Raw genomic sequence first — 71029 nt, 5'->3', positions numbered from 1 at the left:
GTTACATGCCTTTTTGGGCCCGACCCGATTACTTCGGACCCGGGCCGGTTTTTGCAAAAAAAATTTGAGCCCGGCCCGTGCCCAGCCCTACGTCTAACACCTAAGCCTCATTTATCTTTAGGAATACAAACATTAGACCAAGCAATAGGAGGGAGTTCCATGTCTTTACCCCAAAAAGATTTCTACAGTTATTACCAATCTGAATAGTTACTTTCTTGGGACATTTAAAGCAAGAGAGAACATGGTTGAACATACACATACTTGTGAGACTTAACTTAATCAAGGTCAGTCTTCATGCAAAAGGAACATGGCTTATGGCTGCTGACACGCGCTAAACCCCAAATTATACCCTTAAATTTGCTTGATGGGGAGAGTAAGTATGAGAATGTGGCCATTAAATTTGACATCCGCAAGGCTTTTGATACACTTGATTGGAATTTTCTTCTCAACGCTATCTTTGTTAGCTACATTCATAATATATTAAGGTCAGCTTATCTGTCTATTATTCTGAACGGGAAATCTTGTGGCTACTTTACTTGTTCTCGTGGGGTGAGGCAAGGAGACCCGTTGTCGACATTGCTTTTCAGTCTTGCAGAAGAGGTTCTAAGTCGGGGATAAAATGTACTATTGCTCCTATGAATGTCACACCCAACCCCCCACCCCCCAACAAAAAAAAAAACCATGTGTTGTTCGCAGATGATGTGATGGTATTTTTACAAGGGCTGCCTAATTAAGTACCTCGAAAATATTTTGTCATTCATGGATGACTGCTCTGAATTCGGGTCAATTTGTGAATAAGGAGAAATCCATGCTTTATCTAGGCAAGGCAGGCTACTATTTGTAATATTTTGAGCATCATTGTTGGAAATTTGCCTTTTACTTACCTTAGAGTCTATTGCCGGAATGATAAAATTAGATTACCTCAAGCCACTTACTGACAAGATTCGTTGCAACCTTAGTACATGGAAGGGTAAGGTAGACTGCACCTAATTGATATTGTGATCCAATCCCTCCTCATTTATAGTTTTCAAATTTATGATTGGCCAAAAAGTCTTCTAAAGCAAGTGCATCGATGGGTTTGTAATTTCTGGCCTTAGAGGCATAACTTCCCACATTACAGATATACCTTTTCAGTTATTTTCCTTCCAAAAAAAAAAAAAAAGATATGAACTATTTGACCAATGTGTCAAGTCCAAACAATTTATTATGTACCGAGACATAATCTAGTGCATACTCAATGAATTGGAACAAAATATTACGAATAAGTTCTATGTTTTGAACCCCATTTTACGATACAAGATTACAAGAGTAGAAGACAATACCTTTCATTTGTGTAGGGTTCTAAGCTTTCTTTTTACACGCATCGATTATGAGTATTTGATTAAATTAGGCAAGGTTTTATTTTCTCAAAGACTCATGATTAAACCCTTCCTTGTCCCACACTTAACCAACTAACAACACTAGCACCAAACGCGCCAACACATCCTTAGTGGTCTTTTTTAGGCTCTCTGGCCTTCCCCTTAAAGAAACAGAAAGCCATTTGCAATCATAGTAACTACAGAATAAAGCAGCAAAAGCTAAAGTGGGTGTTGTTGTGGCCCTTATCTTTTTAAATGCCAACTTGCCCTCCATTTCTATTCAAAATTCAAACTCACCCACCAAATTCCACATCCTCATATTTCTCTGTCTTGCCTCTAATTTGAGTAGAAAACTAAGGAAAGAGAGGCAGAGGCAAAGTGGGTCAAACTACATCATGGAATGAACAGAGAGGAGCTTATAGTTAGCTAAGAGGGTGAAAGCAAAAAAAAAAAAAAGCAGAGTTGCAGAGAAAGATGAGCACAGCTAGATTCATCAAGTGTGTCACTGTTGGGGATGGAGCTGTTGGAAAAACTTGCATGCTAATCTCTTATACCAGCAACACCTTCCCCACTGTAAGAAGCATGGTGTTAATTTCATCACGATTCATAGTTAAATCAGTTCAGTTTGTTTCATTAATTTATGACATTTTTTTTCTGTTTTCTTTTTCCAAATTTTGTTGTAGGATTATGTGCCTACAGTGTTTGACAACTTCAGTGCTAATGTGGTGGTGGATGGAAGCACAGTTAACCTTGGATTGTGGGACACTGCAGGTAAGTAATTGCTCTATGTGGGTGCTTGGTTTCTGCTATTTTACCATGGTGCAGATTATCAAGGTCGTATTACTTATTGAAGTAATGGTTCTGCATAACACAAAATGACTAAAATAATTAAGCCTGGATAACTTAAACTGGGTTATTCCTAGGAAGATGTTCTTTTGAAAGACTTTATGCCATCATATTTTCACTTTCTATCTGGATTATTAATTTGGTGGTGGATTTTGTATAAAAGATGGTTTGAATTGGTAATATGATAGAATAAATACCATGAACCTTCACATATGTGCAATATGCATATGCTTATTATGGTCTGGTGACTTCAGGACAAGAAGATTACAACCGGCTGAGGCCTCTTAGCTATAGAGGTGCAGATGTGTTCTTGTTGGCCTTCTCTCTCATCAGTAAAGCCAGCTATGAAAATATTGCCAAGAAGGTTATTTCGTAGTTTCCACTTTCCCCTTTCAATCTTTTACTCTCAGCTGTCTGAATCCAAATTTAAATCACGTTTATTATTTACAGTGGATACCTGAATTGAGGCATTATGCCCCAACAGTCCCAATTGTGCTTGTGGGAACAAAACTAGGTATGTTCTGTTTATACTAAAGGAACAAACTTCGGTGATAAGCAAACTGTATACATGTGTATGAGTGCGGCCATCTCAGTCTGTAATTATATGTGATTGTATTGGCTGCAGATTTGCGAGACGACAAACAGTATTTGATTGATCATCCTGGTGCTACACCGATAGGAACTACACAGGCAAGTCCCTTAAAGAAAAATGCATGTATAGGAGTCGATATTCTATCGTCTTTCTCTTGCTTCCTAATAGAAGTTCTTGTTGTCAATACATAAAAGTGATGACTATATTCAATTTTGAGCAGGGTGAGGAACTGAAGAAGACAATTGGTGCTGCAGTCTATATTGAGTGCAGCTCCAAGACTCAGCAGGTAATTCGGTTAATTTCCTAATGATTATAACTAGTCATAAAACTGTAATTAAAACCAAAATGTATGAACCTTTCTCAAGTGTTCACTAGAAAATTGAAAAGAAAGGTGGATCAGGAATTCCACCTCTTTATTACTACCAATATAGCTGTGATATCAAAGTCCACATCAGCTGTGATGTATATGTCCTACAATCAAATATTGTATTTTCTTTTGGTAGCAGAGATCATAGAAAAAGCTTTAGGGGGTATATTTCCCCACAACTTTAATTATGACTCAAATTAATGTTTTTATGTTACCAATGATTCTCCAGGCTTCATTATATGCTATACTCTCTTTTGCTTGTAGTGACACCTTAGCCTGTACATGTAAATATGTAATTGCTTATACTGAGTGGAAACCATTGGATTTATCCATTGAATATGATTTCTTTTTCTGTTGCATAACTTGGTTGATGAAAATTAATCTCACATGACTAGCACTATTGCCAATTCAGTGGTGCAGTAGCTTGTAGTTTGTACATATACTTGATACATTACTTGTGAAGTTTTGCATACATTAGTGCTTAATCGAATTTTGTGTTCTGTGGTTTGTTCTAGAATGTGAAAGCTGTGTTTGATGCTGCCATCAAAGTTGTTCTGCAGCCCCCTAAACCTAAGAGAAGGAAACGGAAGGCTAGGACGTGTGTATTTCTGTAAATGTTCTTGTAGCTCTCTCTATTGTAACAGTCTACAATACCTCTTCCAAGTCTTCATTTCAATTAATGATGCCACTACTTCTGGCATTTGTTGCTTTCATTTTCTGCTAATATTTTTCCATATATATGTAATATTAGTGTTCCATGCTTGTTATGGAATATAAAGGCAAGTATTCTAGATTCCTATATTGTAATTGTTGTGGTCAACCAAAGCAAGATAGCTAAAAAGTTCAATCTTTGTTAAGATGGAAAATAAAATTAAAGCTGATATGCAGCAACTTATCAAAATGATAATTGAGCTTTCCTAAATTAACTTTGTACTTGTAGTTTGTATTTCATATATATGCAGCAGTTATCAAACTTCTTATATCATTGATTCATATAATCTACCATCAACTCCAACACAGTTTTGATAAAATGGAAAGGATAAATTCAATGCAGAAGATAATCCCCCCTTACACTGCATCAGCAGGAAGAGTAGCAGTGAGCAATGTCATAAGGTGACTATCATTATTCTTCCAGTCTTTCACTGCTTGTGTAGACTCAGAAGGAACACTAGTATCTTCAGTAACCATGTATTGTATCCCATCAAGTCAACACCCTCCAATATATGTACACTAACCGGAATCTCTATGTAATATAGTTGCATATCTTGGAAATGAAACAGACACTTGCAGCAAAAAAGAAATAAAAAGCATATAGGATCAGTTACATCTCCTTATAATTTGAATTTATGAATTTAGCTACCTGACTCATTAATCTCTCTCTCTCTCTCTCTCTCTCTCTCTCTCTCTCTTGCAACAGAGCCTATTTCCGAAAGCAAAACAGGCTCTGAAAATAATCCTTTACAGCACGCGGATCAATTTAGTCTGCTTTTGGTACTACTACCACCCAAAATGTTAGCATTACTATTACCATAACCTCATCTGTTGGCACTACTCAATAAAACCCCAAATGTCTCACTTTAGCCCCTAAAAATTGTGAAAATTTACTAGCTAAGCAAGTAAAATATAACTTTGTAGACAAGAAACTAAAATCTTGAAAGCTGAAGTTCCTCATATCAATTCAGGCCATTTAATGTCTTTGTTTTTCACTTCAGTGCATCACAAATCAATTCAGTGCCTACGATACGATAAAACTATTAACTTTGATGGTTACGTTTCACATGGCAACTTATTCCATTGTGGTACCATTGAATGTCAAATCTGAGCAGTGTACGTTTCTTTCTGGAAAAAATTAAATAGATAAACAAGATTTAGAATCTTGGTTAGAAGCAAAAGCCTCATGACAATGCAATAGCATAGCTAAGACTTATCTTATTATAAGCCATTCATAATCATAGAACTCATCAATCTTCATGTTGTTGAGATCAATCTTGCTATGAACTCAGTCACAGGGTTGTGTTTCAGCAATGACATCAACAAGCTATGCAATTAATGGAATGACAAATGGAAGAGAAAATGAACCAGAGAGAAAAGTTATCCAATCTTGTGCAACTCGATTCATCTGTTATGAGCCTGTGAGCTCCCTAGCTACTTGCGGTGTTGAAAGATACTCAAATCATAGATCCTGGTACTAGGGGTCTAAGCTCATAAATTATCACTGACAGAAAGCTCAGTACATGATATACTTATAGCACTTGTACGTATCTCTTGCAAGGAGCTACACTAGTTTAGTTAGATTTATTATGGCATTTCCAAGATAAGTGCAATCCATGGAATTCTAGAATGGAACCAAATGGAAGAAGGATGAGTGAGACTTAATCTCAAATTTCCTTTCCTCAGAGAAGAAAACGTACTTTGCAGACATGGTAGTTGGATAATTCAACTAGACATGGTTCTTCACTTTTGTATTAAGAAAACCTTGCTAACTTTCTTACATATATATATGGTAGCTTTTATGTATTACAAGGCACATTCATATACACATAACAATATGGTGTGTGTGTGTGTGTGTGTGTGTGTATTCATTGATTTCATTGCTGGTATATTAAGCAGTGGGGTAAGAGGCTTCCATAGCAATACCACAAAGACCTTCCTGTGCAGCAACATCTCTTTGCATTCTTATGTACCCTTCTTCACCCCATTCTGCCCCCCATGAGTTCTTCACCAACCAATACTTAGTCCCATCATCACTGACGCCATAACCAACAGCGGTAACACCATGATCTAGGCTCGTTCCACAAGTTCCTGTGAAAACACCACTTGAATAGAACTGGAAATCAGATCCACTAGCATCAATGGCAACAGAAATAGGTTGATTAGCGACAGCCTTAAGAAGTGCACTTTCACTGTTTGCGGGCACATCTTCATGGCCAGTTATCGAGGCTGCATGGTTTGCTTCCTTCTTGGCATTGCATGTACCATCAACACCAGTATAGGGGTAATTAGCCTCGGTACTAAGTCCATGATTTTGATTGATGAACTGAAAGGCATCATCCATCAAGCCTCCCTCACAGCCTTGGTCTTCACCATTGACATCACAGTCCACTAACTCTTGTTCGGACAAAGAAATCAACTTACCAGTTGAAAGTTGAGTAATTCCTTCCATGGCTGCCACTGCTGAGAAAGCCCAACAGCATCCTGTATATACAAACAACATATTATTAGCATTTAGAGTAGAAACAATTCAAATTTCAAAGTGGCTCAGAGCCAGTTAGCTAGATGATTAAATACGTACCACATTGGCCTTGGTCCTTGATGGGAGTCACAGCTCCTTTTTGCCTCCAGTCCATTGTAGCTGGCACGGTAACATTTTCATATTTGAAAGAAGTGGTCTTTGTGGAACATTCATGCCCCTTGAATCGATTTCTTGAGGCTGTGAACTCTTCATTTGTAAGGTCTGCAAATCTATTGACACTTAATTTGTAAGGTTTGTGTACTTCGTCGTTGGAAGATTCTATAAAGGCTACATTGTCCTTGAATATTTGGAAGCGCTTCTCCTTCTCAGCAATGTCAGTATATACACGTCCATAACGAGCCATCCATTGCTCGTATCTCCCATACATCATTGCATCTTGGAGACTGCGGGAAGTGGCTTCAGAAGACCAAGCCCCTAGCATGAGGATCAAGGCCAAACAGATACATTTGCACTGGTTGATGAACTCCATTGTAGGCTAGGCTATGATGAAGTAAAAGATATAATGAGCAGGTATACAATGAAAGGGTAGACTGCTGAGTTTATATAGAGAAAACAATGGTGTTGCTATGACATCTCCGTGCCCCAAAAGTTGCTCTGCAATATTTCTGCCCCATAAAATGTTCTGATATGACACATTTGATGTCACGACAAGTTAATAGCCAAATCTAAATACAATAATGATGTTTCTTGTTTTTCCCCTTACTAACGCTTATAGTCTTATATAGAATAACTTTTTGGCATATGTGAGCAAACCAATTCTTTGTGTATGTATGCTAATCTAAAGACTAAATGAGCAAAGTACTTCAACTCATCATTTCTAAGTAAAACAAAATTCACTGCTTTTGTTTTTTCAAGTTAATTAGCACAGAAATAATTTAACCAATTTAAATTACACCTCCCCCGGATTAAAGGAAGTAGGAGGGCAACCAAAAAAGATGTTAATTAATCAAAGTTCCAACTGATCATCACACCTGTATTGTATATATGCAGTTACGAATAATCCAGCCAAAGTAATAGGAATTAGACCCGACTTCTGAATTGGCTAGCCAATTTGAGAAATTAATGTGAGAAGTTGAACTTTTGGGACCAAGTGAAAAGCTTCCCAGGTACCAGAGGTTTAATTATACTAAATATAAAGTTGTGTTAGATTTTGACTGATTTATTGTGGTACCATTTTCATAACCTTACAACTGTGGGTTTTGTGCCGAAGATCACCAACAATTGTTTTTCATTGTCCAACAGACAGATACTAAAAGGGACTAGAAATAAGAAGGCAAACAATTCACTTCCACTATTAAATCATTGCACATTTATTATCAAAGTTGTAATAGAGTACATTACTCGTTTCTCTCTTAACTAAAAGAAAAGCTCAGCATATCAGTATTCAGTAGTGTCGTAGCTCATCAGTGGCAACCATAAGCGTGTTTTCTCTGGGTAAAGAGGCACATAAGCATGCTCACTAAATATTGGCAAATCCAATGCAGCACCTGCAATAAACTTGCATTCCTCGAGTGTTTCTTCATCCAGGGATGAAATTTCCTGCTAGCATGCTTAACTTTTACAGCTTTACATGTTTTTTGAAAGCGATTAAGTTTAGAAGAAAGAATTCTGGTGACATAATAACAGCCAAGACTTGTTTCACTTGATTAAATTAGAGGCACTGTCTCTACAGATCAGAACAGGAATGTGATGTCTTCTCTTCTTTTTCTTTTTATCTGTACTAGTTTATCTTCACAATTATGTTGTTACTTGTTACCTTGCTATTCAATCCACAGATGTAGGCAACAAGCAGCGATTTCACTTGCTAATTTAAGATACAGCAGTTGTCTCCATCAACTAGATGTATTTGATGCATCAAAGAGCCAAGTAGATTTAAGTAGACAAAAAGATTGTGCATATCAAATGGAACTAAGAGCATCAACTAAAATTGAGTAATCATCTTGTTTTACTTTTGGAATACCAAAACAGAATGAATTGTCAATTGATAAGCTAATTATTTTCAACAGTTCCTAATTGCAAAAATAATAAATGGTCAAAAAAGTTAACTTAGTTAAGGTTGATTGCTCAGTCTTTTTCTTAGGAGAGCAGGAACTGTGATCAATTCCAATCCCAACCACTATCCTGTAGCTCTTTTGCATATCCACTAGAGCCCACCCAAATAAAACTCACCAAAACTTGGTCAGGCAGAGCGGATTTTCCATCCTCTGATTATGTTTAGTGTGCGGATTAAATTGAATGCAGACTTCCACAATTCTTAACCATAACACCACATGCCTCCAATTGAGTAAAATACCTAGTTTAAATAACTTGAGGAACAAACACCCCATGCTAACTTAGAAGCATTAAAGCAGGTAAGTTCCAAGAAAAAGTCAAATGTATCTCTAAAATCAGCAAGAAATTGGGTTAATGATTGTGACCCGGAACTTAATTCATGAAGCTTATGGAATAAAAAGATTCACATACATGCATCTTCGCCGACAAACTCATTGACATACAGACCACTCAAATCATTTTGTTCAATTGGGTGCATTATCTACCCCTGAAAGCATATAACAAGCATTTATTGAACAGGAAAGGAAGGGCACATAGCTAGAAGATATACAATCTTCAAAAGGAGGAAGACCCCAATGCTCGGGTTGAAACTCCAACAGTGAATGAAGCACAGTGTTTGCAAGGGAACAACAACCAACAGCTTCATCATGGGGTGGAACAGCCACTACCTCCGTTCCCGCAGCATTGGCAGCTTTAACACCAACCCTGTTGAAATAGAATTCAAACACTTGTGAGTTGTGACTAGTAAAAACTGGTCAAATAAGGAAAATGACAGAGGCTGCAGGAGTAACTACCAAAAGAAAACTCAAGTTCACCAATAATCGGCTACATCTTCAGGTACCTATGTACTCTGCTTGGTTTATAGTAGAATTTTATGGACTATTCATAAGAATGATACAAATTTCAGTTCAGATCTATATGTTTAAACAATCTGGTGAGTTCACTACTATCTTATAAAAGGGAAGTAAAATGAAAAGGAGTTGATATTCACTTAACAGAAGATGTAAGCACTTGTATATGATCGGGGTAGCCTTATAGTATATGATCTGACCAATATCTTAAATTTTCTGTGAAAGCACTAGCTTACAAATTTGGGGAGGGCTTCCCCGCTTTAACCTGGTCACTACCAAGGAATCTGAAAACCACTCCTACCAACCTATATAAAGGAATTAATAAATTACTAACGTATGAGAAATCACAGATCAACTATTATGTTTTTCAGAGATTCTTCCTTCTTGGCCTAAAGGAAACAAGAATAAGCTCTTTATAAGTAAATCCCTGATGAGTGATGACTTTAAAGATCAAATCATAACACTTCTTTGCCAAGCACATCAAGAATAATTCATTTTGAAATGGTTTGACAGATGTAGCTTTAGTATCAGCTTTATAAGCTACCCTCATTGAAGCCCATAATAAGCAAATAACACAATATAGTAGGACACAAAAAGCAGTTGTAAACGTCTTCCCATTTCCTGTCAAATTTTGGCTCTGATATGATATTGGAACAAGAATCTGAAGGTCCAAAAGATTGACTTTATTTAATACATATCAACCTCACAAAGAAAGAGCAAAAGAAAGTAAAAACCTTGATGGGGTGAGATCTTTGCGCAAAACGTCTTCCGTTTCCTGTCAAGTTTTGGCTCAGATATGATATTGGTCATTCTCAACAAGAATCTGAAGGTCTAAAAGATTGGTTTTATCTAATACATATCAACCTCACAAAAAAAGAGAAAAATAAAGTAAAAACCTTGATCGGGAGAGATCTTTGCGTTTACATGTTCACATAAGGATTTGAAGCACGAGCAGTAGGTACTGCATGAGATGTTTGATAAGACAAGTAGCACCAGGAAGAGCTTTCATGTACTTCAACTTAAAAGTATACACTTAAGAACCTAGCACAGAAGAAACATTACTACAAAAGCGCACGTACTATAATATATGAGGCATATGGTTGTCATCAGAAAAGCTCTTTTGTTTGCTTAGAGAGAGCCTTTTAACATGTTAAATATGTATAGCACCTTGGAACAGGGTGATTGTTAGTTTGCTAATTTAAAACTCTAAACTGGCATGTATCTGTATGTATGGGTGCGTTTGGGGGGGGCTGTTTTTGCTCCCCTGCTTATAAGCACCTGACCCGTGTCCTCTCCTCCTTTCAGCAATTACAACACAATGCCATCGAACCCTTCTCTTGCGCGGCAGTGAACACGCACAAGACATCTCACTGAGTACTGCCTCCTCTCATTCGTGTTCGAAGCCTCAATCCAATCCCCAGATTTTCGTACCAGGCTCTGAAAATCGAAAGCTTTCCAGGTATTAATAACTCCTCCCTTTTCAATTTCAGTTCCTATTTCATCTTTCATTTCTCAATCTATGATTCCCTATCTGGCTCATGCTTCTATATTCAAATCCTTGTTTGCAATTGTTATTGAGTAAGCTTGATGATTTATAAGTTCACAGTTTCAACCAAGAAGCTGATTACTTTGTAGTTAAAGCTAGAATCTTGTTTGTCAAGAGGTGCTCGCCTCTTGTTTCCTTTGTTTGTCTTTTCAATTACCAATTATCTAGCTGCTACTTTTATTCTGTATTGCTATGTGACGTTGGGTTTCTGGGCTTAGAAGAAGTGCATGTTTGATCTGGGATTTTGGTTGTTTTTTTTTTCTTCAAATTTTGCTAGCTACAGATTGCTTGGTTTTCTAATGTTGGAAGAAATGAGTTTTTTCTTTGAGAAGCATACAACAGTAGAGTTTTGAATTGCTTTAGGAGAGTTGTTTCTGGAATTTGAACTCATTAGTGAGCTGCTGAAAATGTAATTGATCTTTAAACTGTTCTGCTTCTGTCCATCTCTACTTCTCCAATTAGGGAAAATTGATCGAGGAATCATAAGTGATGTCTTGATGAGAAGAAGAATATGACTGGTTTTGTTTGAATTTGTTGATCAAGGTACTGCTATAACTGATCTTTACCTAGAAATAAAACTTTACGACACACGCTTTACCAAAAGAAAGTATGAATGACTATGCTGCTTGAGTGAAGTTTCCATTCTTTGAGTGAACTTTGAAAATATGCTGCTTTCTGAAATACTTGTTTTTTAGAAAAACAATTGTTACTTTCATTAAAGTAGTTTCATGTTTCATGTTTATGAAAGCCTCGACGTGGGGGGATCACTTTTTGTTGACTGAAGTCTTCTCTAATAATTGAGTCTCTTGCCACTTGGAGGTTGAGTAATGAGTTTGGCATTCAGGCCATACCCTCCTATTGGATTTTTCCTGAGATGGGCTGCTATTGTTTTTTGCTCTTTTTATTTAACTAAAGACACCCATTTCTGGAACTTGTTGGCTCCGCGTCCACCGAAAGTCGTTAACCTTCGTCACCATCAGCATTTGGATTGCTCCATTTCTTGTAGATTAAATGTTTTTTTTTTCTTTTGATCAGATGAAAGAATGAAATCATTGTCTTTGTTTTTTCCTCTCACCTCTGTGTTTTTGCTAGAAATGTTAGATTTTATTAGCTTTAATTTTTTCTATATCTTAGATTTTACTGTTTTTAAAGGTCCTGGAGTGAACAATAGAGGTACTTCTGTTTATTCATTTACTTTTGTTACCTCCATAGGCTTTAGTTTATTGACTTTCGTTTATTTATCTATTAGCTTATTCATTTACATATGAATTTATGATTAGGACTTGGCTTGTGAAAGAGCTGGGTTTTGGTAATGACATGTGGTGCAATAAATTCTTTGTTCTGCCTCTGGAATTTCTTTGTTGTGCTTGCCATACACTTGCTCTGTTTTAATAAACTTTGATTGTTCCTCCGTAATGCTTGAGTGCTAATTAATCATTGCAAGTTCATTGACAGAAATTGTCTATTAAGAAGTTTTCCTGGTGTAGTTTGGTTTGTTTCATATATAATGTAATCGTTGGTTGTTCGTATGATTCATCATTTGTTTACTGGTCTAGTGATTAAGCACATTGTTTAGATCCCTAGCGTATGACTCATCCTCTGCTAATCTATATTGGATATCTTGGTTTTTTTTTTTTAATTAAATTTTCTTGCTTGGAGTCTAGAAGGAGTTTGTGATTCAAAGAATGGAATATGCAATTCATAAAATTTGAAAAGATGTGATTTTGTGATTTAAAGTCTATCACTTAGAAATCCAGGAAAATTAAGCTTCTTTCCGAACGCAGCAGCTTAGGAAGTACTGTCTGAACAATACTGTTGGATAGAAGACTAGTGCCAAGTTAATTATTTGCAACTCAATTACTCCTCAGATGCTATTGTAAAGGATCTATGATTTGGTGATGTTGATATTTGATTTGCTAGAATCAAGTGTTACATTTTCTGTCTGCTCTGCTGTAACCGGTTAACATCAGTGTCTTGCAGCACTATGGATAATGGATTTTTGTATTTTATTGCTACATATGTCAAGATTAGATGGGGTCATGAAATGTCCATCCGATGAGGATTTTTACTATTGATTGCATACGCTAAATGATTCAAATATTGTCACAGTTCTAGAATCTTTCATTACTTGATGACATTGCTTGTTTGTGCTGTCATATGGCCTTTATTTTCTGCACAGTAAGAACTGAGCTATAACTTATGGATATATGGCTAGTTTTGTGCAAGACTGCAAGATATTTACATAACATCTACTTCTTTGGTTATAGCTTTGTATTTGGAGTGCGTGATAGCTAACTTTTCACTCATCAAAACTTGTTAGTATGGCATTTGGTCCCAGTACCATATGGATTGTCACAATTGGTCGCAATTGTGTGGGTGTTGCAATTTTCAACTATGAGGTTATGTCAGTTTTGGCTGTTAGCTGGCTTAAACTTATTTTCCTTTATAAACAGATTCAGATAGGCTGCGGTCTATTTAATTATGCAGTGGACTATCTAGTAGCATTTTAGAATGTTTGGTAATGTGTTAGCCGGGGGGCTTCTTGTTCAATCTTCTGCATTCAGTTTGTCACAGCAAACAAGTGTCAACATATTCCATATTCTCATAGTTTACCAGTTTCATGATATGTTTGCATTTATTTTTCTTCCATAGGTACTAAAGCTTGGGCTACTTTTGATAGCGAAGACAGTTCGATTTTGCTGATCAACCAAGAAGCTTCTCCCATAACTGAAATAGGCGTCATTCTAAGAAACGGGAAAAGAATATACGAAAAAACAACTGAAAAATAAATGGGATTCCCTTAAAGAACATTGGAAATTATGGAAAGAATTGAAGGGGAAAGAGACCGGTCTTGGGTGGGATCACAAGAAACGGACTATTGATGCATCCGAGGAGTGGTGGCGTGGCAAAATTGAGGTTTGTAAATATGTTTCTTTATTTTCTTTCACAATTTATTGCATTTCCTTATGGTCTTAAACATGTTATGATTGGTGATAAAAATTTTTTTTTTTTTTCAGAAAAACAAGGAATATGCAAAGTTGAAGAAAAAGGGGATTACACCCGAGTTTGAAGTCAAGTTGGATAAGATGTTCATGGGTATTGCAGCCACCGGAAAGCATGCATATGCACCATCTTCTACACTACCCATTCCTAAAAGTCCAGAGCAAGGTGGCAACCTTGAAGGTAGTGGTGACTCTGAGGACAATGATCAACCTAAAACCACTCTACCTAAAAGAAAAAGAAATGAGAGAGCTGAGAAAGGTAAAGGAGAAAGACCAAAAAAGGAAAAGGTGGGAGGTGCTGCTCATTTGGCTAAACAAATTGACCAAATGTGTGAGTCAATTGAGAGTACAAGTACAGCAACTTCAATGATCAATACAGGTGTGCAGGAAGGTGGAGGGACTAGTATTAAGGAAGTGATGAAGGATGTCTCTTCATTGCCTGGAGCTGAGCAGGGTAGTAGGTTGTGGTTTTTTACCACCCGATTGTTTTTAAGTTCAGAGAAGAGAGAGATGTATTGCACCATGGACGATCCTAACTTGAAGGTGGAGTGGCTGAAATTTGAGATGAATGAAAAATAGAATTAGGTTATGTTTGAGATTTTAAGTTTGTGTTTCTTTCAGCATGTTTTTATTACGAGATTTGAAGTTGATCTTATCTTTTTCAGCATGTGTGAGGCAATTCCCTAAACCCTATTTTATTATATAAACCTTATTATACTGCTAATGGATTATTAAATGTACTAATGTCTTATATATACTTTACAAATCATGATCATTACTTTTTATTATGTGATTAGTTTACATTTATAACATTTAGTAGGTTGCCATTTAAATTTGCAGGTCTATGATTGAAATATGAACAATTCGGGAGTAGATGAAGTTGAGGATGAGATATTCTTACGAAGTGTACAACTTAATGCTCTGCTCATCCAACATTATTATATGAACTATGTTCATAAAACTCCTTGCATGGTATCTCCCTAAACAGGTAATAAGTGGATAATGGAAGTATTACGAGGGAATGACAGTCGGTGTTACAATGCATTTAGAATGCAAAAGGACGTATTTTTTATCGGTTATGTAGCGATTTGGAAGTCAAATTTGGGGTGTTGGGTTCAAACAGGACAAGTCATGTTGAAGTAGTGTGAGTGCTATTGTATTGCCCAGGACAGGGATGTAGAAATAGGTCAGTAGCAGAATGATTTCAACATTATGGTGAAACTGTTTCTAGATATTTTAGAGAAGCGCTAGATCTTTTGTGTAAACTAGATAAAGAAATAATCAAGCCGCCGGATCTGAATTTAATGGGGTTGCACCAGAGATAATGAGGGATAAGAGATACATGCTGCATTTTAAGGTATTTATGATATTGTTACTTATAAATTATCAATTTCCTTAATTACTTATATTCATTGAGAAATAACATCATTATTTACAGGATTGTATTGGGGCTATCGATGGATTGCATATTCCCGCTTCAATAGCTCCTCAAGATCAAATACCGTACATTGGTAGAAAAGGAATACCAACTCAAAACGTTATGGCAATATGTAATTTTGATATGCAATTTATCTTTGCATGTGCGGGTTGGGAAGGGTCTACTCATGATACAAGAGTGTTTCTATCGGTTCTTCGAAATCCCGATATGAATTTTCTTAAACCTCCACCAGGTAATATATTTAATTATAGTTTTTTTAAAAAAAATCTTTAATGCTATGAATGAAGTTTTGTCAAATTTTTAATATTTATTTATTTGGCAGGAAAATATTATGTAGTAGATTCGGGATACCCTCAAATGAGTGGGTTTTTGGGACCTTACAAAGGTCCAAGACAACATTTTCAAGAATATCGTAGGCAAGAACCAAGAAATGAAAGAGGTATTTAACCAAGCACACTCTTCTCTTAGAAGCGTTATAGAACGCACAATTGGAGTTTGGAAAAAAAAGTGGAAGATTTTAAAGGACATGCAAGGTTTTTCATTTGAGAAGGAAGTGAAGATTGTCATTGCCACCATGACACTTCATAATTATATACGGAGACATGCACATCGTGATAGACATTTTGTTCATGGTGAAGAAAGAGAAGGTGGTGGGTCAAGTCGTGGGATAGAGATAGATGATGATGTAGAAGAAGAATATCATGGTCATGGTGCACAAGAAATGGAAATAATAAGAAATAGCATTACTCAAAGTTTGATGAGTGCGCGTAATAACGTGAACATTTGAATATGTTATGATATTTTTTGTGGTTACTTGATGCGAACCAGAAACCAATTGCTATTAATGTTACTAATATATTTGTATAAGTTATTTTTAAAATTGTCCAATATTAATCATATGCTCACCATAATTTATAAAAATTGAAAGTTGACAAAAATGAATAAGGACATAATAAAGATTAAAAATAATAACAAAAGCATTTGATCAACATTGTATTACAAAACAATCAAGGCAAAATAATCTCTTATGTCCAATTTGGTCATTCTACAAACAAAAAGCACAAGCCAGTTTGAGTTTACCAAACACTTTGCCACTGACAGCACTTATAAAAAGCCAGTTTACCAAACACTCAGCTGCTTTTCTTTTCAGCTACTTTTTCTCAGAAATAAGCATAAGCCAGCTTTTCTGAAAAGCACAGCCATACCAAACATAGCCTATATCTGTGACATAGAGGAACAGTAAAGTGGCTTACTTTTGTTGATACATCAGGAGTCAATAGAGCTCATAGTCCTTTTGGCGGTTGACGAGTCATTAAGTATCTTCCCTATCTCCCTCTTCTCTTCCCTTTCCTTATTCCTTTGAAGACACTTTTGTAGCCTGCTCTGCCAGACACAGTTTGATAATTAAGAAAAGGGTGCGGCTATTGCCACCCTACCATTTTCTTAGTTCACCGTACAAACATTTGAATTATTGAAAGACTATATTACCCAAGTGCAAAATGACTAATAAATACACTAATTTTCTAAAATCCAAATATGTAAGGAAAAATAAATACATAAGTAATTAATTAAATACAAAGATTACTTAATTTCTCATTGGATAACATTAAGGGAAAATTTCGTAAACAGTACACCAAGTAAAGGTCACTAATAATTTTCATACATAAAGTTCCAAACCTAGCATTTTGGTACACGGACTCTCAAGCCCGATCCACTATGTAGACACGACGTCAATGACGCTGTTAACTTTAATGTCATTATTCATTTGTCGAATGATAATTTAGTACTTTCACACTCTGGCTCATTTTTTTGGTAAAAAAAAAAATGTATCTCCTCTGACTCTCTCCACACCCAGAAACCTCAACCCGGCGACCACCGCATCTCCTCCACCTTCCAAATCCATACCCACCAAACTCAACCCCACTTCTAATCCCACCGAAACCCTATTCTAATCCCATCCCCATCACTGATCACCACCACGATCCCTATGCCCATCCCCATCACTGATCACCACCACAATCCCTATGCCTCATACAAATCTGGTCCGAATCGGTCCTTCTCGGAAAGGCGCAATTCGAAACCGACAACAGCAGCCACTCGAAACCTAGCTCTGGCTCGCAACGCCTTGGATCAGCGACGAGGAGAGTACGGTCATACATGACGAGAATGTCCTTGATTTCCTTCTTGCTCTGCTCATCCACGAACTTCTGGTAATAAGCAACCAAGGCCTTGGCGATGCTCTGATGGATGGCGTAGATCTGAGAAGTGTGACCTCCTCCCTTAACGCGGATCCTCATGTCGACACCGACGAAACGGTGCCGTCCGAGCAGAAGGATGGGCTTGTAGGCCTTGAAGCGGAGGATCTCCGACTCCACGAGCTTGATTGGGCAGCCGTTGATCTTGATCAAGCCGCGGCCTTCCTTGCAGTAGGTGACAGCCACCGCCGTCTTCTTGCGGCCAAAGCACTGGATCGATTTAATCGGGGGAGCCGCCATGGTTGTTGCTCTCTCTCTGTGTCTCTCTTAGGGTTTGGGATTATGGTAATAGGTGTTGATTCAGCAGAGGAGACATGCTGTGGATTAATGGTAATGGTTGGAATTGCAAAGGTTATCGGGATTGGGAGAGGGGAAGAGAGATGGGTGCCCATGGCCATAGTGTGAGAGAGAGAGAGAGAGAGAGAACACGCTAGGTGACTAGAGAGAGAAAGCTGGGTCTGAGCAAACTGAAAAGACTATATTACCCCTTAAATTAACGGCGTCATTGACGTCGTGTCTACATAATGGGTCGGGCTCGAGAGTTCATGTACCAAAATGCTCGGTTTAGAACTTTATGTATGAAAATTATTAGTGGCATTTACTTGGTGTACTGTTTGCAAAATTTTCCCTAACATTAATCTTTATCTTCTCCACCCAAATTTGAATTTATTACTTTTTTTTTTTGTCTTTTTGTTGCCTCCTCATCGTTAATTAAAGAGAGTTTCTATTGGAACCTCTAAATTTGCTCATCTGACCTCTCTACTCTCTACACCTCCTTCTTGCTTTTAAATACCCAATGTTTGCTCACTAGACCTCCTTTTGAATTCCTAAAATAACCTTAGTTATATTATTCACATACAAAACAAGAAATTACTCATTATACCTCTAATTCACTCACTACACCTCCATTCCTTGATTTTTTTTTATATTTTTTTATTTTTTTATATTTTGCATGCAAACACAAACTTGGACCATATTTTATTACTAAACAAAAAATAAATCATGATTCTAGCTAGAACCATACTTGCAGTACGCACACATAGTTTGACTACAATATTTATATATAAAAGTTAACTCATTAACTCCTATGCTCCTATTAATCGAAACAAACTCATATGCTCCTATGTGGTGATTAAACACACTGAAGGCCATTAAGAAGATTGATAATGTTAGAGTCGAACACAAACGCAGAAGAAAAAAAAAACAAAGCAAGAAACACCAGCAATAACCAAACGCAGAAAAAAAAAAAAAAAAAAAAAAATTCTAAAAGCCATCGTCTCCCATCCAAAAACTCTCATCATCCAACCAAACCTTAAACAAAGTCTAGATTAAGAACTTAATTAGAGTTCTGAAAAAATTTCTTAGCCTTTTAATCAACAACAAACTTTATACTAGTATTCAAATAATACCTTACTTGGAGGCTCTGAAACATTGAATTGTGTATCCATTAATAACGTTATTTCAAATAGTTGCAATAGCTCTTATGCACGTTGCTGGCTTTGACGTTGTGATCAGAACGGGAACGTTATCATGGATGAGAGTAAGATCACAGGTCTAGGGTTTAAAACCACTGTATCGTGAAAACTAGCTAGGTAGAGAGGTTTGTAAAGAAAATATTAGTTAATTAAAATTCATTGTCTATAATTGTCATTTTATAAGAGGATATATATGTAATTCAATAATTCAAAAGAGGTAGAGGTCAAATGAGCAAATTGGGAGGTCCCAATAGAAAATCTCATTTGTTATTCAATTCACAAAACCATTAGTGTTAACTTTATCAAAATCTTTGCAATACCCTTTGTGAACACCGAAAGTAAAAATTTAAAACACGAAAAAAATAATCAATTTCATCTTCATTTCTCATAGTTCTAAACTTACTACTTTTTTTTTTTTTTGAAGAAACGTATTAATCTTTCTACATGGATTGAAACAAAGAACACTGAAATTGAAAAAGAAAAAAAAATAAAAAAATGAAAGTAAATCATATTATGATTTAATTTTTTGAAATAGATTATGATTTTATTAGAAAATTTTAATATATTTTATTTTTTTATTGGTATAAATTAAATGAGAGATTTTCGTTAAAATTTTTTTTTTTTTTAATTGGATATGTCATATAAGGATATTCTTGAAAAGAGAAATGAATCAGATAAGTAAATTTAATAATTGAAATTAAAATGTAGGGTGTAATAAGCAAGAATGATGAACAAAGAAAATTGTAGAGTGGCACTGGCCGCATCCTTAAGAAAAAAGGAAAATGCAAATTGACCAGTCCAAAAGGGATGGTGAAGTAGACAGCAATTTGATACTTGTGTCCAAAAGCGTCCCGTCCAAATCAAAAATGGCAGCCAAAATCTTGGATTTTTGGGTCCCTGTATTCCAGTGATTGGATGCACAGTAGCAGTAGCTCGTGGCTAAGCCAAAAGGGCTTCTTTCATTGTCTTAATTAATAATGAGGAATTGTGAAAGAAAAGCTTTAAATCACTGCATATTTATTATCTAAGTCTTAATAGAGTGCAAATACTTTTGTCTCTCTTACTCATATATATGAAAAGCTCGACCTATCAGTATTGTTCTAGCTCCTCCAGAGACTGAGCATCAATCTGGAATATAAAATTCTGAGGAAATTCCAAAGTAACAATAACAAATGTTCTTCTCCAAAACTATCACAGAGAAAAGAAAAGATTGCCACTAACCTAGAATAAATCTTCACCAATTTCAACTAATACTGAACAATTCTCCAGAAACACAAGCTTCAAAAACACCAATCTTGATGCATTTGTTTTTTTAGTAAGTATCAAAATCTATCACAATTCTTCTTCAAAAATTCACAAATTCAGCAAATTTCAACTAAATGTTCAAGAGGTATCCTACCATCATCAACATTACAACGACTATCCAATAGAGTTCAACACAAGACAAACTGGACTTAATGTCAATACATTGGCTTGCTAACTCTCACTCTTAATAAGTTCCTCATGGTGATCAATCACTACATAGAAAAAAACTGAACATATAAGATCACTCAAATTGTCAGAAAATACAGCATACAAAAGCCAAATCCAAATACCAAGAAGGTTCACAGTTTTTGTTGTTTTCCACAGATCAAACTTTACTTGGCTGACATTACATTTGCATGTCTATAAATACTAGATCCCACAAGGTTTACATGGTGTTTGAACCTGGACATAGTGACTCAATGACTCCTCCCTTTTGTTAACCCTGGGTTTTGCATTTCCTAAACACTCGCAGGATCGTTTATGACACCCAAGAAATCATCTTTGATAGTACCAATGCAGAAAATTTCTGTTGCATCCACTCGGGTTCCAATTATCTTCAACCGAACTTCGCTATCTTTCTGAATCTTAACAGATCCGTCTGATGTTGTATAGTTTGGCATATCACCAGACTGAAACTCCATATCATCCGGTATCAAATGGTTTGAAACAAAGATTTGAACCGGACCAGCCTCAGCAAAAAAGCCCATCTTGTTCACCATTGTAACCACGGCTTCCAAGATCTCTCCTTTAAATGGTCTGAAAACAACACACTGATACTTGACTGGAAATGAAACAAACCCTGTGCCATCACGAATCAGCCCTTTTCCGATGTTCTCAATCCCCGTAATGGCAACCACAAACCCATGTTGGCCACTGCAAGTCCCTTCAACATCTTTCATGAGCTTGGCTACGAGATTCTCCCGGAGATTGCGGCCAAAGTGACGAGGGTGAAGCTGCATGTTCCTCTCCAAGACTATATGGAAAAACATTTTCTTCTTTTTTTTTGGTAGAAATTCTGAAGCGCACCTGAATGAAACAAACTAAATTAACAAACACATTGAGGTACTTTCAGTAAAAGCATCTTTGTTTCACCGAACAGGTTGAGATACTTCGTGGTTGTTATCACTAAAGCCTGAATTGAATAGCAACTGATAAAAATAACCTAAAGCCTAAAGCATCATACCCACAAATCCTGCAACGGTGTTATACATAACTGGAAAATAAAGAAAGCGCTAAATCAGGAAAACCCAGAGGTACCTCAATTCACAAACAGCGAAAAATACATAGGAAGAGAACAAATTGAATCACTCCCATATATGAATTTTGGAATCAAGAGAGAAAGAATATAACAGCACCGCAAAATCATTGATCGATAACGAAAGAGAAGAAGAGCGTGGAGACTTAACCCAAACTGGTGGAAACAAGGTTTATGAGAGGAGAATACTGGTTTAGGGATTTGGTGTCCCTATATGAACAGGTCGACGGCGCGTGTATCGGAGCAGCGGAGCGACGCGGGTGGGCGTCGGCGAGAATCACCGGGGGTGGTTGGCAAGGGCAGATCGACCAGGGCGGCAGGTGTGGTTGAATGAGGAAGGACCGAAGCGTTTGAGTCTGATATGCATTAAGAGTGGGCCCTGCTGGGCCTGTGGCAGATGGGGATGACAATGGGCTCGGAAGTTGGGCCTGCGGAGGGATTGGACTGGATGAGGAGACGAATTCTGGTGGATCAACATTAGTATGTATGTACCTGCAATTCTTTAAAAGGAAAATGATTTTCGTTAAATAAAATAAAACGTGACGGGAGACATAGACTCGACCAGTTTTGGGATTGAGACACCGATAGCCCTTATGGTTAGGACTATAGCCGAGGGAAGACACACTCGACACTTCTACTAGAGAGTTTGTTGGAGATATAGGGACCTAAATGAGGAAAACAGGAGCACCCAAAGACACGAAGGGAAGAATACGAGGGAGGAGTACTAAAGAGACGATGATGCAGAGTATCCCAATTGAGAATAGGGGTGGGAAGGAGATTAATTAGATAGACAGAGGTCAAGGGTGCTTCAACCCATAAGCTTTGAGGAACACCAAAAGTGAGAAGGAGAGTGCGGGTCATGGTGGCAATGTGGCTATGTTTGCGTTTAGCGAGACCATTTTGTTGTGGTGTATGGGGACATGAAAACCGTTGTTGGATACCCAATGATTGACAAAAATGAGAAAAAGCATGATTTACATATTCAGTGCCATTGTCACTTTGGAGAAATTTTATGGATCCATTAAAGAGATTACGAATCATGGCAACTAAATTTTGAAAGTAGGTAAGAACCTCATTTTTGCGACGCATTGGATAAATCCAAGTGTAACGTGAGAATTCATCAGTGAAAAGAACAAAGTATTTAGACCCACTAACAGACAAAATGGGGGACATCCAAACATCACTATGAATAATATGAAAGAGAGTTGTAGCAGATACATTATTGGAAGGGAAGGGAAACTGTGTGATTTGCTAAGTGCACAATCACGACAAAAATTACGAAAAGTAGATTGAGATCCAAGAGTGATCTTTAACGAAGCTAAAACTGGATATGAGGGGTAGCCCAGACGATTATGCCAGAGAGAGGAATGAATGGTGGCTAGAGCATGAGGAGTGATGGGGACGGACGACAAATGAAGCAGATAAAGGCCATCTTTACAGGGGCCCTAAAACAATAAACAACCAATTCGTAAGCAGAGGATTTGATAAAAGTTAGGAGCAAAAAGAAAATAGACAAGATTATCTTGAGCGAAATGAGCGACATACAATAGGTTTTTACGAATAGAAGGAATACGTAAGCCATTTTCTAAAAAGAAACGAGAGGTGCCTAATGATAAATAAAGGAAGGTTACCAGAATGGGAAATCGGCATTGAATCACCGTTACCCATATAAACGTTACGTGGGCCACCATAAGGTTAAGAGTTATGGAGAGGCATGGCTGTCATGTGGTGAGTGGCTCTAGTATCGGGATACCAATTCAGATTACCAAGAAAATGGGCTCCGGCAAATGGAGGAGCTGTGGTTAGGCTGGAAAAACAATGTGGGCAATGAGTGAACCATGCTGATTTGTTTGACAATTAGAACACCACTATGGGCCTGGACCAAGAAGCCCATTTGACTAGGTTGGACCGGCTAACCAAGGAGCTGGAGAAAAAGGTGCGTTTGCGTTCTGATGGAACGCGAAACGCGTTTTGAGGCCGTGCACCCCCACTGCGGAAACGATGTGTATTACGATCACCGTACAGCGGCCGGCTGCCGTCACTGCTAGTCTGGGGAGGACGTGGCTATGATTCCGGTGCTGGGTTTTGATGAAACAGGGTGGTGCCTAAGGTAGGATCAGAGAAACGGGTCTGTTGAGCTTCAAAAGCAAGGATTCGAGCACGGAGGTCAGAGAAATCAGGTAGGGATGAGGATTGGGCAAAAGCAGTACGGAGCATGAGGTAATCGGGACCAAGCCCATAAAGGGTGGCGACAACCAAGTCAGCATCAGAGACAGGTTGATTGATGGAGGCCAGAGAATCAACAATTGATTTGGCTTGTTGAAGATACTCATCGACGGATTGGGAACCCTTTTGAAGATCAAAGAGTTGGAACTTGAGGCTTGTGGCACTGGCAACGGAACATTGGGAGAAGTGGTGGGCTAGGCAATCCCACATCCCCTTAGATGTATCAAATCCAATGGTAAGACGAGCCACGTTTATAATCAGTGATGTTGTGAGGATGCTAACAATTTGCTAGTCAGTGGTGAACCATTTTTCGTGCTCAAGATTAGGAATGGTGGTGGTAGGACTGCCGTCAGTGGCAGTGGTTGTGGTGGTGGCAGAGGTTTTAGGAATAGATCCATCTACATAACCCCAAAGCTTGGGACCATGAAGGTAAGGTTTAATTTAACAGAGCCAGACTAGGTAGTTTGTTTCATTGACTTTGGTAAATTGGGCAGTGTTTTGGGAGGGAGGATTAGACGAGGAAGAACCCATGAGAAAAAAGGATGAAGGAACTGGATAGAAGGAGGAACATGACACATGAGGTAAGCTAGCTTAACACCTTAAACTATTGATACCATGTAGAAATTGATTCTCATTGATTTGTACAATTACATTCTTTACAATATATAGGAGTATGTATGATCAATTTTACATAAGACAATAATGTTGTATTAACTACATTAATAACAATATCAAAACTGATGCACGACATTATAGCCATTTTATTGGCTATTCAATGGAGAAGACTGATTGTCTCTAACACAACCAACACAGTAGAAGTCGAGACAACATAGACAGCCACGTGTCAACCATTAATAGAGTTTTTTTTTCCTTTAGAGTTAGTTCAAGTGGTGAGAGAGAGTTATAAATTACGTTAGGATTAGATTACCCTCCAATGTAACTTAAAAACTTATTTTTTTGACTTCCTAAGTGATACCTGAACTTAAAAACTTATCAACGTGATACCTAAACTCATAATTTCATGTCATAAAAAAAAACCTCATAATTTCATAACAGCGTGGTACTTCCATCAGTCTACCATTAGTAATTTGTTATAATGAAGCATGTGCGAAGCGTGTGACTTGATTTTCAAGGATTTTGAATCATGCTGCAGTTGCTGAGATTGTTGATGAGGCAACCTCTGCCAACAACCTGAACTTGCATGAGATCACCCATCACAAAACATCAGTAACCCAGTTTCTCCAAACCATGTTGCTCCTTGTCCAAAATCAGAACATGGCCCATTTGGTCTTCGTCTCCCTCCTCACCCTCACTCTTACTTTAATTTAATTTTTTTTTGACAAATTACCCCAACTACCTTCCCTTGCAATTTTGTTTCTGTTTCTGTTTCTCCATTTTTTTTTCCTCTTTGGCAAGTCAATCATGAATTAAATATCATTATACAATAAATCATTTTTGTCGTGAATGTCATTGCTGATTAGAAAAAGAAAAAAAACAACCTGATGGGTAGGACGAAGTGCAATCTATCAAAAGCTTTGCAATTAGTGTGGTCGAGTTTAGAGCTCATATGAAAAATCACGATGTAACTAAGTTTGGGGATTTTAGATATGTCATGATTGCTATACAAAACTGAAGAAAGGTATAAGCATATTACCTAAACTAAAGGAGATCCAAAACCTCTCACATCTGATTAAGCAACATTGATTCAAGATACCATTTCTAGTGACATAAAACATTCTATAAAGTGATGATATGACTAATTTTTCAACTCTTTAATTTATGTATAATGTAGCTTGTTTTGTAAAGCATTCAAGTTGCTTGTTCTGCCATAATTAAACTTCAAACCATCACATTCGAGAGATAAAATGACTATGATAGAGAAGTTTTCGATGGAAAAGAAAAGAGAATTGCAAAGAGTTTTGAAGGTCTCTGTGTCTGCGGGAAAATTAGAGTTTAGAATTTGGGGATGATTGACTTGCCAAATAGAAAAAAAGAAAAAAAAATTACAAGGGAGGTTAGTTGGAGTAATTTGTAAAAAAAAATAAAAATTAAAGTAATAAATAAATAAACGGGGTGTGTGAATAGCACCACCTTTTCAGAAAATCATTTTGTAATTTAGCCACCGGACACAGTCTCAAATCCTAAAAATACAGTATTTAATTTTCCGTTTTTGTTTTCCAAGACATTTTTCAAAAAAAAATTGTTTTGCAAATTGTTAGAGGACACACTATAAGGATTACGTCAATTTAACATTTTCAAACATCTTAACGAAAAACGACAATGATTTGCAAATTATCACGAATTAACACTTGAAAATCCGAAACTATGACAATTCTAATTGGCTATCCACATTCAAAGTTCGTATTAGAAATTATAGCTACATGATGGTAATGAAGAGTTTTATTTAATCGATTAAAATTGAAGGCTAGAAGAGGCAGCACACACCATTACAAGTGCCTGCGTGTGGGACTCACGCACCTCCCATCTAACCTCAAATATGGTTGCAAGGTCTATGCCAAAATGATCTTACAATTCAATAATAAACTTTTATACCTATTATTGAGTCACAATTCACTTATGACAGATGAGGTTTTTTATAGGCCTATGACACTTGAAATGAGTGATGGAGATCAAAAGAATGGATGGTTAGATGTAATGGACAAACGTGTAAGCATAAAATGTGGATCTAGTCTTTAATTCCACATAAAAATGACGTAAAAGCCCATGAATATTTTGGTGGATGAGATAAAATAAGGATAGGAGGGTCATTTCTCTTTTGAAATTCAAATACCCTAATCATCTTTCCCTCCAAGCATTGACCTACTATCCTTGCATGTTAATCATCATGAGCTGCTATTTTGGCCACCATGCCTGCCGGAAAACTGATAATGAATGAAATTACTTAATCTTACCACCTCATACTTAAATCACACATTGTCCTTAATGTATTGTTATAAACAATTGTGAAACAAGATAGAGGTGTAAGACTAACAAAATACTTTCCTTATGTTAAAAACGATTTTAAAAAAAAACGGTCTTTTAAACACCTCACACTTAAAACACCATTTAGTCCTTAATGTGGTATGAAGATATTAAGATGCTATCAACATTTTGGGGAACATGCTTAATTGGCCAAGACTAGTACTATGAACGCATACGCATTTTCGGCTCAAAAGCTCACATATAATCGGCATATATAGTTTTAACAAATTAGTCATAATCTTTCCCACATGAATGCATCTATAATAACATAGGCAATATGACTTTAAATGTATGTGAGCACAAAACGCCAAATTCATATATTAAATAAGAATTAATCTTCAATCCCTAAACATACTCAAATTCAATCAATTCAATAAGACATAAGTTCGATCTCATCATCGGGGGTTGTTTCGTATTAGGACCACTCAAGCTAGCCAACATACTTTTGTATTTTTCAAAAAAAATGTTTCAATTTTGTTTTTTTAATTTTTTTTATTTTCCAAACTGTGGGACAACAAAAAGTAAAATAATAATAATAATAAAGAAAAATGACAACGAATGAAATTACTTAGCCTTACCACCTCACACTTAAATCAAACATTGTCCTCAATGTACCGTTTTGAACAATTGTAAAACAAGATAGAGGTGTAAGACCAACCAAAAACTTTTTCTTATGTTAAAAACTATTTATTAAAAAAAAAAAAAACGTTTTTTGAACACCTCACACTTAAAACATCATGTAGTCCTTAATGTGGTATGAAGCTATTAATTAAGATTTTATCAATGTTTTGGGGAACGTGCTTAATTGACCAAGACTAGTACTATAAACGCATGCACATTTTCGGCTCAAAATAAAGGAATGACACAATCTCTTTTTGGCTTTCTTTCTCTCATATCTTCTGTTGGCTCTTCGTCTTCCATTACAATATGGTATCGTCTTGGCCCGAGATTAGAATTAGCACCCCTTGCTTCTTGGTCTAGATGGAATAACCTTTCCAAAGTGGCGAGATTATTCACCACTAGAACCGGACTCTCCTCTTCACTACTAGAATTACACTCGGTTGATGATGCCAACGGATTCAAATATAAGGACGTAGAGATCGTGAGCTTGTGATCTTGTGGTGTCTTGAGAGTGCTAGATGATAATATAGAATATAAACCGATAGTGAGTGATACCGACAAAAACACCTAAAGAACACACAAAGTAAAGATTATGAGTGACTAGAAATATAACAAAATTGCAAGGTATATATATATATATATATATATATATATATATATATATATATATATATATATATATATATATATATATATATATAATTGAAAATTGTATTCTTTTCTACTTTTTTTTTCTATTTATCTAAGAACTTATAATAATTTCTAAGAACTTATAATAATTTCTAAGAAATTAGAAACCAATCAAAATTTGTAAATAGAACCACTAGGGATAGTGGGGTGGTAGAAGGTCCCAGTCTGGAACCCCCAAGTCTGGATTTCGAATCCCCATAAGGCCTTGGTGGCCAGCCAATGGGTGCTTAATGCCCAGTGGCGTTCGGAACGGATTAGTCCGGCTCTGCTGGGATATCTCCCGAAGGGTGTGTGTGTTGCTAACTTTCTAACGCTAACCTCCCCCAATCAAAAAAAAAAATTGTAAATAGAAAAGCAAACAAGAATAAGATTTCCAAACAGGAGAATTTCCAATTTAAGTGTAAAGAAATTGACGTAATTCCAAACTAAGCACAACTTTGGCGTGGTTCCAAACTAAACACCAATTTCCAATTTGGCGTAATTCCAAATTATGTGCTAGTTCAACGCTCATCCATTTGGTAACTCCTTTTGGATTATGACTAGGTAAGAGAAGATGGATCCTTTCGTTACAAGAATTTGACATAGAAATCAAGAACAGGCCTGATAAAGAAAATCAAGTGGCGGATCATTTGTCAAGGTTGCAAGAGGGAGGTGATGATGCTTCTATTCCTTTGAATGACACATTTTCGGATGACCAATTATTTAATGTCAAAACCAATGAGTTTTCATGGTTTGCCAACTTGGTGAATTACAATGCAAGTGAAGGGAAGTACATTCCAAGTGAGCTTGATTTTAAAGGAAGAAAGCGGTTTCTCAAGAAGGCACGCCATTATTTGTGTCTAATTTGTCTTTTCTTTTGCTGTTGAGTCATAATTCACTTAGGGCCCTTTTGGATAAAATGATCTGGAATTGAGGATTTGGATTTCGAAGGCCCAAATACAAAGTAGCCCGTTTGGCACATATTTTTCATTGAGGATTTGGATTTAATGAACTCTCACCCTCTCTCGCTTCCGAAACAGCCAGCTAGATTTCAAAACAAGCGGATCTCGCTTTCTCTCCACTTGTGTTCTCTACGAATCACAGAGTTTGGGCTAGAGTTGATGTGAGATTTGGTGAAGGTGGTCTAGCTCTCTCTCTCTCTCTCTCTCTCTCTTCTCTTAATTTGATCGGTTATCTCTTAATTTGATCGGTCATAGTGATAGTGAAGGTTGAGTCATGTGTAAAATTTAACCAAAGATTGTTTGAGTTTGATTCATAATTTGCTTGATTGCTGAGAAAAGTAAATGAGAAGTTAAAATCTATGTGTTCTATATTGGTGATGGAGCTTAGTTAATTTTCACTTTTTCTTGAATCGGTTTTTGAGTTTATTGTTGCAATTGGTTTGAAGTGTATGAGTAATAAATGAAGCATGTTTATGGGACTTTATGCCTAAATAAGAAGAGCAATTTGCTTTCTGGGTTTTTCTTATTCTTACTCTCTTTGTGGTAATGACCACAATTTGGTGTAATCCTGATTTGGTGTTTATATGTACATATTTGTGATTTCTGACAAATAAGAATATATGGTTCATGTGATATCAATTCTATGTTTCCTTTGTTATGTACATAGAGATGTTAGTAAAGGTATATGACAATTGAAGACTTGCAAAAGGAGAGTCAATTAAATAGCCTGATTGGTATTCTACTCGGTGGGATGCAATTAGTTATGCATGTTATGTGTGTATGCTTGAGCTAGAGAAATATAAGATAAATAAATAACTCTTATGCTTAATTACCTTAATCTTGTTCCTTTGAAATCTTTTCTTATTTTCCTTTTAGGGAACAAATATTGATGATGAACTTGATGAGTAAGCAAGTGGTGGACCTAATGTGTCCTACTCGTCTGTAGGAACTATCTATTTTTCTAGTCCTTTTTATTGCATGCCTCATAACTCTTCTACTCGCTTAACATTGCAAGAGGAGATGTGAATGGAGTCTTTTAACTACTTTCTTGTATTTAATGTTTCGTCTTGCTTACCTTACTGGTCTGGATTCTGGGTTTATATTTAGTACAGAGTACATTCCGGTTGTTGTTGTTTGTATAACTTGTTTCGTGATTGGACTTTGACTTGTAATTGTAATCTCATTAATTATGCCTATCCTACTCCCAATATCTTATTCAATTTGGATCTTTTTGTGATGATTATGTTACAGAAGGCAATTCATTATATGTAACTAAAGTTTTATTTATGAGTAGCTATATTAGCATTTTCTACATTCGAGATACTTGTATGCAGCTGTTTGCTTAAAATTTCTGTAGTCTAGTAACTTCCAGCAACTTGATTTGGTGTTTATATGTACATATTTGTGATTTCTAATTCATAATCCATGATATATGTTAGCTTTTTGGAAATGTACATACATGTACATTTGCAAGCATAATTAGCTCTAATGGGCTATGCTCATTGTACCGCCAAAGGTACTAATTCCAACCAAAGGAATGACATGCAGACACACCGCCAGGCGGGCTACAGCCCCAAAGTCGGACCACCTCCAGATCGCCGCTGACGCACCGCCACGCTCCGCGCCAAGATGGCATCAGAAGCTTCTGAAACTGGGAACTGAAGCATATCAGTCCCACATCGAAAACAAAGAGAAGATCAACCTCTTCCTCACCTATAAAAGGTCTTCTCCTCTCTCCTCATTAATTACGCATTCAATACTTACCTATTGTTACTTTGTCAACATAAATACATTGACTAACTTAGGCATCGGAGAGTTGAAGACCGCCCAACGCGGTCTCCCTCTGACGCCCTTTGTATTTTATTTGACAGGTAGCGGAAGCTTTGAGAACATCGCAAGTATCGATCCTCCCATCGGATCAGCGTTAACGAAGGTTCAGCTACCGCCGAACCTTTAGGCATTAACATTGGCGCCGTCTGTGGGAATCCTTGAACAAAAGGCCATCCCATCACAATCACCATGACTAACGGCAGCGGGGGAAACGCTGAAGAGCAGTCGGACCATCCCGCCATCCCCCAACCCTCCGACCCAGCGGTAGGCGTTAACCGCGCACTATTCACAACCCCGGCCAACCCCGGCGGTGAGGTAAATCCAAGCAGCAGCCGCCTGCCGGGCCAAGATCTCGTCACTATGTACGAGCTGGCACTGGCGGATCTTCATAAGGCAAACAGAGAGCTTGAGGAGGAGCGCAAGGAAAAGGCTGAAGCCCAAAGACAGGTGGCTACGCTCATGACACGTTTTGAGGAACTAAAGAAGACGCTGGAGGCCACCGCCCGCCTAGCACAGAGCGAGCAGTCACGTAGCACCAGGCGTAGTCGACCCGGCACCGGCACATTGGTACCAGGGCCGGTCATACAGATGCAGGTACCGCTGAACCCACCTGAGTTGTTGGGAATGGGACCACCGCCCATACCCCAACTAATGTTAGAACAGGAGGCGGAATCACTCCCGCACACCAACCGCTCGGAGGCTAGGGCGAGGACTGAGAATAATCCGCCTGTGCCGAGGCGCAGGCCATCCCAGCGGATCATTCAGGCTGATTCCGCCGACGATGCAACCGCCCAGATATTGGAAAGGATGCACTAACTGGAGCAGAGGTTGATCCGGACGGAGTCGGGCGTCCCAGCGCCAACTCAGAATCCGCTCTTCGCTTCCAGACCTGGGCCCTTCACCGCTGCAATTCTGCAGGCTGTCAGACAGGCATATGCAAAAACCCCAAAGATGTCGCATTACGGCGGAATGTCTGATCCCTTCGTCCACATGGACACCTTCAAGAAGGTCACCAACAACAAGGGGTTCGACGACGCCACCTTGTGCCACTTGTTCAGCGAAACGTTGGATGGCGAGGCAATGAACTGGTTCTTTGAGTGTCCGCCGGGGTCTGTCAGCTCATTCCATGCACTATCCCACGCTTTCCTCTCCCGGTTCATCTTATTGTCCGCCGGGCATCACAACACAAGTCAGCTGTTCAGCGTCAAGCAGGGGGAGGGCAAATCACTGAAGGCCTTCGTCACAAGGTGGCGAGCGGCAGCGTCTCAGTACCGTGACCTAGACAAAACGATGGCATCAGCGGCCTTCAGGAAGAGACTTCTCAAGGGACCGTTCCTCTATCACCTCAACTACAGTCATCCCAATGCGATGTATGACCACGTCATGAGTGAGGCGGTCATTCACGCCCAGGCGGAATTCATCACATATGGAGAAACCCCACCGCCACCAGCAACTCCAACAAAGTCAACACAGCCATCCTCCAGTCAACAGGAAACCGCTAACAAGACCCCCTCAGCACCGCCAACTGACAAGAGAAGGGAGTGGCAGCAGGGCCACCACCAGAACAAGCGGCAGAAGGACCAACATTACAACAAGGGCAACCGCCCAACCCATGGGGATAACCGCAACAAGTAGGCGGAGTCCTCGCAGCGGTATGCAGTTTTCACAGTCCTGACGGCCTCGTATGAAGACATCTACAATCAGTGCAAGGATCAGATCCCACCGCCACCCTCTCCAAAGTACCCAAAAACAGGCAAACCCAGGAACACCGGCAAGTGGTGCAAATACCACGAGGACAGCGGCCACAATACCAACAGCTGCAATGCTCTCAAAACGGCCGTTGAGACCTTGTACCGTGACGGCAAGTTGGAGCAGTTCAAGGTGCGCCAACCACCACCAGTAATTGCCAACGTTGAGACCTTGGGCCGCATCAACACCATCGATGGCGGTGCTCCAATCACCAGCATGTCTCACAGGGCAAGAAAGCGCTATGCACGCGCTAATCACCCAAAGGAAGTCTGCAACATCCGCTACGAAAGATCCGCCAAACTCCCAAGATCAGGTTGGGAACCTATTACCTTCTCAGAGGAGGAGGAGCGCGGAGTGCATTTACCCCATGACGACCCATTCTTGGTCGATGCCATTCTTGGCAAATTCTCGGTGGGGAGAATCTTGGTGGATAGCGGGTCCGCTGTCAACGTCATCTTCAGCGGTTGCTACGACCATCTCAAGCGGAACAAAAAACTACTCCAGGATCACGAGCCACTGCTCATCTTCTCCGGTGACGTCACACAACCGCTAGGGTCGGATTACATGCGACTGGTTATTGGCACTAGTCCATGCATGCCGGAGGTACATACGGAATTCATTATTGTCGAATGCTTCAGTTCGTACAACGCCATCATTGGTCGACCAGCGCTTAACAAGCTCAAGTGCATCATTGTCGGGTACATGCTTCTCATGAAGTTCCCCACGCCCAACGGCACGGGCTGTGTGAGAGGAAGCCAGCAGCTGGCACGAGAATGTTATTCAACGACTATAGCGCGGTCAACGCGCCGCCATGAAATTCTGACGGTGGGTAATGAGGCACCGCCACCAAACATCTTTGAGGATCCTAGAGATGAGGAGGAGAAATATGTAAGGAAGGAGCAGGTCAACCCGGACACGTCGTTGAAGGTTGTCTGCATCTCAGACGAACACCCTGAGCGAACAGTCCTCATAGGTGCCCAACTAAACCCAGAGGTGGAGGCAGACCTCACTCAATTCCTACGTGATAATGCCGCCGTCTTTGCATGGTCCTACGCGGACATGCCAGGTATCTCTCCTGAAATTATCACTCATAAACTTACCATCAAACCCTCCTTTTATCCCATCAAGCAGAAGCGAAGGGCCTTTGATAAGGAAAACTACCGGGCAATCGGAGATGAGGTCGCCAAACTCCAGGACATTGGATTCATCCGCCAAGTCATCTATCCCCAGTGGATCTCAAATTTGGTAATGGTCAAAAAGCCCAGCGGCAAGTGGCGGATGTGTGTCGACTTCAAAAATCTCAACAAGGCATGCCCAAAGGATAGTTTCCCGCTACCTCGTATCGATCAGCTAGTCGATTCAACCGCCGGACATGAGCTCCTCAGCATGATGGACGCTTTCTCTGGATACAATCAGATCAAGATGCACCCCAGCGACCAGGAATGCACCACCTTCACCACCGACAAAGGCCTCTACTGCTACAATGTCATGCCTTTCGGTCTGAAGAACGCCGGTGCAACCTACCAGCGGTTGATGAACGCCATGTTCGCTGAGCATCTGGGAAAAATCATCGAGGTTTACGTGGACGACATGCTAGTTAAGAGCATAAAGGCCAGCGGACATGTGGCAAACCTCAGGATCATAGTAACCATCCTCCTGGCCTATGGTATGCGCCTCAACCCAGAAAAATGTTTCTTTGCGGTCACCGCTAGCAAATTTCTGGGTTACATCGTCAGCGAGCGAGGTATCGAGGCTAACCCGGATAAGGTACAGGCCATCCTTAACCTGGCGGACCCCGAGTATAAGGTGGACGTCCAGTGCCTCCAGGGCAAGTTAACCGCCCTTTCTCGATTCATCTCTCGACTCACTGATAAGTGTGCCCCATTCTTCAAACTCCTCAAAACAACTCACAAGAAGGTCATCGACTGGAACCCAGAGTGTCAGGCGGCGTTCCAGGGCCTGAAGGAATACCTGGCGGTAGTCCCTCTCCTTTCTGTCCCTGTGCAAGGAGAAACACTATTAATATACCTAGCGGTCTCGGCATCGGCGGTAAGTTGCGCCATTGTCCGGCGGGAAGGCCAAGATGAGCTCCCAGTGTTCTACGCCTGCAGAGGCATGAACGGAGCAGAAACAAGATATCCTCCCTTGGAACAACTGGCCCTCGCACTTATCGTTGCCGCCAGACGCCTCCGGCAATACTTCCAGGCTCACACGATCCATGTGTTAACCAATCAGCCGCTGAGGCAAGTGATGCAGAACCCTGAACACTCGGGGCGCCTCAGCAAGTGGGCCATTGAGCTCAGCGAGTTCGACATAGAATACAAGCCAAGAACCGCCATGAAGGGCCAGGCAGTGGCGGACTTCATCGCTGAACTCACCGAGCGTCAGCCGGAACCCGGTACTGAGACAGAGCCCGGAACAGAAATGGTAACCGGTGAGGAGGCAACTCCCCTACAGTCAGACTGGAACCTGCATGTGGACGGCTCCGCCAGCGCCAAGGCCAGCGGCGCCGGGGTCATCTTAACAGGACCCGGGGGACTGAACGCGGAGTACGCGTTGAAATTCAACTTCAAAACTTCAAACAACATGGCGGAGTACGAGGCACTCATTGCCGGTCTGCTCCTCGCCATTGACTCAGGGGCTGACAGCGTCAACATATTCAGCGACTCTCAATTAGTCGTTAACCAGGTCAACGACAGCTTCCAAGCCAAGGACCAGCAGTTAGCGGCATATTTGGGGTACGTCAAAACGTTGCTAAAAAAGTTCAAATTTCACACCATCACACAAATCCCCAGGGAAAAGAACGCCAAGGCTGATTCACTGGCGAGACTGGCAACCGCCCAGCCACATCAGAGTCCAGCGGACACAAGGGTGGAGTACCTTGACAAGCCAAACATCACAAAGACCCTGGCGGAGATCTTCAACATTGAAGTCAACCCCAGCTGGATGGACGAGATCATTGCATATAAGCGCAGCGGCACATTGCCAGAAGATAAGGTCCAGGCAAGACAGCTCAAGCGGAGAGCAACCCGCTACAACATCCAGAATGGCAAGCTTTACCGCCAAGGATTCACCCATCCCAACCTCCGCTGTTTAACCCCAGAGGAGGGAAAGGTCGTCCTAGCGGAAATCCATGGCGGAGAATGTGGAAACCACTCAGGCGCAAGATCCTTGGCCAACCGCACATTGCGACAGGGCTACTTCTGGCCCACACTTGGTGATGACGCCCGACAAATTTCGAGGTCTTGCCACAAATGCCAACAGTTTGCAGATCTCCCACATGCACCGGCAGAACCACTGTCAGTAATCATCGGCCCTTGGATTCACTCCACGTGGGGCCTCGATTTGATGGGAAAGTTCCAAACTGCCAAGGGCCAGTTCAAGTACATCATCGTCGCCATCGACTACAACAGCAAGTGGGTAGAGGCGGAGCCACTGACGGCAATCACTACCGCCAAGGTCATTCGATTTCTCTGGAAGAACATCTACTGCCGCTATGGTGTCTCACATACAATCATTACAGACAACGGTACACAATTCAACAACAAAGAACTCATATCGTTCACCGCCAACTTGGGCACCAAGTTAAGTTTTGCATCCGTCGCCCATCCCCAAACAAACGGCCAGGTCGAAGCAGCAAACAAGATAATCAAGAAGCTGCTAAAAAAGAAGCTCGACAACGCCAAAGGTTTGTGGGCGGAGAAGCTTCCAGAAGTCCTATGGGCCATCCGGACAACTCCAACTACCGCCACCGGCGAAACCCCTTTCTGTATGATGTTCGACACAGAGGCGGTCCTACCTATTGAAGTAACTCAGCCTACCGCTAGGGTCGAAGGCTACTGCCCAGACACCAACAGCGACGGCGTCAACTTGGACAGGGACCTCCTAGAAGAAAAAAGACACAAGGCCCATTTGCACAACTTGCAAAACAAAAGGCTGGTATCGCGTTTCTACAACGCCAGAGTCAAGGCCCGGAACCTCCAATTGGGGGACTGGGTAATGAAGGAAGTCATTCCGCCACCAACAAAACTCCGCCCAACTTGGGAAGGCCCGTGGAAGTCGTTAGCCCAGGCACCTTCTACTGAATGGACAAGGATGACGTCACGTCGACCCACCCTTGGAATACCGAACACCTTCGGTATTACTACAAATAGTCAGACCGCTACCCAGGAGCATCTTGACTTAGCTAAATTTTTGTTCAATATTTAGCTAAGGGAAGCTACCCAACGGGTACTACCCCACTTTTGTACACTGATCAATCAGCTATCAATGAAACGAGGAATTATTCAAACCATTGTTACCAAGTCTAGCACTGAGGGCAACTGGCAACGCCAGCAATCGTCAGCGGACCTTGTCCGCTACGTGGTGCACTTGGACCAATCTTAATTCCTTTAATGTTTCATTGATTGGCAAAAGAAAAATATAACTCAACTAGCAGTACAAACACATCTAACAAACCAATTCAAAACTTTATTTCATTTCGCAACATTCATTACAAATTGTTATGCCTCTGCGGCTACAAAAAAAAGTAAGAAAATCTAGAGCGGTCCCAACTGGCTTCAGGGGTTGCCTTCGGCATCTTCTGCTTCAGCAGGCGGCGGCACGATCGCTCGACTCGTTTGATCGGACCCTTGCGCTGTGGACTTGGGGTCTCTATGGTGCCATCCGCCCAGGTGTGCGCCGCCAGGAATCCAGCGCGCGACACCTCCGACGGGGTGGGGTTGGGAGTCTGCTGGGACCCTTCCGTCGGATGTGCGCCACTTTCTCCGCTGCCTGAGCGGGCACCTCCCGCTGGGGTAGGCACGACATCTTTCTCCTGCAGGGTACTCTTGGCCGGCGGCGCATCAGGCTGTGACGCTTTGGCGAAGTCGATGGCGCCCTTCCGCTTCAGCATGTCTATGTTTGCTAGGGCCCCAACCTTCGCCGACTCGGTCATCGCCTTCTTAAACTCCGCCGACTGCTTGAATGCTTCAACAGCGGCGGCCGCGGCAGTATCCCCTTCAGCCCTCAGGCGGGCAACCTGGCCTTCCAGCCGCTTCAGCTCCGTCACCCTGGCGGCGAACTCCCGCTGCACGATAATGAGTTTCTTGTCCTTAGCGGCAATCTGCTCCTGCAGCAGCGCGACGTCCTGCTCCAACTTGGAGACGTGTTCATTCCTCTCCAAATCCCGCTCGATGGCTACGTTGAGCTTACCGCGGGTGTCCGCAAAATCACACTCCGCCTTCTCCAGGCGCCACTCTGCCTCCGCCAGTTTCTCCTTCGCCTCCGCCAACTCCCTCTGGAGACCTTGGATTTCCTCCCTGAGCTCCCCCTCGACCAGGGGCTGCTTTGACGCCGCCACGAACATGTCGTGCAGTCCCGCCGATATTTGACCAAACGCCGAGCTGAAGGGCGATTGGTCAATTGCCGTGGGGCGCGAGATACCCGCTAGGCCGCCGAACCCTAGCCGTTCGCAGAGATGGAAGAGGAACTCCCGCTCACCATCTGTCATGAACGCCGCATACTCGGCAAATGAGTCCAGCTCACTAACGGCGGGCGCCTCTCCCTCCACCACAACAGTTTTCGACGGAGCTTGTCGGGCCTTCTTCTGTCGGCAGGCCCCGATCGCCTCCACGTCCTCCCCCTCTTCCTCGTCAGGAGAGTCAACCTGCCGACGTTTTCTCTCCAGCGCCCTTTGGTTCCCGGCGGCGGTCCTCGTCACCCTCACCGGCGGCTCCTCCCTTGGCGCAATGACAGTCTCCGCCGGCTGCACCACCCTCTCCTTTTGGGGGCCACGCCTGTTGGCAGGCATCCGCTCCTTCTGCTGCCCAGCTGCAGCGCTTCCCTTCTTCCCGCCGGCCACTTGGGCCCCCGCCTGCACTACCGGCAGACCGTCCTCACCAAGATGGGAGTGGTGCGGCATTGGCAGCACCACCAGAACCTCGGACTGGCTCAGCGCCAGTGTCTCGGGGTTCACCAGCGTCTTCTGGGCCGCCAGCCCCTCGGCGTACATGGTCTCCAGAAAGTTGTCTATCTCCGCGCGGTCCATTGCTTTTTCAAAAGCGTCGCGACTCGATTTGTTACCCGGCGGAGTTTCTAAAAAAAAAAAAAACCAGTCAGTCTGGATCACTTGTTACAAAAAAACGGTATGGCGGAGATTTCTCACTAACGGAGCGAGTTAGCTGCTGCTCGACCAGTAACTCCCAACCGGTCAGAAGTCGAAAGTCCAGCAAATTGCGGTTCCGCCAGCAACCTCTGATCCTTGCTACGCGACACTCTTCTTCGCGCGTTAGAGTATACCGCAGTCCCGCTGCACAAACACAATAGTCGTTAGTAAGAATACAAGTCCGCAAATACATGAACCCGCCAACTACGTTCAGCGGAAACCAGTTACCAACCTCGGATGGGTTGGAACTCTGACTTAATCTTAAATGTCGGCCCTTCCTCGTTCGACCTGGCGTGATACTCCCAACCCTCTGTGGCGACGCAGAAGGTCCCCCGCCAGTAGGACATTGAGTCCCTTAGATTCTCGATCATCTTGGGCGCTCCCTGGCGGCGGCTCAAGTTCACTTGCCCTCTGCAACCCTGGCGCTTCACATAGACCAGCTCGTAGAAATGAAGCACCTCTGCCACCGTAGGCCCTTCACATCCGGACAACCGCCACAGAGAGTTTAACGCCAGCATCAACCGCCACATGTTGGGGCAGACTTGACCAAAGGCAAGGCCAAACTCGCACACCAGAATCTGAAGGTTGGGCACCAGCGGGAATGTCACTCCTTGGCGGAATATCGCCTCGTGTAAGGCGGCAAACCCCTCCGGGAGAATCGACGCCTTCTCATCCGCCGTCGGCGGGCGCAGTTTCACCGAGCCCGGCAGCCGGAACGTCCGCTTCATCTTAGTAACGGCGGCGACATTCATCCGCCCTCCTGCCTCGTCAATAGGGGTGCCATCCTAGAGGAACCACGCTGACTCAGCGTCCTCCCCCGCTGTTTCCTCGTCCCCAGCGGAGCCGCTAGCAGCGCTGTTGCTTGCCAACCGCTCATCGCGCCTAGCTTTGGCCGCAGCAGCCTCACCCGCTCTAGAACTCTCTGGACGTGATGCACGACCCATGGCTACTTCCCAAGGTATGGTCTGTTGATACGCTCAAAGCAAGCGCATAATTTAACCCTGAAAACATCGTTAGTAGTATAAGCAAATAGGGATCGTTCTATTCCGGGGATTGAGGGTACACCTGTCATTGTCAAAAAACAAATAAAAAATTAAAATAATAAAGTAAAAAGTATTATGTACAAAAATAAAATAAAGAATAAAAATATATACAAGTTAATATAAAAAGGGGGGTTTTGAGATTATAGAATTGGAATTAAAATTAAATGAAATAAAGAAAGTGTAAAAACACATATACAAGGGTGGAACACAAGAAACAAAGATCAAAACTACAATCATATGAATGAAATCCAATTACAATTCCTATAGTTGATTATCTATGTCATGAGAAATAAGTTGACCATGTGAAACATTCGAAGCAAATGATTTCCCATATTTTACTTTCCTTGAATATTTAATCTAAGTGAAAGCACCTAAATTAAACCTATTGAACATGCAATCATAGTCTAGAAAACTAGCTAATCAAGAACACATTCAATGCATGAAGAACAAAGAAAGGATGTCAACCAAAGTGCACAACCTAGTATGAAAAAGTCCATCTATTTGCAATCCTCCTTAATTGATTTCGACTTTTGTCCAAAGCCTTTACTACTTAAATCTAGCACCAATTACATGCATATATCCTAAGTTGGCCATCAAAGAACACATACATATAAAAGTTTTCCATAATCCAAAATCAATTAAGCAATCTCACATAAGCAACATAAAAATCAACATAAAGAAATCACAATTTTTATTCAAACATAGAAATTGGGCTTAAACTTTGCCCTTAATGTTATTGTTAACTAGAAACAAATTCCTACGAAATTAAATAAGGAAAAAAAAAAATGAATGAATTACACCGTGAGTTGGAGATGGAGATGGAGTGCTTGAAACGTTGAAATCTTGAATCTTGGAAGCAAGCCTTCAAGGTGGACGATGGAGGATATGATATTCCCGGCTCCTTCTTCTTCTTCTTCTTCTTACTTGAAAACGCAGAATTTTGCAACTAGAGAATGGAGAGAAAAATGGAATGGAAATGGAGAGACAAAGAAGATGAAATGGATGAAGGAATATTTTTTAGAGTGAGAGGAGAAGGTGTTTATATAGGGAAGAAAAAGAAGAGTGAAATGATAAATGGAAGAAAAATAATGATAGTGGTTTGTAAAATATGGAAAAGATGGAGTAATGATGAAATGAAAGCAAGGCATGAATGTGCAGAAGTATGGAAGTGATGATGATCTATTGGAGCAGAAAAATATATCCAAGGAAAAAGAGAAAAGCATCTAGCTTTCTTCATGTGGGTAGGAAACATGAACATGTGATGTTGAGCTGTTTTTTAGATCAGTTTCTGCCCCTTTATTCCTTCAATTATTTCTCCAACAAGCATTCCCAATTTCACTATGACCTCTTCATAAAAAATGTTCCATTATGAGTGTAGATCACCCTGGTAAAATTTCAGATTTTTATTCCATGTGGTTGGGCCGAAAATGCTGCTGGACCTCTTACAGGTCCAGTTTTCCAGTTTTGCTTCTGTAGAAAATTGGGCTGATTGTTTGAAGGCCTTCCACTCAACAAAAGTTCTTGCACTCTTCATAAGAAATGATCCTTGGGCTGTCTAGAATGGATCTGGAAAGTTTCAGCTCATTTGAAGTTCATTTGGTCCGGCGGCCGCTCCTTCTTCCTTGCTTGGCTTGGTTTCTCCTAGCCGGAGTAGGAAAATGTGTAAAATTGACATTTTAGTACATTTCCATTTTTCTCCACCATTTATAGGTAAGTGTGGACCTAATGCTCATTTCACCATCATTTACTCCAATGTACCTAAGAAAATAGAAATTGAGTTAAAAATCGATTCGTTAAGGAATTAACTAAGCAAAATGTGAGGAATTAACTATTAAAATACCACATTAAAATGCTCCTATCAAATTCCCCCACACTTAGCTTTTGCTAGTCCCTTAGCAAAATCAAAAACTAACAAACCAAAAAGACTATGACACAAAACAAAGAAACCAACGAAAAAAATGACTAAGTATGGAAACAAAAACACAAAGACTCAAAGAAACCAAAAACGTAAAACACAAAGCAAAACACAAAGGAAAAAAAAAAAAACGTCACACATAAAAGAGTAAATTCAAAGACAAAGACCAAGATGTTGACATTACAAAGACCTCTATTGCCCTTTAACATATTGTCTCAGAAATCTCATACTTTCACAACACCAAGATTAGCACTCAATCAAGAATCAATGTTAAGCATTCGAGAGTTAATTAAAACATATGATCCACACATACACAAGTAGGACTTGGTTGTAATAATGGTGATTGGGGTTTAGCTTAGCATGCTTCAGACAAGTATGATTCATATCCTCACAAGGTATATCCACTTTTTCTTCTCTCAGATCAAGGCAATGCTTAAAAGCTTATAATCACTCATTTATATGTGAGAGAACATATTTTAAGGCAGTCAAATAGCTCACATATATAAGAAACGAAAAGCACTTTGTGAATATAATTTTTTTTTTTCAAAAGATCTCATGAAGGATATCAACTACTTGCACGAATGGACCCAAGCCATAGGTTCAACTCTTGTAACTCATCTCCACATCAAAGGCTGTCCCATCTTAAGGATCAAGAAGGTCCTCTCAAAGGTTGTAATGGGGCTAAGGCTCAAGGTTTAAAGAAATGAAAGGTAAGGATTATCAAAGTGTCCTAAAAACCTAGTAGAGCTCATATGAATGTAGAGATCTCGAAATATTTCACCAAGGCATTGCAAAAACGTCACTTCTCCATAGAGGTAATATAAGAGGGCCAAATGTCTTCATGTTGGGCCCAATCTTCAATATAAACTTCCCTTGAACTCTAGTGAAATGGACAAAGGCCAAATTTTTCTGTAGTGGGCCTTCAATTCAAAGCAAACTCCAAAATCACTAAGTATGGGGGATGAAAGTCCATAAACATATATTTTTTTTCTTTCTTTTTCTTTTTTAGCCGTACACAATTTTTCTCTTTTCTTTTCATTTTTCACGGCTTCAACATATCTATTTCTTTATGGACAAGTCTATCCCCACACTTGAACTTTCACCTCTTCTCAATCTTCATCCTTAGCACCAAACCCATGTAGTATGTCTCAAAAGATAGCTCCACTAAGTCCTTAGAACAAAGGGTAGGGTTGTAACTATACTAAGCTTCATGGTTAAGGATTTTAAGGGTGATGAACGAAAAGGCTTAATGTAGGCTCAAAGGGGCTTATCTAGGGGGGTCCCACGACGGGCACAAATGGGGACACAAGTTTATTTGGCAATGGTGATAATTCCTAGAGAACCTCTATCCCTTCCAGAATCAGGGCCATGTATTGATATCACGTCTCAACAAGCACAAGAGCGAATTCTAGCATTCTCTAGTCCATTAAACTTAATCTATGGCAAGCAGTCAATCAAGATGAAAGAATAATGAGATCATCAAAACATCGCCAAGAAATTAAGAATATATTTTTCATTTCACTCCAAGAAAAAGGGACATGGTTCAATTATCTCACATGGCTTTATGAATCACAACTCATCTTAACATGCTCATATTCTGTACCAAGGTCATGCAATCCATATCCACTACAAGGCACACATTTTTCATATATCTCAATTAACCAAAGAATACCATGTTTAAAATCATCTCAATGTTGTGATCCTCTTTTAGTCATGATTTCAGAGATATAGAATCATCCCAGACAGTTGAAAGGCATCCTAAGACTCAAAACAAAAACAAAAGCAACGAAATTTTTTATATTTCTGACATTTTTCGATTTTTTTGTTTTGTTTTCTTTTTATGACAAAAACTAACTACAAGCATTAATCCTTCCCCCCACACTTAAATCATACATTGTCCTCAATGTTAAACAAGTTAGAGCATGCAATGAACAATTATCATGTGAATGGAATGATTAACTCAAGAAAACCTAAAAACAAAAACTAAAAACGCAAATAACAAAGATACAATCAGAAAATAGTAATAGAGGAGATAGAGTTTAAGAGAGCAAATCTGCGTTGATGGCTCCTCCACAGCTACGGTTGAAATGGGTTGCCTCCCATGCAGCGCTTAATGTTTAAAGTCTTTCAGCCTAGACTTGTACCTCCATTTACTCCTTTGGAGGAGCGGTATGCGGGCGAGTGGCAGCCTTCTTGCTGGTTTCAGCCTTCGGAGGAGGGTTCTGATGGAGTGACATAAATAAAAAAAAACGGGGGAGGCAAGGTTCGAAACCTTAACCTGCTACACGAAACCTTTGTCCCCAACCACTGGAGCACAAGCTGTGCTTAATATAATGTGTACAAATTTTATACTTATTATGTCATAAACGAACATAATAAAAATAAACGAGAGGCGAGGTTCGAACCTCAGACCTCTTGTACACGAACTTTACACTCAACCACTCGAGCACGGCTGCTCACGTTATTATCCATACCAATCCTTTTATTTAAACCAACTGTTTCAACAATTCGGCACAAAACATCCAAGACTGTTGCAGAAACCCAGCCCAACTCATCCAAAACTGTTTCAGAAACTCGGCCCATCATGTCCAAAACTGTTTCTGAAACTCGGCCCATCAGGCCTCCACCGACAGCTACAGTGATGCCTTGATCCGAGACAGGCCCAAGTATGGCCCACTTGTGTCACGGCTTATCCCTTCCGTGATTTACGGCAGTCAAATCTGCTTTCGGCTACAGCTGTCTGCCACAGCGCCTCGAGATTCCCTCGGTCCCCTTACACGCTCTCCACGCGCCAACAACTTTTCCGGGTTTCAGGGCGACTTTAATCCAACGCGTAGAATGAATCACAGGAATCGTCCATCCAACGGTGGAGATCTGCTCACCTCGCTCTATAAATAGGTGCATTCTGAGGGCGCAACTGTTCACTCCAAAGGAACGAAAATCTCTCCTGAGTTCCAGCCCCTCTCTCCCAACTCTTCAGCTTTCCTCTTCTTTCAAAACTCAAAATATTTCTTCTTCGATTCAATCCTTCTCTTCTGATCTTCTCTCCCATCTAGTTGATTCAATCCCATCTTTCCTCTGAACTTTCAGATCTCCAACACACCATCATCATCCTTAATCCCTTTAACAACAACTCCTTCAAACACTTGACAACTTTACTCTTCGATCTTCACATCCCCTCAACCCATCACCATGGAACCACGAACTCTGCAACTGATGGAGCTACAAACCCAGCAACAAATCGAGGATGGAGGAAACAACCAAGTAGTCGGGAGTAGTGCCAACACAGATTTCTGGCGAAGCCGTGCCAGGTGGGTTCCTACTCCAGATCAAATAAGGATCCTCAAGGATCTTTACTACGACAAGGGAGTTAAGCGCCCAACTACAGAGCATATTCACGAGATCTGTCTCCAGCTGAACCAGTATGGACATGTTGAGGGCAAGAACATTTATTTTTGGTTCCAGAATGTCAGGGCTCGAGAGAAGCAGATGAAGAGGTGCAATCAGGCTGCTCAAGTGCCCATGGGAACTAGTTCTCCTGGTACTGGTGGATCCATTGATCTCAATTTTGGGCCAGCTGGTTCTACTGGTGCTGGTGGATCCATCGACATCAATTTTGGGCCAGCTGGTGGATCCATTGACATCAATTTTGGGTCCACTAGTTCTACTGATGATGGTAGATCCATTAATCTCAACTTTGGTTCCACCGATTCTACTGGTAATGAAGGATTTCTTGATTTAAATTTTGTTTCATATTCTTCCTCACACTTCAACACTAATACCAGTACAACTCTTTTGGCACAACAGGAGGACAAACATCCCTGCAACAACGAGGAGGAGATCACCAGGAGATTGAAACCCTTCCATTGTTCCCCATGCATGGTGAGGACATCTTGGGCATCATGAAGACTACTTCCGAGGGAGGTAGCGGTTATGGCGGTGGCTCTCACATTTCCCTTAAGCTCAGCCTCAACTCCTACAGAGATGCAGACATGGCTTAGTATAGAGTATTATTATTATTATTATTATTATTTTTTTTTTTTATTATTATTATTATTATTTATTTTTTTTTTTTTTTTTTTTTTTTTGTAAATAGCTGAAATTAATAAGACTGAATGAATGCATTTTTTTTTTTTTTTTTTTTATTATTATTATTTTTTTAATTTTTTTTATTATTATTATTTTTTTTTTTTTTTGTAAAAAGCTGAATTTAATAAGACTGAATGAATGCATTTTATTTTATTTTTATTTTTATTTTATTTTTATTTATTTTTATTTTTTTTTTTATTATTAAAAATATAGGACTCAAAAATATTTATAGGACACAAAATGAAAGACAAAAATATTTATAGGATTCAAAATGAAAGACAAAAATATAAATCCCTTCCCCCACACTTAAATATTGCATTATCCTCAATGTAATCAATTAAAAGCATGCAATGAAATAAGTAAGCATATAGTGATGGAATTTACGAAAATAACTACTAAAACAAAAAGAAAATGGAGGAGTAAAAGGGGAAGAGAAAGCAAATCTGATTATATTCTGAATTGGGTTGCCTCCCAAGCAGCGCTTGTATTTTACGTCTTGCAGCCAGACGGTACCTACATTAAATAAAGTTAGTAACTTAATATTAACAAAGAAATACAAAAAAAAAAAATAAACAAGTAACTATGAATTACAAACTACAAGTATAATTAACAAGTATTTTGTACATAAGACACAAGTTAAGTACACAAGTGAGTATAAAACGTAAAAAAATTTTTTACAAGTATAAAGTGTGAAACAACAAAATAATTTACACGTAAAGAGTATGCACAAGTATTTCTTTTGTTATAAACATTATTGATATCAAATCTAATTCCAAGCGGTAAATCAAGTGGACGTGCGGCCCAAGTATAGTCGTCTAGACACAAAGTCCCTCCTACATCCGTTGGGCAACCTTACTGAAATGGCCAGGTAGGGGAGGGTGAACACGAGAGGAAAAATCCATTTTGGCATGAGCTAAGCCCATTTATAAGCACTTCTGGATTCAAAAACCCGTCATGAACGTTGTCCCCTTCCTAGACACCATCTCACATAGGATATTCTTACTAGGATGTAAAAGGTCCTAAGTGTGTTAGACAGTTCAATGAATGTTAATAAAGGCCGCCCTCAACCTTAAGGGACCTGAACTAGGTACCAATAAGGGGTTTAGGCCAATATTAATAAACACGACTTCACCTATTCCTTCTTTAATTTACAACTCACAATTAAACTCGTATTCAACAATAAAAAAAACAACCTAGTTAATTTAAACTAAGTATCAAACAGTTTATATACAACAATTATAAACAAAAACAAGTGATTTTTCAATCCCCGGCAACGGCGCCAAAAATTGATACGCTCAAAGCAAGCGCATAATTTAACCCTGAAAACATCGTTAGTAGTATAAGCAAATAGGGATCGTTCTATTCCGGGGATTGAGGGTACACCTGTCATTGTCAAAAAACAAATAAAAAATTAAAATAATAAAGTAAAAAGTATTATGTACAAAAATAAAATAAAGAATAAAAATATATACAAGTTAATATAAAAAGGGGGGTTTTGAGATTATAGAATTGGAATTAAAATTAAATGAAATAAAGAAAGTGTAAAAACACATATACAAGGGTGGAACACAAGAAACAAAGATCAAAACTACAATCATATGAATGAAATCCAATTACAATTCCTATAGTTGATTATCTATGTCATGAGAAATAAGTTGACCATGTGAAACATTCGAAGCAAATGATTTCCCATATTTTACTTTCCTTGAATATTTAATCTAAGTGAAAGCACCTAAATTAAACCTATTGAACATGCAATCATAGTCTAGAAAACTAGCTAATCAAGAACACATTCAATGCATGAAGAACAAAGAAAGGATGTCAACCAAAGTGCACAACCTAGTATGAAAAAGTCCATCTATTTGCAATCCTCCTTAATTGATTTCGACTTTTGTCCAAAGCCTTTACTACTTAAATCTAGCACCAATTACATGCATATATCCTAAGTTGGCCATCAAAGAACACATACATATAAAAGTTTTCCATAATCCAAAATCAATTAAGCAATCTCACATAAGCAACATAAAAATCAACATAAAGAAATCACAATTTTTATTCAAACATAGAAATTGGGCTTAAACTTTGCCCTTAATGTTATTGTTAACTAGAAACAAATTCCTACGAAATTAAATAAGGAAAAAAAAAAATGAATGAATTACACCGTGAGTTGGAGATGGAGATGGAGTGCTTGAAACGTTGAAATCTTGAATCTTGGAAGCAAGCCTTCAAGGTGGACGATGGAGGATATGATATTCCCGGCTCCTTCTTCTTCTTCTTCTTCTTACTTGAAAACGCAGAATTTTGCAACTAGAGAATGGAGAGAAAAATGGAATGGAAATGGAGAGACAAAGAAGATGAAATGGATGAAGGAATATTTTTTAGAGTGAGAGGAGAAGGTGTTTATATAGGGAAGAAAAAGAAGAGTGAAATGATAAATGGAAGAAAAATAATGATAGTGGTTTGTAAAATATGGAAAAGATGGAGTAATGATGAAATGAAAGCAAGGCATGAATGTGCAGAAGTATGGAAGTGATGATGATCTATTGGAGCAGAAAAATATATCCAAGGAAAAAGAGAAAAGCATCTAGCTTTCTTCATGTGGGTAGGAAACATGAACATGTGATGTTGAGCTGTTTTTTAGATCAGTTTCTGCCCCTTTATTCCTTCAATTATTTCTCCAACAAGCATTCCCAATTTCACTATGACCTCTTCATAAAAAATGTTCCATTATGAGTGTAGATCACCCTGGTAAAATTTCAGATTTTTATTCCATGTGGTTGGGCCGAAAATGCTGCTGGACCTCTTACAGGTCCAGTTTTCCAGTTTTGCTTCTGTAGAAAATTGGGCTGATTGTTTGAAGGCCTTCCACTCAACAAAAGTTCTTGCACTCTTCATAAGAAATGATCCTTGGGCTGTCTAGAATGGATCTGGAAAGTTTCAGCTCATTTGAAGTTCATTTGGTCCGGCGGCCGCTCCTTCTTCCTTGCTTGGCTTGGTTTCTCCTAGCCGGAGTAGGAAAATGTGTAAAATTGACATTTTAGTACATTTCCATTTTTCTCCACCATTTATAGGTAAGTGTGGACCTAATGCTCATTTCACCATCATTTACTCCAATGTACCTAAGAAAATAGAAATTGAGTTAAAAATCGATTCGTTAAGGAATTAACTAAGCAAAATGTGAGGAATTAACTATTAAAATACCACATTAAAATGCTCCTATCATCTGTAGCGGCTCAACCTCTAGCGGTTCTGGCAGTGAGGTTCCTGCATGGGCAGACGGACGCAATGAGTCAATAAATATCCTATCCGCCGCGCTGAACGACACGTCAGACCCGGAATCCTCACTGCTCGAAATCTCTATGACGTTAGCCATCCCAAACCCTAAAACCCGCACCAGTTAGCACAAACACAGATCTAGCCTATTCTTACATCAGTTATAGACAAGAACATCAGCAACAGTTTACCCAGAAAACACAAAAAACAAGAACAAACAACCCACAAACACTTGACCCAGATTCGACCATCTAGTGGATCCAGAAATCCCAACTGTGTCAAAAACACCAAAACCCATCCCCAAAGCCCACTTTACACACTCAGAACACCCCAAATTCACAAAACCCAAAAAACTGACAAAAGCAAATACACAGAAATTCAATGGAACAGGGATGAGATTCAGAGCACCAACCTTGAAGGTGAAATCTTTGGTGTGATTGAAAGCGCTTGTCCTCACCGATAGAAGCCTCGTCCCCAAGATCCGATAACTCCACAGCTTTCGTCCCGCAGAACTCTATTCGCAAATCGCAGAGAGCTTGAAGACGATGACTCGGGTTTGAAGTTTTCACAAAGTGTCAAATCTCGCTAAAGTTCCCCCCCCTTTTATGTCAACATCAACGCGTTCTAAGCCGTCCGCTAAAAAACGACATCACACACCAGCCGTACACGTGTCACAAGTCTCCACTTACTCTCCGGATTAACCGAGGCGTCGCCTCGGTTACGAAATCCATAATTACTATCATTAATTGCGAGAAGACGGCCAGGCTTAGGAGACAAGCCTCCGCACGCTAACCCTCTACGGGTTGGTCACGTGTCAACCACCACCAGACGAAGCGTCTGGTGGAAGTAACCACTTGGGATGAGTTCACCAACCGTCCGAAGCCTCCCCTGGGCGAATCCATGCCAGCGGAACTTCTCCCTTGCCATCCTGCAAGCTGGGCATCTTCCGCTACGCACCTCTAGCGGAACCCCTTTTTCAGCTTGCTAGCTGCGTACTTTGTTCAGCACTATCGCTCAACAAAATACCGCCAGGCACGTCTACCGGACGCTGCTTCCTGCTACATTCAGCGGGGGGATATCCGCCAACGGCGAATCCCGAGGCCACGCCTCACTCTGACAACGTGCGTACTTTGTTCAGCACTATCGCTCAACAAAATACCGCCAGGCACGTCTACCGGACGCTGCTTCCTGCTATATTCAGCGGGGGGATATCCGCCAACGGCGAATCCCGAGGCCACGCCTTACTGACAACGACCGCCACGCGGCGTTACCGTCAGACCATCCCTACGGGACACGGGGACTTGTCAATAGTCTACGACGGCCCTGATCAGGCACGTTGACCCCCGTCATTTGGCTACTAAAGATTGGGCTCGCTACCCAACACCCTCTGCTCCGTGCAACTCTCCCTCAACAAACAATTTGCCGACCATCCGGAGGTCTATCTTAGACGGGGAGTGGGGGACTCCCTGGGGGGCCTAGCAGGGGCCCACCCGAAAGGGTATAAAGCGTTTGCTCAGTAAAACCAACGGTTGACAACGCACTGACGCTAATTATGCTCTTGCAAGTCTAGCGGAAGAAAACGCTTCAAACCGCCGAACAACTCCCCAACCAAGATTGCCCTCCTTGACTGGGGACTTGGGGGACTTGTACATACATGTACATTTGCAAGCATAATTAGCTCTAATGGGCTACGCTCATTGTACCGCCAAAGGTACTAATTCCAACCAAAGGAATGACATGCAGACACACCGCCAGGCGGGCTACAGCCCCAACGTCGGACCACCTCCAGATCGCCGCCGACGCGCCGCCACGCGCCGCGCCAAGATGGCATCAGAAGCTTCTGAAACTGGGAACTGAAGCATATCAGTCCCACATCGAAAACAAAGAGAAGATCAACCTCTTCCTCACCTATAAAAGGTCCTCTCCTCTCTCCTCATTAATTACGCATTCAATACTTACCTACTGTTACTTTGTCAACATAAATACATTGACTAACTTAGGCATCGGAGAGTTGAAGACCGCCCAACGCGGTCTCCCTCTGACGCCCTTTGTATTTTATTTGACAGGTAGCGGAAGCTTTGAGAACCTCGCAAGTATCGATCCGCCCATCGGATCAGCGTTAACGAAGGTTCAGCTACCGCCGAACCTTTAGGCATTAACAAGAAATTTTTGATTAGCTTCTCATCTATACTAATCAAATGGGTAAATTGTTGATGTGAAAGTCTTTCTGTCATATTTTGTGAGGTTAGTCCTTTGAACATATGTACTCAAGTGAAGATAGAAGTGCATAGAATTTAGGGTCTAGTCTGATTATACTATTCTGTTATCTTTTGTGAGGTTGGTCTTATTCTTTCTTTTCTGGTATCTTGTCAGTAGTTTCTTCATAGGAATTTGAAATATAGTCTTCTGGATGTGTGCCCTGATATACTCATTGTCATGTTCTTTTCTCTTTAACATTTTCTTTTGCAGTTAAATGCTGATAAAAGCCCTTTCCAGCTAACCTTTGTTGGTTGTTTTCAGGGCAACTAAGGAATTGAGGGTAGAACATGATAATTTGGATTTTCGTGAGATGAAATTATTGCGGAGATGAAACACTTATTATTATTAGTATTGTTATATTTTTTTTGAGAATATAAAATGAAACACTTTGAGTTTGTATAATTGAGGGTATGAGGTGGAATTATGTAGATGAAACATGTATTATTATTATTATTTTTTTTTGAGAATATGAGATGATACACTTCAGATTTATATTGCTTTTGAAATTATGTAGCATGACAATTACCTCCATAGAGATTAAATGCTAAAGAAAATATCATTCATTAGATTAACATGCATTTACATAAGTAGCTTTTTTCATTAGTTTTGAATTCTTAAATTCAAATCCTCATGATTCAATTGTTATCCAAACAAATGAATTTAAAATCTTAGGATTTCAATTACTCAGATTTAAAATACAAAAAATTTGAAATCAAAATCCAAATCCAAATTTCATTTCCAAATGGGGCCCTATGTAATTGTGCCCCAAAACTATAGAAATTGCCTTGTCTTCCACATTATTTTATTACCTTTAATCTATTTTTTCTTTCTTTCTATAAAACTATGCTTTGAGAAGAAAATGACAATTTGAGGCTTGAAATGTGGAGAATTAGAGCAAAGAGAAGAAGTCATGAATTTTGAGCGAAAGACGCAAATCGGATTTTCCGGCAACTTTTTCTGGCCAACTTTTCTAGCGATTTGCCACTCATGGAGGACCCTTTGTCTAGCCAAGGAGAACCATGGTTATGAGAATCTCCCACCATGTGAAATTCAAACTTCTCCTTACACCTTGTAATTTTGTCACCATGTGGTGTAAGGGCATCTCTTACACATATTGGGACCAAAGAGACATAGCTGATCAAAAATAGGCCAATGATCTTATCTTCATGATTCTTAAACTCCATTCCATCATCTCTATCTAGACCCATTTTCTCTGTGGAGAACACACCACAATTTTCCACCATTACAACCACTATTTCCACCATTACTCAATACCACAACTCACCTTAGAGACTCAAAATTTCACCATTCTCACCAATATCAAGAGCTTGGAGCAAGGAGAAGGAGTTGACTACCAACACATTATGATCTTGGAGACCCATCTCCACTACCTCTTCCGGCATCATCAATAGTTACTCTTTACTCCATATCTCTTTATGTATTTGATGTTTAATGGAGTGTTAAAGTTTGTGTATCTAGCTATGAGTGAGTAGTGAACTACTTGGGACTAGATTTAAAAGCCCTAGTCAAACTTGCTTGTATTGATATTTTTGTTTATAAATTGATGCAAAGTCATGTTGTTATCCTCAAATGCTAATTCAATAGTTGAATGCATTACTTGGACTTAATCAATTTGAGTCAAACAGAGGAGAGGGAGTCGGGTTGAGGTCGGGTTATCGGAAACAGATCAGGTTCTAAAATCGGGTTGAGGTTTCAAAGACAGTCTGTTTGAATTTTGGCTAGAAATGGAAAATTTCCATTAAGAGAACTATTTATAGGGAAAGTTTCAATTAGAGGAACTATTTGTAGGGAAAGTTTCCCGAAATAGTAACTCATGCTTCTCATGTCATAACTTGTTCATATAGACTCAAATTTTGACGTTCTTTACGTATACGAACTCGATTTAACATGTGCTACAACTTCTATGAATAAAGTTTTCTAAAATAGTAAGTTGGAGAAAAATCAAGTTTTAGGGTCCCTTAAATGGTAAAATGAAAATTCAAAAAGGAAAACTTATCGTTTACCGTCAATATAATGGATAAAGGATAAATTAGGTATAGAGTGTAACACTCATTCTCTTAAATGAGCATTTTCTCTTCAATCTCATGTCTCTACATGCTTAATCTGGGATGTACTACTTGATTCGTGATGAATCGGCCTTTATGGATAATCTATAGTCCTAATAGATCATCTTATGGCTAGGAATATAATTTAGGCATTAAATAGTCGTAGGGTATGTGTCTAGAATTATAACTTAATTATAATCTTGTCCCTATGACTTAAGGTTCTGGAACTTGTTCAGACGAAACAAATCTTTCTAAAATCTCCATTAGGTCACACATTCGATTGACTGAAAATATCACTTGCCATTGGTGTCAATTTCTTGATAATGGATTGTCATTTAAGTTCCAATCATATTTTACCACATCGATTATCTTTCAGGTTTTTTCTCGTGGTATAATGATATCTGGGTCTTCGATGGAAGGTTAAAGACTAGCCGTGATGGAAGGTTAGTGATCAATTGGGATGATGGTGGAGTCTACATGGTAGGTTGGTAAAAATGAGTCCGGTAAAATTCAAATATGGTATGGAATGAATTTATGTGGCCTATACCTTTTTGGCGATTAAAGGTTATTGGAGGTACGCCTAATATGGTACCAACTCGTCCAGGAAGACAAGTGGACAATTCTCGTTTTGTATTCAAGATATTGTTTTGGTATTATGTAACCGATTGAATTTTCTATTTTCCTTTAAAAAAAAAGGAAAAAAAAAGGGGAAATTACTGGTCACTCCCTCAACTTTTGGGGCGTCGACAGTTCAGTCCCTGCTATTCTAATTTTAACATATTACTCCTCGCACTTCCAAATTTCGCCCAATTGAGTCTAAAGTGACTATTTTACCCCTCACTTCCTCTTTTTTTTTTTTTTTCCTCTCCGCTCTCTCTCTCTCTCTCTCTCGGTCTCTCTGTAATCTCCTCATCCTCTTCTTTTTCAAGCCTGATATGGCAACAATATTAACCCACAAGTTTCGTAAATACAGGATGCCAGGATGACTCTCTAATCCAAAGCCTTGTTGCTTTTCGAATTGCTATCACCAGCAACACAACACAAATCCCAATTCTGGAGATGGTGGTGGGATTAAGGTGAGTTCCCGATCACCACCTATATCGTCACCATTGCCGCAAACACCACCTGCACATCCCTCAGATCCTTACCTTCACCACCACCAAAATCCTCACAAAACCCACAAATCCAAACACCCAAAACAGCAATTCCACATTTCACAAAACTCACAAAACCCCAATTCTTTCTCTGAAACCCAAAATTACCCGAAAACAATCAATCCGAAGCACTGAGATTAATAAAGCAATCCCAATCCTCAGCATCGGCTCGCCGGCCTCCATCACCAACTCCCCCTCGCCGCCGTCGCCGACCACCTGCCAGTCCACAAAGTCCTCCATCGTCGCCTCCAGCAACTTCTCGATCACGACCTATCACCCCCTTAACGCTGTGCGCCGATATCCTCGCGGCAACGGGGATCAAGGCTATCCGCGTGGACTTCCCGGATCACTGAACCATCGGCGAGGAGACTCTGGTTTTTGGGTTTCCTGAGATTTTCGCAATCTAATCGCCGAAGGAATTTAGGGAAGAGAAGGAATGGGTGGTATTTATGGTGGCCTGAAAAAGAGAAGAAAAGGCTTTTGATGAGCTAGGTGTTTGGGTAAAGGAACAAGAGGAAGAAAAGATTGCAGCAGAGAGAGAGAGAGAGCTTGGTGGTGGTGGTTATGGTCAGTTTTGATCTTGCGACTGAACTGGTCCCAAATTGGCTACTCTCTTTGTTTATAGGAGAGGGGGGAGAGAGAGAGAGAGAGAGAGAGAGAAGCAGAAAAAGTAATAAAGAAAAGAGATTGAAGAATTAAAAAAAAAAAAAAAAGGTGAGGGGTAAAATAGTCACTTTGGACCAAATTGGGCGAAATTTGAAAGTGCAAGGAGTAATCTGTTAAAATTGGAATGACAGGGACTGAACTGTCGACGCCCCAAAAGTTGAGGGAGTGACCAGTAATTTCCCAAAAAAAAAAAAAAAACAAAAAAATTATTATTTTTTTCCTCGAAAAAAGAAATTCTAAAACCCTATGAATGGCAACGAAACAGGTTAAACCCAACCCAGGCGGGTGTAGGCAACTGAGAGCCATTTTTCAGAGCTTCAGTGTTGAGAAATGGCGGGGCCGTTGCTTCGCTCTCTCTGGTCCTCTACGCGTAACACTCTCTCCTCTTCCTCCTCCAAACCCTACCTTCGTCCCTCCGCACTCGCCCGCACCTTCTCGGCGGCCACCGCGGCCACCGATGCTACTCTACAGAGGAGCAGCCTGCTCGACCCGGCCCGCCTCCGCAACGTGGCGGTCATAGCGCACGTTGACCACGGCAAGACCACCCTCATGGACCGCCTCCTTCGCCAGTGCGGCGCCGACATCCCCCACGAACGCGCCATGGATTCCATCAGCCTCGAGCGCGAGCGCGGCATCACTATCGCCTCCAAGGTCGGTCCCTCCCTCTCTTTCTATCCAAAAATGTGTTGCGATTTCGAATCTCAGGACCTGTTTGGTTCATCAGAAAATTAAAAATGGATTAAATCAGTCTTACTTTTTGTTCACTAGATTCTTGTTTAGCTGATTAATATGGATGATTTTAGCTGTGGTTGGATCAATAATCATTGAGTAAGCTTGTAGGTTACGTCGGTTTTCTGGAAGGAGAATGAGCTAAACATGGTTGATACGCCTGGACATGCAGACTTTGGTGGTGAAGTATGCCACTAGACTGACTCATTTAGTATTCATTTTCAATTCGGTGCGAATTTTATGGATTTTGAGTAATGATTTCAGTGGTTTGTCTGCAATGGATGGATATAGGTTGAGCGGGTTGTCGGTATGGTTGAGGGGGCAGTTTTAGTTGTTGATGCCGGGGAAGGTCCGCTTGCACAGACCAAGTTTGTGCTTGCCAAAGCCTTAAAATATGGGCTGCGTCCTATTCTTCTTCTAAACAAAGTAGATCGGCCTGCAGGTACTTATTCTCGTCTTCAATTTGCAAAATGTGCAAGTCAAACAATTGCATGAATAATATGATGGTGGAAAAGACTAATTAGTTTTCCTGTTTGCCCAAATTAATTTAGCTCCAGCATGCTGGTTGAATTCCTTGAGTTGAGGAAGAGTTTGGCATTTAAAAAAATTCTTATTAGCTGACATGAGCAAAATGCATCGAGTAATAAATGAATTAATAATGTCTCTAAGTACATGTAGGTTATAGTGGATCTGTTATTATAACTATATCAGTTAGTTGAAGAGTAACAGAAATCATAATTTTAAATCTTTAATAGTCAAGTCTTGTCTTTCTGTTCCATCCATGTCTTGCCAGTGAGCTGTGGTTTGGTTATTTGGAAAAATCGACACCTGTGGAGATCACTGAATCTCACCGGCATCATGGGTTGGGTGGTTAAAATATCATCTTTTCTACTAAATAAAATGTCTTGAAATTGTTTCACACATTTCTAATGAACTTAGCATTTCCAAGTAACTGAGCCATCCAAAATTTTAGTCTGATTTGGGTTGGTCAGGTTCGTCCAACCAAATTCCACCCCAGCACTAATTCTGAATTTATGGTATGTGAACATTTGTGAAACAACAGACATATTGATGGTATAAGAAAGAAAATCTGTGGCTAATTTTATCAGTTGCTTCCTTAAAGGCGCCCACCCCCCCGCCCACTATATGTATGTGTGCATGCATTTTTATGTAGATTATTTTTTAAGTTCTTGGTTATTTTTTATGCAGTTTCTGAGGAGATGTGCGATGAAGTTGAGAGTCTGGTATTTGATCTTTTTGCAAATCTCGGTGCTACAGGTGTGAAAGTATAAGAAGTAGAATTGACTTTACCACTTAATCTGTTGATTTTCACTCGCCCAACTCCTATCTAGGTTAGATAAAAAAACTAAAACACTGATTCTTATTTTTTGACTAGAGGAGCAGCTGGATTTTCCTGTGCTATATGCTTCTGCTAAAGAAGGATGGGCCTCGGCTACTTTCACTAAAGAACCTCCTGCTGATTCAAGAAACATGTCGCAGCTGCTTGATGCTATTATCAGACATGTTCCCCCACCAAGTGCAAACGTTGAGGCACCTTTCCAGATGCTGGTTGGTATTCAACTATTAAAGAGTCTCTGTTTGCATTTTATTTCTCCCTGTTGCCCCTCCATTTATGCACTTGGCATATTTAGGTCAAGTGGATATTGTTTACATGGTTTTGCTAGTTTGTTAGTTCAATTTCTATCTCAATTGATGGTGCAGTCTTTGGAAAATTTTGTTTGCATATATCAAATGATATGCATATTTTCAGTTTCTGACTGAGGCTTGGGCATTCTAACCAAGATCCTATGTGCTACTTATTACCGCATCACATTGAGTGTTGGTGCAAGATCCTATTTGCAATAAGTGCTAGACAGTGTAGTTTACTTTTCTTTCTCTTCCCAGACTGACCACATAGGAAATCGAAAGGATTTTTCTAAATATTTTTATTTTAATAAAAATTATTCTGTGATATACTTAGTGATACAGTCTCCAAGTATTGTTGGAATCTTGAAAGGAACAAGGCTATATAAAGTCTTCAGAAGGTTTACTTTATTTTTATCATTTAGTATGTAATTCAGGATTCAGTTTTGGAAAATTTGTTATGAACCTGGGCTTATGTATTTTAGGTCTTGGTCAAGTTAAAGTCTTTCCATTTTTCATAAATCCAGAAGTCTTTTTATCTCACTTTTCTCCTATGCTGCATCACTTTTATCTATTTTGTTGTAGGCGATGCTGTTTTGGGGTACTTTGATTTCTATCATTGTAGCATTCTGTGGCTATAGAAACGGTCTAACTTCTTTTAAGCTTGTTAAATAATCCATTGTCTAATTTTACGTATTCAATACAATTGCAAGTTGACAACTAGCCAAGCCAAAAGCATGCATTACAACTAAATGACTAAATGTTAATTTGTCTTCTTTTCTGCTCATTATCTTTGAGGGCCGTAGTGTGGGGAAAATTAAATAGCATGTATTGAAATTATTTTAAGGTTTCCATGATGGAAAAGGACTTCTACCTTGGGCGAATATTGACTGGACGGGTTTCTTCTGGCTGTGTTCGCGTTGGTGATAGAGTTCATGGGCTTCGTAACAAAGATTCTGGAGTTGAGAAAATTGAAGAAGGGAAGGTACATGGTTCTATATTTGCCTCAAAATCCTGGTTCTCACCTCTGTACTGCCGTATTGTGTATATGGGATGGGTCAGTTAAATTGACTTGCCTAAGATGGCTTTTTAAAGGTTTTTCCATTGGAACCCTTCGAGTACATCTTTCTCATCTTGCTGAAGAATTATTCTTTATTCTTTATATTTTTTTATAATTTTATATCACATTTTATTTTTAACTAGATCATAGTGAGCCTTGTAGCTATACTTTTCTCAAACTAAGATGAAACATACAATTTTTGAAGCATCTACTGCACTCAGAGAAGAAAATTCATTTAGATGTAGTACCAAGGTGTGGTTGAAAATCCTTCTCATGAGCACAATACCAACACCACATGAAGGATTATATGTGAACGTTATTTTACTTGAATAGAAGGCCTGTTTTGCTTTAAGGAATGTTTAGAAAATTAAAGAACTATAGGATGCTCGACATAAACCTATCTGCATCCACATTTTTTTTTTATGAGAATCAAACTTGAGCTATAATCTTTTACATTATTAACAGGAATAAATCAGAATGCTAAACTTTTAAAGTTTCTTCTAAGTATTTTTTTTTTCTTTTCTTTTTGCTATTTTATCTTCTTTTACATGGAGTGTGACTAGTAACAGGAGAGCTGCTTATTCTTGTAGGTTGTGAAACTGATGAAAAAGAAGGGAACAAATATGGTTCTCATTGACAGTGCTGGAGCTGGTGACATAATATCAATGGCTGGGTTAGCAAGTCCATCTATTGGCCATACAGTCACTAGCGTTGAGGTGTGTTGGTGTAATTTATAAATTTCTATTTGAATTAGCTTTAGCCTTTCTTATCTTCTTTATTTTAGTTTCTTTCTCTTTTTTTCCACGTAAAAAAGATTGTATTCTAAAATACATAAATAACAATTACCAATTTTAATTGGATATTATGGATACAGGCCTTCCTGCTTTGAAGGCTTGGGGTGCCTACAAAGTTTTCTGGCTCTTAAGGTTTTCAGCTCTTGATACATGCATTCCTGGTAGTGGTTGTTGGCATTTAAGTTGATTCTCTTTTAACCCAGTTTGTTCAAAACCGCTGCTAGTTGATATTAGGAAATTATAGATGGTTATATATATATATATATATATATATATATATATATATATATATATAGGACAAGTCTTGCGCCTCGTTTTGAATTTTAATATTTCCATTTTCGGGAAAATGGCTTGAGACTCCCAATGGGGAGAGTATGCTATGGCATGTTGTGTGGAAATGGCTTTGTGAAAGCTTAATATCTTTGTGGTATGCTGTAATCAGAAGCAAGCATGGCTCACATGAAAATGGGTGTGATGCTAAGCAGGTTATCGAAGGATTGAGTAGAAGACTTTAGAGTTTCTGCTGGAATGAGACTGTTTTGGCAGTCTTTTGAAATTGTAGTTGGTAATGGGGGAAGAGTGAGATTTTGGGAAGACTTCTTGGGTTTGGGCTGATCCTTGAACCAATGTTTCCAGGACCGTTGAGATTATTGGGCTTGAGTATCCACAACATAACAATAGAAAAATGAGCAATACCAAGTGCTTTTTCTTGTGGCTGTGAGCTGGGTTTTTGGTTTTAGAAGAAACTTAAATGATGAGGAGTTAAGAAACTTAAATGGCTGTGGCTGTGAGCTGGGTAATCACAGCAATTTGCTTCAATGAGAAGGTCAAGTTGCTGTTTTTCTTCTCCCCACTGGTGTGTCATGTATAGTTGCTTTACGTGTTGTGGGAGAAGTTGTTTATGAAGGTCAGGGTGAGTGGGGAGATTCCAGTCAGGTGTCTTACTCTATTAAGTGCATGATATCGTGGTTTTGGCAAAGGAAAGAAACCAAAATTCTTCGGGGGTTCATTGTGTTAGCTGTTGTTTCGGTGCTATGGATGGAAAATAGAGGAATTTTAAAGATTAGAGAGATACAAGGGTTCTGATGCAGTATACTCACTGCCTACAAACCAGGATCAACAAACTCTAAAGTTTGAACCTATAACACACATGGATAACTATGACATAGGAATTACTCCCAGGCTTCTCACCCAAAACTAGGCTTCACACCAATCCCATCACAGGAAAAACTCAGAAATACTCTGATAATTTTTTATTCATCTTGACATGCCTGGGCATTTGGCAGTTACACTTATTTATACTTGAGCAGATAGCTCACATTAACTAGCATTAAAGAATCATTTATAGTAAGACTCTTAGACTTCCCAAACCTGAAGGATGAAAGACTTAATAAAGGAAGCTTTAAAACTCCTAAACTGAAACATAAAATTTGAAAAGACACCAGACTTAAAGGCTTCTAGAATCAGATCATTAATCTCTCCCTCAAAAGCTGCAGTAATTATTTTGAGAGCAATTAATCAAGCCATATGGAAAGGAATGATTAGGTGCTCTCCTTTTCCATTTCTTTCGCTCATAACCTTAAAGGTTTCACTATGATGTCCTCATCATGGTCTGACAAAATAAGAAAAGAGGTACAACGAGGCGACGATCAATTAAATGGTCTCAACCTCCTAGTGTCAAAATGAAACTAAGTGTCGTCGGAATTATTTTCCGGCGGCAACATAGTGGGAAAGCTGTGATTTTAGTAATTATGCTTCGTTGTAATGAAGTTATCTTTCCGGTATGTCACCGCTATGTCAAAGCAAATGGAGTAGCTAGTAGTGCACTCCTTGCTAATTGGTGCTTGTTAGAATACATGTATTTTGTAGAGACTCCTGATATTATTTCAGGAAATTCTCTAGATGCTTATTGTAATAAGGGGTTTAGGCTCAAAGTCCCCCTTGTATTCAGTTTCATTAATCAAGGCTTAAGGGTAGCCGCACAAGCCCTTTATTTTCAAAAAAAAAGAAAAGAGGTACAAGGGTGGATGAGCTTTGGGATAGCAGGATCATGAGCTTTTTTATTTATTATTATTATTATTATTATTATTATTATTATTATTATTTTCGTAATTTTTAAAAGGACTTCTATCTACTTCTTAGTAATTTCTCCATAGATCCTATGTCTTTCTTGCCTCTATCTTAAACCTCTGGTGCACTTGCTTTCCACATAATTCAGACTTGTGTCTTGGTTCTTTGTTTCTTGAACTGTGGCTGGGCTTCGGTTACTTCTAAACTCAAAGTTTTCTCTTTCACAGCTTTTCTTAGGGACTGGAAGGGGGGCAGTTCACTAATTTGTCTGGATTTCAAATTTCTCTTTTTTGGTTTGTTTGTTTTGTTTTGTTTTTTCTGTTTTTTGTTCTAGGTGGTTTCTTGTTTTCTGAGCTTGTTGAGGGTAAAGCTTTCTGTTTCCATGAGTTCTCTTATTCTCTCTTTATTTTTAGTATTAAAGTCTTTATCTCTTTATTTTTAATTTTTTAATTTTTTTCAAATTTGTTTGTTATTCAACTTTAGTTTATTTATGTAGCTAAGACTGTCTTTAAAAAACGCAGAACATATAGAATACTGTGGAATTCCTATTTTTCCATGAAACCTTAGCATCATTCTATTTAATTAACAGTGTATTTCACAGGTACAGTTGTTTGAAACCTGACTTTTCGTCATGTCTGATAGGTAATGACTGCATTACCAACCGTTGAGTTGGATCCACCAACTATTTCCATGACTTTTGGTGTAAATGACTCTCCATTAGCTGGCCGTGATGGTAGCCATGTAAGTCATGATTATTTGTTGTTGCAATCAGTTATTATATACACACACACAATGTATATGTACAGAGACACAGAGTGACAGACAGGCACACATATAATATTATAGTACTGTTATCATCCTTCTCCATGTGTTCATTTAGCTGTTTACTTTTCACCGTGATAAACTTGGGCACTTCATTTGTCACTTTTGGTTTAAGAACCTACATAATTGGTGCACATTATATAATTGTAAAAAGAGGCACAAGCATGATAGAGATATGCCAGTTTGTATTGTAATCCATTCTTGTTGTCTATGTGCTGTCATTGCTTTGACAAAGTAAGCTATTCCGGTCTTACTTATGATCCTGTTTTGATTCACATATCTATCAACTTCAAATATATAATTTTAATTGATCTTGAATAATATCTGGATCCTACTTGAAATATTTTGTATCAGTCCCATGCCAAGGTATGCAAAGCTATGCTTTAGTCTGCCAACACGGCAACACAGTTGACCTTCTCAAGAAAAGATTTATAGTGATAACTATTCATGTTGTGCTCTATTTAACATGTCCATACTGCCCATATGTTCCTTTAGGTAGTTTTATGCTATAATTGAGGATTAAAACTTTTCTTCAAGATAATTTAAGGGTTGCAAGAACAGGGTTCACCTGTGAACCACCCTACATTATCTGACATATGGTGATGTATTTGTAGCTGACCGGAGGAAAGATCGGGGATCGGCTATCAGCTGAAGCAGAAACAAATCTTGCTATTAATGTCCTCCCAGGCTTATCAGAGTCATTTGAAGTTCAGGGGAGGGGAGAACTGCAACTCGGTTGGTTCCTCATAAGTTTGCAATTATATTCTCAGTATCTGGTTTACTTATAAAAGACTACAGAGCAACCAACTACATAGGCAGTGCTTAGGCTTTTAATTGACAGTGTTCTCATCCACTTGCATCTTTACATTTCATTGGCACTTGGGTTTAAACATATTGAAGGGGTTCTCATCCACTGGCATCTTTACATTTCATTGGCACTTGGGTTTAAACATATTCTGAATGCAATTTTCATGTTGCGTAAAACAGGGATATTAATTGAGAATATGAGGCGTGAAGGCTTTGAGCTCTCTGTGTCACCACCCAAAGTCATGTGAGTTTTGACCATGCTTATGCGACAACTGGTTGATCTATTGCTAGTGCAATTCTGACCTTTATATATATACAGAGTTCCCACTTCCCAGTTTTAAAGATTTATTCTCCCTCTTTCTCTCTTATTTCTATTTTTTTTTTTTAAAGGATCATTCTTAGTTAGATTTGTATGGAGACATAATCAAAAGTAACTGCCCATATATGGTAAAATAATAGGGAATGGGGGCTCTTCAATCCTAATTACTAAAGATCCTTTAAACAACTCATTTGAAACTCAACCATTTCTGTTCCAATTAAGTCATTTTGACTATTGTCTAAAATCTTGTTTCTCGTTCGAAAAATAAAATTAAAGCTGTAGTTGTATGCAATTGGTTTTTAATGTATAGTATGTGTACATGTGTATATGCGCACAGACATTGCTCATTGTACAATTACTCGTCTCTATTTATTTGGAATACACTTTTGAACGGTGGAGCAATTTTCCTGTACTGAATCAGGTATAAAACAGAGAATGGTCAAAGGCTCGAGCCAATTGAAGAAGTTACTATAGAGGCAAGAAGTGCAGATGTTAATTTGTCTTAACTTTTTTTCTTCAACACACAAAGACTTATGTATGAAGCTTCTGTTTCAGGTAAATGAAGACCATGTGGGGTTAGTTATGGAAGCCTTATCTCATAGGCGAGCTGAGGTTCTTGACATGGGTCCTGTTCCAGGAAATGATGGCAGGACTAGATTGTCTTTGACATGTCCATCCAGGTTTGCTTATTCTGTTAACATCAATTCTGTTTTGCTGCCTCTTTCAATCTATGTTAGTTTGATGTCCAAACATAATGAGGTCATTTTACTCGACTGTATGATAAAATTTAGCAATATATATATATATATATATATATATATATATATATATATATATATATATATATATATATATATAATACCATAATGTCAGAACAAAGATCAGCATGCTCATTGGGTCTTTGACGACCTCTTACCATTGTGGCACAGTCAACATCACATTGCATCTGGGTTCTAAATAAAGAGTGAATAATCTTCTAGCATTTCCAAGTGCGGTCAATTAGTTTTATTTCTCGCTTGCATTTACCATCTTATATCGTGCCTTCTCTTGAAGACAATTTCATCTATTTTACTTGACACTCTAATTCCAAATTGTTTTCTGTGATTATATTAAGATTAAACTTGAAAAATATAATCAGTTTTCTTTTTGTTGTTTTTTTTTTCAGGGGACTGGTTGGTTACAGAAGTGTATTTAGCAGTGCCACGCGTGGAACTGGGTTTATGCATCGTGCTTTCTTAAGTATGATATGCCTCATCTCTTCCCCTTCACTTGCTTGTTATTTTGGTTTTCCTTTCTTTATGAATATATCCATCCTTATTATATTTTGGTTTCTTAGATTTAACAAAGTAGCTGTCCAGGCCTAGACCCTTCTTCATATACTGACATGTGTGTTTGAACTTTGGATCTATGCGTAGTCATGACATATGTATTACTATACTGTAGGAGCATATAGATATCTGCATCTAATTGATTATAACATAAAATTTGTAGGAGAATTTATTTTATGATTCTTTTGTTTTAAACTTTGAAATGTGAAATTATAAAACTCATGCTGGCTCAGGTGTGATATTATAAACTTTGTGTTATTTTATATAGTTACTTTCTCCAACCTTCTTCCTAGACTGCAGGATGTTTATTGTAATCTTAGTGGTGGTTGATATTATCCAATCTTTCTCACAGATAAATAGAGTAGTCTCTCGCAAATGGGATTTGGGCCCAAGGGCCAAATGATGACTCCTACTGTAGATGTCAGTGGTATTTTGTTATTTTTTAAAGCCAAACATAAAAATTAAAAAACAGGTGGGGTGATTAGTAAAGGTACTTGGTTCTTAATCTAAAAAGGAAGAACAGAAGGAAATTAGAATATACAGTAGGGTTTTCCTGTGGGCTTGTATTCCATTTTTGGCTGAGAATCTACAGCTTTTCATTAGTGAAAGAACAATTCTTAGGTTCACCCCTAGGGTGAATGAGCATATTCACCCCTAGGGTGAATGAGCATATTCACCCCTATTGTCGATTAACATACTTTTATTTAATAAATTTATAATCCAACGGTCCATATCTTAAATTAGCCTTTAAAGATCATCTCTGTAAAAAATCAATCGAATCAGAAATCGTTTAATTATCTAATTGAATCAAACAAATGGATGGTTCTAACAACACTTACTACTATTATGATGAACCGTCCATGTATTTCATAGAAATGAATAACTGAAAGGTCTTCAATTTGATTGATTTTTTACAAAGCTAATCTTTGTATTACGTTATACAAAATGAATGGTTGGATTAGAAAATTATAAAGTTATTATGCGTTAATCGACAATGGGGGTGAATATGCTCATTCACCCTAGGAGTGAACCTAAGAATTGTTCTTAGTGAAAGAAAGAGCAAAAGGAGAGTAACGCAAACATATGCTAGAGGAAAACTTGATGAAAATGTTTTCAAGAAAGGTCAGATGTGTGTCATGTAACGAATTTACACAAAATTAGAGGGAAATGAAGGTATGCCCACATTGGCCCATTTTGCAATATTTCACACCCCGATTAACAACTTAAGTACTTACAGTGAATTAATTGATACAGAGCTCATAGTTCAGTTGGAACAATTGTACTAAGCCTTCAAAATGTAATGTATCTTCTGTTAAGCATGGTTTACCATGAGAGTATGGATACAGACTATAGCCCTTTGTCCAGTATGTAGCACGGTTTTATGTTGGTTTTCTACTTTAGTACTTTCCTGGTCATTTACTTTCAAATTACTGGAGTTTCTCTTGTTATTCCAAAACTTCAAAAATACTGTTTACCACACATTGGGAAAAATAATACTAAGAAGTGATAATTTCAAAAATAAAACAACTAGCATATTCTGAATCAAATGCATTGGAGCTCTCCTGCTCTTTCTGCTATTGGGTCTAATATTCCTTTCTGTAATGTTTATCTGTTTTTTATTTTCTCCTACTTGACTATTTATAATATCCCATTCTGTCATGTTTATCTTTTTTTTTTTTTGGGTCCTGCTTGACTATTTATCTTTCATTTCTCTTTATGTATCGTTGTTGCCTTTCTCTATTTTTCTGGCACTGTTATTTTCTTTGGTTACAGTTTTCTCATGCATGTTTTTGTTCTTAACAGCATATGAAAAATTTCGAGGTCCTCTTGGAAATGTGCGGAAAGGGGTTTTGGTACGTCAGCACTTGCCTTTTGATTTATGACAAGCTTTTTATGGACCATCTTTTCTGAGATATGTTTTTATCGTAAACTTCTATTGTATTAGGGAAGGTATCTCTCTCAGTGACAGCTTTGGTAATAGATACATCTCAAGAAAACTCCTTTTTTATTCATAAGATGTACATTTGGTTCATGATTGGTTCATGTTACAAGCCTGACCCAAGAGAAACTATATATCTAATCTTCTGAAAAACAAAAAAAGAAAGATAAAAAATTTAAGTCTCTCAATAGTGTATTTACAGTTGGGTTACAACAGGTGTAGCATTCTGGCCCTTTATTATTTCACTAGCTTTCATTCGCAGCCCTCCAGAAACTCTGGATTTGTCACTTGTTAGAAAGACTAAGAGCATAACCATCATGTACCAATTAATCTGAGGCATAAAATCAAATAAAAAAGTGAAAGAGGAGAAGAAATGAACAAAAATTCCAAACTAAATCTAATTTCACAATGGCCCACGTAATCCTGGAGATTGTGGTAGATATCCAAATGCTTGAACCTAGTGAGAGAGCCTCCACAACGTTAGGGTAATGTATATTTATTTTTCCTCTGGCTAATTCAGTATATTATCTCGGATCAATTATTTTTTTTTGTAACTCTTCTTCAGCAATCTAATAGCTGTTTTAGCTGGTTTACCATCTATTTCACTAACAGTCTCCTACAATGGATTGGCTGGTATTCTGATAATATTTTGCATGCAACCTTCTAGAAGTCAGCTACTTTAATCTTACTTGCCTTTTCAAGATTCAATAACTATCTCTCATGTCCTGTAAAACTGATCTTATATTGTTTTTCAATTGGCGTTCATACTCTATTTCCTTCATTTTCTTATATCTAATGAATGAGCGCACCCCCCCCCCCCCCCCAAAACAAATCCAATGAACTTAATACTTGTATATTTTGTACTTATATCACTAACATATATCTTCTGCTTCATATCACAGGTGTCAATGGGCTATGGTACAATCACATCCTATGCATTAATGAGTTTAGAACCTCGTGGAACTCTATTTGTGACACCTGGTATGGAGGTTAGTGCACATATAATCAGTTGTCCTCTCAGATGTATCGAATAATGATGTTTTTTTTTTTTGGTTGAATTAAATCTTTATTTAGCCTCTAACTATTGGTACTCTGCTGAACTAACATCTTTTCTGACACCAAAGACTTACTTTAGACCGTTAAGGACGGAGAAAGTTCATTTTTATGCAACTTTTGGGGCAAAGTAATTCAAAACCCCCAGAATTTCATTTGGTGTCAAATTCCAATAAGGGGAGAAGTGGAGAACTATAAGTGAGAATAGTAAATGGAATAACAGGGGTTTCCTAAATATATGATTGTTCGGTAGAGTAGGAAAGCAGTAATTTCATCAGAAGAGATCTGGATCCAAGAAAGGTTTAAAATATTGACCATCACAGATATATCGACTCACAAATTTGAGGATATACCGATGGAAATATCAGCAAAGAGGTTTTATGAGTTAAAATAGATAAGCACCCATCTACATACATTCAGTGGTCATCCAAGTCATGTAAACAAAATAGTTCAATTTTATACTTGAACTGCAGTTGCAAATGTCCCTCTTGAACTGCAGTTCCATCTTCATTTCAGTCAAACATTGGTAAAGTATCCATGCATATCTGCTATATCAATCTCTAATTGGCAATAAATGCCGGGAATACTTGCTTCACCCCCCATATCTGCATTGGTGACTAAAAAGGGAACATATTGGCAGATTTCTCAAAACTTTGATCATCCAATTACTGGATAAATGTGGTTTGGTTTGTTGATAAGAGTTTTGCCTTTTGGTTCATTATATGCAGACATATGATGGCATGATTGTTGGTGAACATTCGAGGGAGACGGATCTAGATGTAAGGATATCCTGTGCTCTTCATGATATGAATTATGTTAAGTGTACTGACTGACTATGCAAATACAGGTCAACCCAGTAAGGAACAAAGAACTTACAAATATTCGTTCTGCTGGCAAGGATGAAAATGTGAAACTATCTCCTCCTCGCCTTGTAAGTACAAAACTGATATATGCTTTGTTCTTATTTCATCCAATCTCACCTCTGGATTCCTTTGTTCGTAAATGATATAATTTTGTGCATGGTCATCTAGCATGCATCATATTGTCCTTGTATTTGGGTAGGGAGTTTCCATTACTGTGCATTGAAGATATGGGCTGTCTGGCCTGGCATAATATATCCATCATTAAAGAGGTCTAGTCTGAGTGTCTGACATTAGATGTTATACAATATGGAAATTGTTTATCCAAAGTATATTCACTTGGTATTTAGGCCACTCTTGTGGTAGAATAATTTCATTGTAAGGCCTGGCATGATATTATGGCCAATTTGGCAATAGCAACCTATATACGTTTTCTTGATTTTTATGATCTAAAATGAACTCATATATAATTTGTTTGTTTGAATTAGAGTTTTTTACTTTCAGCTAAGAATTTGTCCATGGATTGTCTTGCATTCACTATTACATATTTTCAGGGGTTGTTTGGTAGCTTTATATTAAAGATATGGTAAGTGTTCCCTGGCACCATGTACTGTCATTAAAGGGGTCAAGTCTTTCCAAGTCGATAGATGTCATACAAGTTGGAGGTGGTTTGTCCTGAAATAATGGCTGGATATTTTTAGGGGGGGGGGGGGGGGGCAAGAACTTTGAATCTGATATTAGCATAATATTTTTTTATTGCATCTCTCGTGAGCTCTTTTAGAATTTTGTAATTTCAACAACAGTAATTTTTTAAGTTTTTAAGAGACGTGTGCTATATTCCAGAGATGAAAAGTATAGAGCATATATCATTTGGGAGTAATAGACTACCATAAATATTAGATAACATAAATGGTCTTTACTTTGTTAAGTACTTACTGATATCTTTACTTTGTCAAGTAGTTACTAATTTCTGAACGCCTTTGGGTGCAGATGACTCTTGAAGAAGCCATAGGGTATGTAGCCTCGGATGAGCTCATTGAGGTATGGTTCCAATGCTAATGATCCCTCCTGATTATGTGTTAGTAAGGTGGTCTGTATGTACATTGTAAAAATTAAAATTATTTGTTGAGGCCTGTCCTTAAACCACAATTTATGAATTCTTTCATACGTTCAATTATTTGTAAGGTCCTTCAAAGATATTAATTGAAGAAAATATGTAAAATTTATTCTACCGCCAAGAGTGTTTAGTGCATACCTGAATCCCTTGAAAGGTGGTTTTTCCTGGATTTCAAAGAATTCCAATACGAAATCATTGCTTTGTGATGAATTTTTGATTGCCTTGTGTATGTGTGTAGGTTACACCGAAGTCCATCCGGTTACGGAAGAAATATCTGGATGTCAACAAGCGTAAAACCATGAGCAAAAGGCAAAACGAATGAATCCCGCTTTTCAAGCAGTTTTGTAACGTTACTAGGTAATACTTGAATGTATAAGAACAGGTAATTATATTACCCACTCAATTTATCCACCTCAATTTTGTCGATGTTTCACTCCGATATATTCTTTTAACAAATGATGATGAGCAAATAAACTTGATGTTGTATTTGGTGAGAAGAAATAATAACAGTGAAATGTTTTATAATTTTCTTACCTGAATGTAACATAACTACAGACCAATGTAATAAGTGTTGGATTAATTAATATAGTCACCTTCAATGGGGTTCCCAAATTTTGGTTATGATCTTATGTTAGCAAACTTGGTATTGGACTTTTCTATCAAGTGGTTTAAGGTTGGTTCACCGGTGCTTTTCATATGTCAAAAATGCTTCTGAATTATCAATGGTGTGTTTGGATTTTCGAAGGAATGTGAATCCTGTAATTGTCATCAACAAAAGCACCATTCAGTAAATAACATTGCAGCATTGATTGTACTACTAAACAAATTCTATCTGACGACATCTGTGGACAATTGCATTTGTAAATTCTTTACTATAATGAACTTCTAAAGCTATCTTTGTTTTGTTTGTTGTTTTTTCCCCCCTTGTATAAGCTAACTTAGATCTGCTCACTCTTGGAAGCTTATTCCTGTATACTGAATTCTTGGTGGCTTTACCATGGAGGTGCATATTCTCATGTATGCTGAGATCTCTCACCTTGAGAGGCCTTTTTATTTTATTTGTTTTATTTTTATAATTTTCTTTTAAAATTCTTCATGACCTTCATTGTTTTAATCAACTTGAAGCTCCTTTTATGCATTGGTTGGTTTGGACTTTGGAAAACTATTTTGGTTTCCTCTCTTGATTCTAAGATGTGCTGTTGTTTCATTGCCATCTGACCAAAAACAGGAAAAAGATGCGTTT

At 39.1% G+C, this 71029-nt stretch overlaps 6 protein-coding genes, 1 long non-coding RNA gene and 1 pseudogene across 7 annotated transcripts; 3 read left to right on the top strand and 5 right to left on the bottom strand.

Annotated features, from left to right (window-relative positions):
• Window positions 1-1623: 1623 nt before the first annotated feature.
• Window positions 1624-3962, top strand: LOC133724853 (rac-like GTP-binding protein RAC2). Its single transcript, XM_062151732.1, has 7 exons — window positions 1624-1931; window positions 2042-2129; window positions 2459-2568; window positions 2655-2718; window positions 2830-2894; window positions 3017-3082; window positions 3679-3962. Exons 1-7 carry the CDS (start codon window positions 1833-1835, stop codon window positions 3775-3777), a joined length of 591 nt encoding a protein of 196 aa, XP_062007716.1. The 5' UTR covers window positions 1624-1832; the 3' UTR covers window positions 3778-3962.
• Window positions 3963-5590: 1628 nt separating this feature from the next.
• On the bottom strand, window positions 5591-6935 carry LOC133736962 (senescence-specific cysteine protease SAG39-like). Its single transcript, XM_062164582.1, has 2 exons — window positions 6456-6935; window positions 5591-6358 (listed from the first exon to the last, which is right to left on the bottom strand). Exons 1-2 carry the CDS (start codon window positions 6883-6885, stop codon window positions 5766-5768), a joined length of 1023 nt encoding a protein of 340 aa, XP_062020566.1. The 5' UTR covers window positions 6886-6935; the 3' UTR covers window positions 5591-5765.
• Window positions 6936-7793: 858 nt separating this feature from the next.
• On the bottom strand, window positions 7794-10828 carry LOC133727526 (bifunctional riboflavin kinase/FMN phosphatase-like; annotated as a pseudogene).
• Window positions 10829-13186: 2358 nt separating this feature from the next.
• LOC133727515 (L10-interacting MYB domain-containing protein-like) lies at window positions 13187-14655 on the top strand. Its single transcript, XM_062155111.1, has 3 exons — window positions 13187-13334; window positions 13615-13781; window positions 13883-14655. Exons 1-3 carry the CDS (start codon window positions 13187-13189, stop codon window positions 14444-14446), a joined length of 879 nt encoding a protein of 292 aa, XP_062011095.1. The 3' UTR covers window positions 14447-14655.
• Window positions 14656-17305: 2650 nt separating this feature from the next.
• LOC133727506 (small ribosomal subunit protein uS9-like) lies at window positions 17306-17833 on the bottom strand. Its single transcript, XM_062155104.1, has one exon. It carries the CDS (start codon window positions 17798-17800, stop codon window positions 17306-17308), a length of 495 nt encoding a protein of 164 aa, XP_062011088.1. The 5' UTR covers window positions 17801-17833.
• A 2651-nt stretch (window positions 17834-20484) lies between these two features.
• LOC133736951 (DNA-directed RNA polymerase II subunit RPB7) lies at window positions 20485-21937 on the bottom strand. Its single transcript, XM_062164570.1, has 2 exons — window positions 21747-21937; window positions 20485-21366 (listed from the first exon to the last, which is right to left on the bottom strand). Exon 2 carries the CDS (start codon window positions 21327-21329, stop codon window positions 20799-20801), a length of 531 nt encoding a protein of 176 aa, XP_062020554.1. The 5' UTR covers window positions 21330-21366; window positions 21747-21937; the 3' UTR covers window positions 20485-20798.
• A 17801-nt stretch (window positions 21938-39738) lies between these two features.
• On the bottom strand, window positions 39739-49031 carry LOC133724851 (uncharacterized). Its single transcript, XR_009854078.1, has 3 exons — window positions 47986-49031; window positions 40621-47209; window positions 39739-39844 (listed from the first exon to the last, which is right to left on the bottom strand). It is a non-coding gene; the product is annotated as an uncharacterized LOC133724851 (long non-coding RNA).
• Window positions 49032-55515: 6484 nt separating this feature from the next.
• Window positions 55516-70311, top strand: LOC133724850 (uncharacterized). Its single transcript, XM_062151730.1, has 19 exons — window positions 55516-55895; window positions 56085-56159; window positions 56265-56415; window positions 57183-57251; window positions 57370-57542; window positions 58465-58602; window positions 59268-59393; window positions 62184-62282; window positions 62978-63098; window positions 63351-63414; window positions 63911-63965; window positions 64045-64169; window positions 64655-64728; window positions 66621-66670; window positions 67659-67745; window positions 68538-68588; window positions 68657-68740; window positions 69660-69710; window positions 70025-70311. Exons 1-19 carry the CDS (start codon window positions 55575-55577, stop codon window positions 70106-70108), a joined length of 1998 nt encoding a protein of 665 aa, XP_062007714.1. The 5' UTR covers window positions 55516-55574; the 3' UTR covers window positions 70109-70311.
• The last annotated feature ends 718 nt before the right edge of the window (window positions 70312-71029 follow it).

Source organism: Rosa rugosa, chromosome 1 (genome assembly GCF_958449725.1).
Source record: "Rosa rugosa chromosome 1, drRosRugo1.1, whole genome shotgun sequence".
NCBI classification, from domain to species: domain Eukaryota; kingdom Viridiplantae; phylum Streptophyta; class Magnoliopsida; order Rosales; family Rosaceae; genus Rosa; species Rosa rugosa.
The sequence above is the reverse complement of the archived record's forward strand: the minus strand, read 5'-3'. Positions and strand labels throughout refer to the sequence as shown.

What these genes read in the sequence shown, in the direction of transcription:
- LOC133724853 (XM_062151732.1), top strand. Translation starts at nt 1,833, where the DNA reads ATGAGCACAGCTAGATTCATCAAGTGTGTCACTGTTGGGGATGGAGCT. An exon ending in CCAGCAACACCTTCCCCACT is followed by an intron (nt 1,932 to 2,041) that starts GTAAGAAGCATG and finishes ATTTTGTTGTAG; the next exon opens with GATTATGTGCCTACAGTGTT. An exon ending in TGGATTGTGGGACACTGCAG is followed by an intron (nt 2,130 to 2,458) that starts GTAAGTAATTGC and finishes TGGTGACTTCAG; the next exon opens with GACAAGAAGATTACAACCGG.
- LOC133736951 (XM_062164570.1), bottom strand. Translation starts at nt 21,329, where the DNA reads ATGTTTTTCCATATAGTCTTGGAGAGGAACATGCAGCTTCACCCTCGT.
- LOC133736962 (XM_062164582.1), bottom strand. Translation starts at nt 6,885, where the DNA reads ATGGAGTTCATCAACCAGTGCAAATGTATCTGTTTGGCCTTGATCCTC. An exon ending in CAAGGACCAAGGCCAATGTG is followed by an intron (nt 6,359 to 6,455) that starts GTACGTATTTAA and finishes TTGTATATACAG; the next exon opens with GATGCTGTTGGGCTTTCTCA.
- LOC133724850 (XM_062151730.1), top strand. Translation starts at nt 55,575, where the DNA reads ATGGCGGGGCCGTTGCTTCGCTCTCTCTGGTCCTCTACGCGTAACACT. An exon ending in AGGCACCTTTCCAGATGCTG is followed by an intron (nt 57,543 to 58,464) that starts GTTGGTATTCAA and finishes AATTATTTTAAG; the next exon opens with GTTTCCATGATGGAAAAGGA. An exon ending in ATACAGTCACTAGCGTTGAG is followed by an intron (nt 59,394 to 62,183) that starts GTGTGTTGGTGT and finishes CATGTCTGATAG; the next exon opens with GTAATGACTGCATTACCAAC.
- LOC133727506 (XM_062155104.1), bottom strand. Translation starts at nt 17,800, where the DNA reads ATGGCGGCTCCCCCGATTAAATCGATCCAGTGCTTTGGCCGCAAGAAG.
- LOC133727515 (XM_062155111.1), top strand. Translation starts at nt 13,187, where the DNA reads ATGGCATTTGGTCCCAGTACCATATGGATTGTCACAATTGGTCGCAAT. An exon ending in ACAGATTCAGATAGGCTGCG is followed by an intron (nt 13,335 to 13,614) that starts GTCTATTTAATT and finishes CGTCATTCTAAG; the next exon opens with AAACGGGAAAAGAATATACG. An exon ending in GGTGGCGTGGCAAAATTGAG is followed by an intron (nt 13,782 to 13,882) that starts GTTTGTAAATAT and finishes TTTTTTTTTCAG; the next exon opens with AAAAACAAGGAATATGCAAA.